Below are 72089 nucleotides of genomic sequence, written 5' to 3' on the forward strand. Positions count from 1 at the left end.
CACTCTCTTGGCCTGATATATTTTTTCTCTGCTTCCACTTTTTGCAGATTTCTTTCGGGCAATACATATTATTGGCCTTTTTTAAAGGAAACCTACCACTTGATCCAGGCCGAAATGACCTCCTCACACCACCCTCTCGGCTCTTTACCACTGACCCCAGGACATATTTTGTTAACAGACACAAACGATAGTTTAGGCAAAAAAGTATTTTATAATCTATAGAAATGTGACTTCAGTGTTTCATTTATGTCACCTTGGCAATTCCGCGCAACTCCGATATTTAATTACGCACGCCCCATCTTCGTTGTGTTCCTCCTCCTTGGCCCGAGAGCCTGTGACGTCACTCGGCTCTCAGCACTTCTCGCGCATGTGCAGTCACTGAATCTCACGCAGCTGCAATATGTCGCGGCTGGCTGTGCAATATTCATTGACTGCGCATTTGCGAGAAGTGCCGAGAGCTGAGTGCTGTCACCGGCTCTCGGTCCAAGGAGGAGGAACACAAGGAAGATGGGGTGTGCATAGTTAAATATCTGAGGTGCGTGGAATTGCCAGGGTGATGTAAGTTAAGCGCCGAACCCACATTTCTATAGATTGTAAAATACTTTTTTTTGCCTAAACTATCGGTTTTTCTCCCTAAACAAATTATGTCCTGGGATCAGAGGGTGGTGTGAGGAGGTCATTTCAGCCAGGTTCCAGTGGTAGGTTTCCTTTAAAATGTGTTCCCCAGAAGAAGCTAAGGTGCGAAACCCAGGGTCGGGCAGTGACTTGGCATCCTGGTGGATTTTATATTGCGAGATTTTATAATAAACTGAACTTTTATAATAAACTGAACTATAATAAACTGAACTTTTGGAACTGTCTACACTATGTCTGTATTTTTTTTCCCTGTATAGTAGGATATGCTACTAGGAGAATCTTAAGGACTAGAAATATATTTCAGCGGTTCCGTGTCTGGATGGTGCCTTATTTTCGTCTGCAATATTAATGGTTTAACAGGACAAGCGATTTTATTGAAAGGTGTACACATAATGCATATGAATTTGGATGAACATTAAGGGACTTGAAGACTATATAGAGCTCTGGTCACACCATATTATATTTTCTTCAAACCTTCGGATGTCTTGGATCCATCCTGGGACCATTGTTTGAGCTTTCCCCTACAGATAAGGTGCTGCATCACTTTGAAACTTGTATTGCACCTTGTCTGCCTAGGGGCCCACTATCTCCCGATGGGGTCAAAAATCTTCCCTACCAGTTTGATTTAATGCATGAGACTTGGAGCCAGGTCATCAGACACTTTTGTGAAGGCCATCAGCTATGATGAATAGAGCAGTTTGAGGAGCCTAAACACTTATAATTCTAGCCTTTGTAACAATCACTTGCCTTGTCTATAGCTGACAATGATCTAGATCTGACAAGTTTCTTTAGTCATCAGGGATCAGATATAATAATTGATATTCTTTCACACATTTCAGCATGTACCCACATTGATGCCAGCAATGACACAGGAGATGCCAAGCCTTTAAAGAATTAGTCCTTTCCTCATCCGGCATCAGTAAGATGCTCCCATCCAGACGCTTCTGTCCATTATAGCAGCAGCAATATTGAGAATCAGGTTCCATGTCACATGATAATTAATTTAATCCATGTTTTAGTGATGGAGGCTACATTTGGTGAAGTACCTTGTTTTTAGCTGCATCAAATAAGAACAGTTAAGTTTTATACTGTTTTATGTCTTGCACATACCTGTTCCCTAATAATCAATCCATGAAGGTGTTAACTGGGGAAAAAGACAGAATACAGAACGTTATCCAACAAGCCTCTCTGTTCTTAGGTGTATGTATATGTGATTCTTCAGATAATTAGTTGTAACCCTAATCTAATTAGAAAGTTGGTATTCAACGTTGTTTCATTGATCTTTGTTGTCATTTAAAGGTTTCATATCTGCAAGATGTCCATTTGTTTTTTGAGAGCAATAAAACTTTAAGGAACTAATGTAAGGCTTTTATTGCTGACATGTTCCCAAATGATATTATCTGGATAAGCTATAGCAACATTTAACGAAACCTACGAAAATTTTGCTTAACATTTTTTTAAAATGGATTATTCGGGTTTAGGTAATAAAACTGCATGAAAATTGTTAGGCAGGCATTGTTTTTATAGCAGGACAGTGAACCATTGTTTCGTTCACCTTTTCTTCATGATAACCTGTAAACCAGTGGAGCTGTGGAGTTTGTCCTTGACAAGAACAACTCTGAATCCTAGAGATACAATATTTTTCTTTCTATAATGAAAGGATAGAGAAGCTTTATAGTAACAAAGCACAAAAACTGTGAGTGGGAGATTACTGCAATACCTTAGACAGCCACTAAAAGTAAAGCAATACAAAGTACAAACAATGTCCATAAGCACATGTCACTACACGTATCCATATCTTTTCAGACAGCTGGCTATCAAGACTAAGTGACTAAAAACTTTACAGGGTCATAGAGCCATCATATTTCCTAATATTAACAAGAGCTGTTATTCTTACCTGAAAGAGGTTCCAGTGTTATAATATCTGGTATTTTTACTGTTAAGCAATTATATAGGTTTATAATGTTATATAATGTTACAAAAATCCCAATACTCACATTGTTGGGATGCACAAAAGTAGTCTCCGCAGTAGGACAATGCTGTTTTATGTACAACACCACCATCTTGTGGATATTTAGCAGAATAACACAGTGAAATACAGGGGCACATTAACTTACCCAGTCCTGCGCGTTCCCCAATCCGGAGTGTTCGACTTACATCGTGCGCCCGATATCCTGCATGTGTCGCTTCCCCACTCAGGTCCGCCAATGTTCACCTTCTTATTCCTGGTGCAAGTAAGTGCTTGGGTTGCGACACAATTTTAAAGCTAAATCCTACGGTTTGTCAGAATCCGTTGGATCGTCGGCCCACTCCCCGATTTGTGTCCATGAAAGCCAGAATCCGATTGAATGCGACACAATACCCTTCTAAATCCCTGTCCCGGCGGCGCAATCCCTGAAGTCAGAAAACCAGGTGGAAATGCGGCCGCGGGACCCTTAGTAAATAAGCCACAATGTGTTAATAATAATAATCTTTATTTCTTTCTATATCTTTATAGCACCCATATATTTTGCTGCTCTGTACAGATCATGGAGTCCATATACAAATAAAATCAGCTGTTGTGAGTGGTGGGTTCTATAATATGGGTGTCATCAGTCATCCTGTAATGATAATAAGAGGACTACCGAGAAGTGAATACAAAAGTATGCAGTGTACAGAACAAGGGGAAATATGCATATAGGTTTTCCATGATGGGATAAAGAGAACCATGCCTCTTTTAGTTCCCTTGTAAGGCAGCTCCCTTACCATCAAGCATGACCTTCAGGAAACCTTATGACATGATGCAAGATTAAAACCAAACCAGTTTATCTGTTGCAGACGGAGCAGATTCCTAACTGTAGACAGCACTGTTTCAACATAGTTGCATCTCTTTAGTACAGTTTAGGGAACTGGTTTGATTGATTGGTCTGACTTGGGTCAGGGAGTTAGAGAAAGTAAAACTATGTGAGAAATGGCTGCATGATAAATCTATAGATCAGTACCGATACATAATTTGCTATCCATGATATGAAGTATAGATTTAAGATTGCAGGAGAGTGAAATTCTGAACAAATTAGATCTGTCATACAAATTCCAAATAAAGTGAAACAAATACTTGGTAACCAATAGCATATAGCGTTGATTTATTGTTGATGTATTGTTGATACGAAAAAAGGGGATTTTAACCCCTTCATACATATTGCATCAAACACCTACCACTAATACCCGAGGTCAGTGTTAACCCTTCCGATGCTGCCGGCAGTTCTTATCTACAAGATGGCAGCATGTGGGCGCCCCCATATTGGTTCGGTTCGTCGCTCCTCCAAACGTCATCGGGGGCGGCGATCAGTTGCCATGACAGCCTCAGGTCTTCATTAGACCTGAGGCTTTCTGGTTTCTGCAGATTCTTTACATTGAGCCTGAGTCGCATTGTAATAAATACTGTGCGAAAATGCCATATACTGCAATGCACTAATCTTGAAGTATATGGTAGGAATGATCAGACCATCTAGGGTTAATGTGCCCTAGAGGCTCTAAAAAATTGTTTAAAAAAGATTTCAAAAATAATAAAAAGAGGAAAAAAATCTAAAAGTTCAAATCACTCCCCTTTGTAATAATAATAATTCTTTATTTTATATAGCGCACACAGATTAAGCAGCGCTGCACAGAGCTTGCCAAATCAGTCCCTGTCCCCATGGGCCTCACAATTGCATCTCAGAATGCTAGATCTATCAAAATATAAAAACGGTTATTGCCAGTGGTGAACCACAAAACGGAAAATAGCGCCCAAATGTCCAAAACGCAACTTTTACACCATTTTACATAACATAAAAAAATGTAATAAAATGTTGCACAGTCCTCAAAATGGTAGCAATAAAAAACATTGGCTCATTTTTCAAAAAATTATACCTAACACTCCGTACACCAAAGTATTAAAAAGTTATTAGCGTCAGAAGATGGCGAAAAATTTTTTTCTTTCCCGTACACAATCGTTTAATTTTTGAAAATGTATTAAAACGCAATAAAATAAATAAAATTTGGTATTACCAGGAAAGGTGTTATTTTGAGAGCACAGTGAAAGTCGTAAAAACTGAGCCCACAAGAAAATGACCCAAACACGTTTTTTTCCAATTTTTCCACATTTCGAAATTTTTTTATGCTTCCCAGTACACGGCATGGAATAATAAATAACGTCACAGAGAAGTAAAATTTGTTACGCGCAAAATAAGTCCTCACACAGCTCTGTACACTGAAAAATTTAAAAGTTATGGATTTTTGAAGGTAGAGAGCGAGAAATGAGCGGAAAAAACCCTGCATCCTTAAGGGGTTAATATTCAGTACAGCTCCCACTCTCAATTGTAACTTTCACTGTGGATGTCTCTGTGGCATCTTAGAATATATTCCTAATATGATATTCAAAATTCTCCATTGTAATACAACAAACGGCTGCCATTCATGTCTCAAAAAAGCTTGAAATAGTGGTATTAAAGCCAATTCATTTTTATGCAGTGTTACAATTCAGTATCTGATCACTTTTACTGTTAAGCAATGGTTGGGAAACACTGGGTTAAACAAAATGTTTTATTTTAAGTATATTCTTTCTCTTAGGCCAAAATTATCAGTGTCTATATAATAAAGACGACTTTAAATAACTATTGTTACATTGTTATCCTACCCCCATATTGTTGCCAAATCCATGTTTTTTGTAGTGTGTGTGTAGGGGGCAGGATATTAGGTAATTTATCAATACCCTGTTTTGACTAGGTAATTTATCAATATACATCTATTAAAAGTTCTGCTCCGCTTTCTACATATGTAAAGTGAAGTCTCCTGTGTTTCCCCCTAATCATCCAGACATTCCTGTTCATAAAATGGCCGCAGATGGAGGGTCATGTGATCTTTAACTGTCCATGAACAATCCTCCTGCCAGGACCTTGATCTTATATTCATGAATACGATCACAAGGTCCTGGCAGGGCAATAGATAGGCGGAGCAGGACTACTATGAGATGATATTAGTAAATTACCTTATGCTGCCCCCCCACACACACACAGACTTACACACATTACAAAAACAGAAGGTAAAGTGACCAACCCCTGTAAGTGCCTTTAACTTTTCCACTTTCTGTACCCCAGACCACATTGAAAAAATAAAAAAGACACAAAGGAATTTATAGGAAAAATTTCCCAAATCAAGATCACATTCTTTTACATGTACAATAGCACCATCTTGTGGATATTTAGTAGAATGAAATAGTATGGGGCACATTGACTTACCCGGTCCATTCCCGGCTTCTCTGACGAGCGTTCGGGTCTTCCGGCAATTCATGACGGTCCTGCACCCGATGTCCACCAGGTGGCGCTGCTGCGCCGAAGTCCGCCGAGGTGCCCCGTAGTTCATCGTCTTCATTGTGGTGCATGTGAGTATCGCCCGTGCGACCAATTTTTTTTTTTTAAATGCGGCGGTTTTTCCGAATCCGTCGGGTTACCGTTCGGCCACGCCCCCCGATTTCCGTCACGTGCATGCCAGCGTCGATGCGCCACAAACCGATCGCGTGCGCCAAAATCCCGTGGCAATATAGGGAAAATCGGCGCAAATCGGAAATATTCGGGTAACACGTCGGGAAACCGCGAATCGGGCCCTTAGTAAATGACCCCCTATGTGTTTAGAATGCAGGAGGGAATATTACTATGCAAGGCCACCATAAAGGGGCAATTCCCGGACTCCAGTCACAGGCCCAGCCAGGAGAGGGGAGCGGAAGCCCCAGTATTCCCCCTCCCTCCCTGCTTCTCCTCTTTAGCTCTGTGAGATGCTCATTATTATTGAGATAGCAGTGCTTCCATACCTGGACCTGGCAGCAGGCTGGGCTGACCTAATATCCCCCCTCACATGTCAGCACCAGGAGCCATAGGCAGCCACAGCCAGCGCAGGCTCAGCCCAGGAGGAGCAAGCCAAAGCTTATGGGATGGTAGGGGCTGCTGTACATACAGTATAGTGACTGCAATCCTGATTAGTGCTCCAGTGGAACACACTGAAAACATATGTCTTGCTCTCTGTGTCTGGGCCGCAGGAATAGCTTAGGGCTGTGTTAGACCAGGATACAGAAAGACAAATAAAGCAGGGTAACTTCTAGAAGATTCCTATACCCTGCCCCTGTGGTATGTAGATCTAGCAGCCCTCAAACGTCTTCAGCTCCATGCAGCACAACTCCACACGGCGGCCCTAAAAATACCAGAGTCAATTACAGTATAATGGAGCGTGTTTCTTATATATATTAACCTCACAACATGACTGAACAAACTATTTCCCACATAAAACATTCTTTATATAGTCACCCGAATTATAGTATATACAGCACCCACAATTCATGAGGTGCCCTAATTTAGCCTCTCCCAGTAATGTACAGCCTCCCCCCCCCCCTGTTTGCACAGCCTCTTCCCCCGCTGTATGCACAGCCTCTTCACCCCCCTGTATGGACAGCCTCTCCCCCCTGTATGGACAGCCTCACCCCCCCCCTGTATACACAGCCTCTTGTTCCCCCCATATACACAGCCTCTTGCCCCCCCTGAATACACACCTCTTGCCCCCCACTATATGCGCTGACTCTTGTTCCACCCTGTATGCACAGCATCAGCCCCCCCTGTATACACAGCCTCGCCCCCCCTGTATACACAGCCTCAGCCCCTCCCCATGTATACACAGCCTCAGCCCACCCCCCCTGTATACACAGCCTCGCCCCCCCACCTGTATACACAGCCTCAGCCCCTCCCCCTGTATACACAGCCTCGCTCCCCCTGTATACACAGCCTCGCTCCCCCTGTATACACAGCCTCACCCCCCCCTGTATACACACCCTCAGCCACCCCCCCCCCTGTATACACAGCCTCAGCCTCCCCCCTCCCGTATGCAGAGCCTCTTGCCCCCCTCACACACACACAAAAAAATGCTTGTACTCACCACTTGACCGTCCCCAGCAGCTTCCTCATCTTCTCAAGCCAGCGGCCACGATGCCTGTGAAGGGACTTTAGCGCTGCATGATGTCGACATCATGCATGCCGGCCTGTGTCCTGCAGAGCAGTGTGCACAGGCGCAATGTGCTGCACTGATCTGCCTATAAATTACATTACATGTAATTTAGTTTTCAGGTAGCACAGACTTGACAGCCATTGGCAACTCAGTGCTACCGACGACAAAATCTGCAATCTGCTGCTTGAGGCGGGGACTTCACCCTAATCCTCCTTATCCCTTGGATATGCTGCTGGCCCCATGACAGGTATCATTGATATGTATAAAACATTGGGATCACCATTTGTCAATTCAAGGTCAAAAGGTAAATAATTACAAACACTAAGCAGCATGCAAAGTAAGTTTATCAATTTGTCAATATATATGCAATACAGGCAGTCCCCAGGTTACGTACAAGATAGGTTCACAAGGTTTGTTCTTAAGTTAAATTTGTATGCAAGTCGAAACTGTATATTTTATAATTGTAGTTTGAGGCAATTTTTGCTCCAGTGACAATTGGAGTTTCAACATTTTTGGGTGTAATGGGACCAAGAATTATCAATAAATCTTCATTACAGACACCTTACAGCTGATCATTGCAGTCTGGGACCATAGTAAAGCATTCAGAAAGCTTCACCAGAGGTCACAGTGCGGGGTCTGTCCAGAGGGGTCTGTCTTTAACTAAGGGTCATCTGTAAGTAGAGGACCGCCTGTATAGGATTTTCTTGACTTTTATAGTCAAGTTTATGGCAAAAAAATGCAATGTGGCTTAAACATAGAACCACTGCTAGTGCAACCTCATGTAAAGCCCCAAAAAATCTACTATTGTGGCAAATAGAAATACCGTAAGTGATTTTTTATGTGTGAATATGGTGTGTGTGTGTGTAAAATTTGGTTTTATTGGTCTATATAATGTCATATATATATATTTTTTATTAGTGTGCACATGGTGTGTATGTAAAATGTTTTGTTGTCCTGGTCTGTATAATGTCATAAATAATCAAATAAAATCCCACAATCTTCTAATGTATATGCTGCTGTGATTCTTTACTCTTCTTGTAAATATTTATTTAAAAAATTGCAGACAGCGAAAGCCACTATAACAAATTTGTTGGGCATCGGAGCTCTGAAGCTCATAGCTCAGCTTTCATTTCATAAACTGCTGTGGGAAAAGAAAGCGGAGCTGTGATTGGTTGCCATGAGCAACTAGAACAGTTTTGCTTTTATATACTTACATTTCCTCCACAATCTATGGCAAGGAGCTCGGCTAATGATAAAACCCCCCCATTATCTTATCTTATCCTATGCCATTGGGAAATAATAATATTTGGTCCATTTCCGTTGGCAAAAATGTTTCTCTGTTAAAAATTAATCATTATCATTAATAAATCACACAAACCAGGCATTTATTGCTTATCTTACACATCAGATAAAGCTTGGGAGATCTTGATAATGTTGGTAGAATAGGTGCTGGGCTTGTCCCTCGATGAATATGAAACTTGTTTGTTCAGCCAAAATTATGGTCACACCAAAAGCCTCCTCTCCATATTTTGTTGTGTTTTCTGTGGTTACCATATTAGTTGTCATTAGTGGTGTTGTTACTCCCATGGTTGTTGTCCACATGAAAGTTGTTGTTGGTGGTGTTGTGATCCTTAAAGTTGTAATTGTAACTGTTGTTGTAGGTTGGGGCGTTGTATTTTCTGTCGTTGCCATATTAGTTGTCATTTGGGGAGTAGTGACTTCTAGGGTTGTTGTTTCCATAGCAATTGTTTCTTGTTGTGTTGTACTCTTTATAGTTGTAGCTTCTGGAGTTGTAAGTGTTATTGTTGTAATTTGAGTGGTTGGTGTAATAGTGGTCTTCAGAGTTGTTGTTGGTGGTTGGGAGGTGGGAAGAGTTGTTGTTTTAAGTGTTGTAGGCAATGGAGTTGTTTGAGGCTTTAACGTAGATGTCTGAATGGTAGTTGGATTAGTTGTGACAATTGCTGCTTTAGTGGTGGTTGGTAGTGTTGTCCTTGGAGCAGATTAATTCATCGGGCTTGAGAGCGTTTATAACTTTTCCTTTAAGGTTATCTGGGGATTCACAAAAAACTTTATCAATGTCCTTTACTTTTGCTTTGTTGTCATTTATCCAGGAGTGAAAATCTTGAAGGTTACAGTCGCATGCCCAAGGATTGTACCTCAACTGTAAATTTGTAAGTTTAGGGATTGCCTGAAATGGTTGTAGTGGAATGTTGATGAATGAGTTGTTATTAAGTCGAAGTGTCTTTAACTTTGGGAGGGATGAGAAGACATCATCTTGCAGACTACTAAGATAATTATTTTCAACATTAAACTCTGTTAATTCACCAATACCAGAAAACATGTCCTTGTTTAGCATAGTGATCTGGTTCCCAGAAATGGTCAACTTTTTCAAAGACTTGAAGTTATTAAATGCTGTAACTGGGATATCCGTTAATTCATTCTGGCTTAGATCCAGTTCTGAAACCATATTACCATCACTTATAGCAACAGGAAGTTTCTTCAATTTATTTGAATTCATTCTGAGTTGCTTAATTCTATTTAGCCCAAACAGCATTTGATCTGGAAGTTTTTCTAAAAGATTTCCCTCCAAAAATAATTTTTGAAGATCTTTTGATTTAGCCAAGAAGTTTGGGGGCCATTGTATCAGTTGGTTGTTATTAATACTGAATTCAGTAAGTTTTTGGTTGCTGTCCACCAATCCTTGAGGAAGTTCAGTGATTTCATTTTCATAAAGACGAAGGATTTCCAGCTTTGGTAATTTACTAAATATGTCATCAGGTAACACTGTCAATTTATTTTTTGCTAGATGAAGCATTCTGAGTTTTTCAAGTGCATTGAATATCCCTGGAGGAAAAGACTGCAACTTATTAAGGTTTATAAAGAGCTCTTCCAGATTGTGCAGATCATCAAAAATTCCTTCACCCAAAGAGCTTATGTTGTTGTATTTTAGAACGAGCTTCTTCAGAGTGCCAAGATTTCTTAAAACTCCAGCCTTAAGTTCATTCAAATTTGCATTGCCAGATATCTCAAGTTCAGTAACTTGTTGTAGATGATCGAAAGCCCCAACTTCTATTTGACTTATTTTATTATTCATAAAGAATATTTTTTCCAGTTGAGGCATGTTTTTTTGCTAACTGATTTAGGCACATGAACGATTGTTTCCTTCATGAAGACTTCTTGGTAATCTTTGGGGCAATCATACACATTTTTACAGTTTTGAGAACAAGTGACGTCAATGGCTCCAAGTAAAGCAAATAGGAGGAAAAGCATTTTGTCCCTGTAAAAAAAATTATCAAAATGTGTTAAATATACAAAATTAAATACTGACTTTTTGTGTGCTAAAATCAACATATTTTACACCACATGTATTAAGTATACATGACACCTGTTTTTACGCCATTCTGAAAGGCTGGAAAAAGGCACTATCAGTACAGGAGAGTGAACCCTCATATGATGACCCCGCTGTCTTTGGTTGCTTGCTGACCATCCTTGATGGCAGTTCCCGACTTTGTGACATTCCCTACACTTAATAATGTGAGGTATAGGTAGAAAGGGAAGTGAAAATCACATTTGAGAGAGTAGGCAAAACCAGAGTCCAACCAGATAGCAATCCATCCAGGTAGCAATGCAATACAAAATCTGGAGACAAGGAGTGGTAAGAAAAAAAGAAGTTAGGCAACTCAAATCCAGATTAGTCAGAATAAACACGCAGGTGGGGAAACCAACTCACTGCCAGGGAAATCCATCCAAGTGGGACAGTGATTTAGAATGGATGCTCTGTATTGCTCACTCATGCAGCTATAGATACAACATGGAAAGCTAACAGAAAATTAGATGGTTATGTATTAATTTAGGCATTGAACAATTTTTTGGGCTCTTGGTTCTAAAGGATTTATGTTAAGGTCTTCATAATTTCACCGCATAACACATGTCCTCTTCCCTTCCTTAATAATTGTGGTGTTTTACATCTTACAAGGTATTGTATATAACCTGCTGGAGGTATGGAAGTCTCCACACTTTATTTTTTATGTTCTGGTGTGGAAATGCCTAGCAGCCCAAGGGGAGTGATTTAAAAAATGATAATTTGATGGTAGTTGTAGTAACAGGGAGGCTGTTGGAAGGCTGTCTCTGTGGCTGGTGGTTGCCCCAGGGCATTCTCTACAATTGTGTTTGATAGTGATGTACCTTTTTCTTGAAGCTGGCTTTATTGAGTAACACTCTCCGGCACTAATCTTGTGCAGCTGCGAGGTGTCAATCTTGTCAAATAAGAAACATGAAATGTTTTCCTCTGTATCTGGAGTAGGGCCAAACCCAATAACAACTCACAGAAACGGCACGAGGTTACATTAAATGTGCCCTAATGAGCTGAAACACCCCCCAAAGAATATGTACACACAGCTTTTTTTTTGGATGCTGAGGGGATCATACCCACATTCACTACAAACCAATCCACACCCTCTGACATACCGGACCACTAAAGCCTAAGTTTTATATGTAACACCAACCCCTTTAAAAAGAAGGGGGATGTGTTCATAGTAAGGATAATTGTGTAAGTAACATCATCTCACGCAACGTTACAGAGGGAAGGCAATGGTGTAACCAGGGTTGTAGTGCTAGGGGGTCACTGTTACCTGAGGGGGCCTGAAGCTACTAAAGGTATTGTAGTAGGAATTGGATAATTGGATTGGAAATATCTTAGTTTAATATGTTTACACAAATTCAATCTACTTTAATAACAATACATGGCTCTGATTGGGAAAATACAGAGTACAAGTAGGAGAATGATCATCTTTAGGCCAAGCAACAACTACACTGCAATTACCACTTATTACTAATTTAATCAAATGATTAATTCCCCCAAAAATATATTAGAAAATGTATTGATCTATCTGCCCATGTCCATTTATCCCTGTGCCTGCAGAAATGCCCTATATTTTTTTTATTCTATAGCATCAGCAGCATTAAAGCAATGGTGACTAAAATCGCTACAAGCAACATATTTATAAACAGAACACCATCATAATATGGATACTTAGCAAATATTTTACAGGCATATATGTTATAGATGACCTGAAAAGGGACTAAGCTGGATGCCATCACATTTCAGCATATACACAATGCTGGACATTACAATGAGTGGAAATAGGTACTTGGTGTTAAATGGGTTGTCCTCTCCACCTTTTGCCTTTAAAGCATGTATTTGCCATTGTTTATCACTTCTGTTTACTGTAATCTCCATATAGTTTCATGGAGAGGTGCTCATGCTCACCATTCAAGTCTATGGAAGTTACAATAAAATCCAGCCAAGCCACCTTTCTATTATATCATAAAGACATGATGGTGGCTGCGGAGAAAGCAAGGAACCTATTCTCCTGATATGTTAGAATTGAGGATTTTCCATAGATAGTAAAGATGAGTTTATTAGTTTATGAGTTTATAACTATCCTACAACCTTTCTACTGTTCGGTTTAGTATACTAGAATGTTCATCAGAATCATCAGTTTGTTTTGTAGCAGTCACTTAAAGGGGTATTCCAGGAATCGGCATAATTCATATACAAATGGGTCCTTAAAATATAAGCTTATGTGTAATTAGTTGTTATTTAAAATTTTGCTCCCCTTACCAGAAAAATGCTGATGACATGGACTGTAATAAGGAATTAAAATGCTACTGGCCCTTTAATCAGTCCGTTAATTTCCTCCGCGCGGTCTGTTGCAGAGCATACACAGGACAGAAGATGGCCGCTGGTCACATGTCCACATCACATGTCCTGCACCTGCCTGGGCAGGTCATGTGATCACCACTATGTTTGTCTGTAATTGGTTGGTTGCAGTGCATCCAGTATGGCCAGTGTTTTGGTGATGGCAGTTACACATCATTACTATGGTAACAGAGCAAGAAAACCTGTTAGATCATCACTGGGAGCAGAGCATAAGAGGGAGGAGGAGTTACTGAGAACTAAAGGATCATGGAATCTGTAGTTTCTAGTGGCGGCCATCTTGGTGATAACTTTAGAGAGCCATAAAATTTTGTGAATCATAAAATCAAACTATTTAAGCTCCATTTTGTGACTAATGACATTAAGTTTTGTTACTATCATTTATTTATAGCATCATGGGTTTTTGTATCAGACGTTCATATTCCCAGAATACCCCTTTAACTTCCAAATAGATCTAATAAACAAAAAATAGAAGTGGAGAAGTTTGAAAGACATCAATATATACTCCAGAAGAAGGTAGTTAGCTGAGTTTTTCAGTTGCATAATAAGTGAGTTTTATAGGACGCTCTTACCTTTAAATGAAATCACTGTAGGATCAATTCTGCTCCTTGTTGGATATAAAACATTCTTCCTGTGAGAGGAGTTAAAGCGTTATGCAATGCTCCCACGATCTGCTGAGACAGCCTCACACGTCTGCATGTTTACCGTCTAATAGTAAAACATCTGCAGGGATGAGATAGGATGCTGTCTTGTGCAATAATCTTTCTGTGCGTATTTTAAGTGTTGATAATGGATCCCATCCATGTTCAGTCCACACTTTTCACAGAATACCTTCTGTAGTCCATACATACAGCATGAAAATATTTCTTATCCTGGCAGTAGCTGAATTTACAGGATCATTTATCATTAAAAATAATACAGCAGTTTATTTATAGCAATATATATTCTGCAGCACTGTATAGACCTCACATTCATATTAATTCCTGTCTCCACCCTAGCTCAGCATTACACAGTAGGGTCAATTTCAGAACATACTTCTTCATGTTTCTGGAAAATACTTGTCCTAGTGACCTCTTCTTCCACCAAGAGTCACATGGAGGAACAAGCTGTGTGAGGTGAAGAGGGACATGGTGGTGCCGGTTGTGTAAGGAGAAGAGGGACATGGTGGTGCCGGTTGTGTAAGGAGAAGAGGGACATGGTGGTGCTATCTGTGTGAGGAGAAGAGGGGGGTGGTGGTGCTGGCTGTGTGAGGAGAAGAGGGGAATGGTGGTGCTAGCTGTGTGAGAAGAGAGACATGGTGGTGCTAGCTTTGTGAGGAGAAGAGGGGGATGGTGGTGCTGGCTGTGTGAGGAGAAGAGGGGAATGGTGGTGCTAGCTGTGTGCGGAGAAGAGGGAAATGGTGGTGCTGGCTGTGTGAGGAGAAGAGGGCAATTGTGGTGCCAGCTGTGTGAGGAGAAGAGAGGAATGTTGGTGCTGGCTATGTGGGGAGAAGAGGGACATGGTGGTGTTAGCTGTGTGAGGAGAAGACGGTCATGGTGGTGCTGGCTGTGTGAGGAGAAGAGGGGAATAATGGTGTTGGCTGGATGAGAAGTCCCCTGTGACTTACGTTTAAGGGAAGGAGTACTTTTTGGATCCAGCAACAAATAGATAAGTGCATCTACATTTTTTATTTCCTGATATTCATTGTGTGATTTTTATTGCAACCAAGTAGATCTGAAGGTATTTTACTTGCATAATCTGTATATTGTGTGGGGGGTATAGGGAGGCATTCACCTTGCTTATCTAGACAGTATAGTCACAGGTGCTGCCTAATAAATAGTGGGGTGTGGCTATCTAATTAGCAGCCTTTATATACTTCTGTGGTCAGTTTGTTTGGTGGTTTGCAGCCAGATCTTGTGCAGTGAGCTCTGCAGATTTTTGTGGCAGATAACTTATAAAAAAGCATTAGCAAAGCGAGTGTATGAGCTTGGCGGCGAGTGTGCATTGATCTTAAGTGTGTGCAGTGTCTTAAGTGTGACTTACGTTTAAGGGACTTAAGTTTGAGGGGCTTTAGCAGGTAACTTCTGTGTTCTGTGTTACTTTGGCTGTAAATTCTTCTTTCTGTAATCCCCATTAGAATAATGGACTCCATAAGTGGAATTGCTACACGGTGTACATCCTGTGCCATGTATGCTTTCCTTGAACAGCCGTTCGAGGGGGAATACTGCTGTGTGGGGTGTGTGAAAATTGCTCATCTGGAAGCCCAGATTCTGGATCTAAATGAGCAGGTTTCAAGGCTACGGGCAATTGATAATATGGAACGAAGTTTGCTGCTCCTGGAGCACAAACTCTCTGGGGAAGATGGTTGTGGGGAGGGAAGTATGGAGGTGCAGAGTGAGGGGGCAGCTAGTTGGGTAACATGTAGAAGGCGGGGTAGAGGGAAGAGTTGTAGAGAGTCTAGTCCTGATCTGGTGCACCCCAATAAGTTTGCCAGGCTGGCGGATGAGGGGGATATCAGCTCTGGGGTGGCAATGCTGCAGAAAGATGTGGCCGCTAGCAACCAGGGGAATGTCTGCTCCAGTAAGAAGGGTAATGGGAGCACAGGCAATGTCAGACAGGTGCTGGTAGTGGGAGATTCGATTATTAGGGGAACACACAGGGCAATCTGTCACAAAGACCGTGCATACCGAACAGTGTGTTGTTTGCCGGGTGCTCGGGTTCGGCATGTTGCGGATCGGGTTGATGGATTACTGGGAGGGGTTGGTGAGGAACCAGCGGTCATGGTCCACATTGGCACTAATGACAAAGTAACAGGTAGGTGGAAGGTCCTTAAAAATGATTTCAGAGATTTAGGCCATAAGCTCAGGGCAAGGACCTCAAAGGTAATTTTCTCCGAAATACTGCCTGTACCACGTGCCACACCAGAAAGGCAGCGGGAGATCAAGGAGGTAAATAAGTGGCTCAAAAGTTGGTGTAGGAAGGAGGGGTTTGGGTTCATGGAGAACTGGGCTGACTTCTCTGTGGGCTACAGGCTCTACAGTAGGGATGGGCTGCACCTCAATGGGGAGGGGGCTGCTGTTTTAGGGGAAAAAATGGCCAGAAGGTTGGAGGAGTGTTTAAACTAGAGACCTGGGGGGAGGGCAACTACACTTGTGCAGGGCAAATAGACGGTGTACATAGAGAGCTGGGAAGAGCCATAGTCCATGGGGGAGGAAGGGGGGCTGGAATGAGATTGGGAAATAAGGACAAAAGGAATACGGACAGGGAAAACAATATAAAGTGTATGTACACAAATGCCAGAAGCCTCACAAACAAAATGGAGGAACTGGAACTCTTGATGTTGGAACGGAAATATGATATAGTGGGTATCAGCGAGACATGGCTGGACAGTAGCTACGACTGGGCTGTTACTATAGATGGTTATAGTCTTTTTAGAAAGGATCGTATAAATAAAAAAGGGGGAGGGGTTTGTTTATATGTGAACTCTTGCCTCAAGCCCGTCTTGCGAGATGACATCAGTAACGCAAATGTGGAGTCCCTATGGGTGGAGATAAGAGGAGGGAAAAATAAAAATAAAATATTACTAGGGGTTTGTTATAAGGCTCCAAATATAATGGAGGCAGCAGAGGAAATGCTGATAAGTGAAATAGATGCGGCTTCAAAACATGGTGAAGTACTTATCATGGGGGACTTCAATTACCCAGATATTGACTGGGGGGCAGAAACCTGCAGGTCCTTCAAAGGTAGCAGGTTCTTGTCAACAACAAAAGACAATTACCTGTCGCAACTAGTCCTGGAGCCAACAAGAGGGGGGGCACTGCTGGACCTTATCCTTACCAACAGACCTGATAGGGTATCAAAACTACAGGTTGGGGGGAACCTGGGGAATAGTGATCATAATATCATTGATTTTGTATTACGCTTTACTAAGCATGTTAGTGAAGGGGCAACCAACACTCTAAACTTCAGGAGGGCAAATTTTCATCAACTAAGGGAAGACCTTAAAGGCATAGACTGGGATAATGCTCTCAAAGACAAAAGCCCCCCCCAAAAATGGGACTTTTTCTCATATATTCTGAAAAAGTCCTGTGAGAAACACATACCTTATGGGAAAAAGCATAAAAGGAACAAGAAAAAGCCTATGTGGCTAACTAGTCTTGTAAGGAAAGCAATAAGCGAGAAAGATAAAGCGTTTAAGGTGCTAAAACGTGAAGGTAGCGATGAGGCATTACAGGATTATAGAGAGAAAAATAAATCCTGTAAAAAACAGATAAAGGCCGCAAAAATAGAGACTGAAAGAAATATTGCCAGGGAGAGCAAAAATAATCCCAAATTATTTTTCAAGTATATAAATGATAAGAAACTAAAAACAGAGAGCGTGGGTCCCCTTAGAAATAACATAGGGGTCATGGTGGAAGGAGATGAGGAAAGGGCCAATCTACTGAATGTCGTCTTCTCAACTGTCTTTACCCAGGAAAATCCCCTGGTGGAAGACACAATGAGGAATAATGTAAATTCTTTTTATAATGTCAACAGTTTAACCCAGGAAGAGGTACGGCGCCACCTCGCAACCACTAAGATAGATAAATCACCTGGGCCAGATGGCATACACCCCCTGGTTCTGCATGAATTATGTACGGTGATAGACAGACCGTTATTTTTAATATTTGAAGATTCACTGAGGACTGGTTATGTTCCACAGGAATGGCGCATAGCAAATGTGGTACCAATATACAAAAAAGGATCAAATAGCAATCCTGGAAACTACAGACCCGTAAGTCTAACTGCTGTGGTGGGGAAAATATTTGAGGGGTTTATTAGAGATGCTATCCTGGAGTATCTCACTGTGCACAACCTTATAACCCAGCGTCAGCATGGGTTTATGAGAGATCGGTCCTGTCAGACTAATCTGATTGGTTTCTACGAGGAGGTAAGTTCAAGACTGGATCTGGGGGACGCTGTGGATGTTGTATATCTGGACTTTTCAAAGGCATTTGACACCGTGCCACATGAAAGGTTGGTATATAAAATGAGACTACTGGGAATAGGAGAAAATCTGTGTATCTGGGTAAGTAATTGGCTTAGTGATAGAAAACAGAGGGTGGTCATTAATGGCACATTCTCAGATTGGGTTGATGTTACCAGTGGAGTGCCACAGGGGTCAGTATTGGGGCCACTTCTTTTTAATATTTTTATTAATGACCTTGTAGTGGGTTTACACAGTCAAGTTTCAATATTTGCAGATGATACTAAGCTGTGTAAAGTAATAAATACTGAGGTCGATAGTTTAGCATTACAGAGGGATTTGTGGAAGCTTGAGGGATGGGCAGAGAAATGGTTGATGAGGTTTAATGTAGATAAATGTAAAGTTATGCACTTGGGCCATGGAAACAAAAAGTATAATTATGTTCTTAACGGTCAATTACTTAGTAAAACTGAAGCTGAAAAGGACTTGGGGGTATTGGTGGATGGTAAACTTAATTTTAGTGACCAGAGCCAGGCGGCTGCTGCTAAAGCAAATAAAATAATGGGATGTATCAAGAGAGGAATAGATTCTCATGATAAAGACATAGTTCTGCCCTTATACAAATCCCTGGTCAGACCACACATGGAATATTGTGTACAGTTTTGGGCACCAGTATATAAAAAGGATATAGTAGAGCTGGAACGGGTGCAGAGGAGAGCAACCAGGATTATTAGGGGAATGGGGGGACTAGAATACACTGACAGATTACAAAATTTGGGATTATTCAGTTTAGAAAAAAGACGACTGAGGGGAGACCTCATTACAATGTACAAATACCTGAACGGACAGTACAAGGATCTCTCCAAAGATCTTTTTATACCTAGGCCTGTGACCAGGACAAGGGGGCATCCTCTACGCCTAGAGGAGAGGCGATTCTACCATCACCATAGACAAAGGTTCTTTACTGTAAGAGCAGTGAGACTATGGAACTCTCTGCCGCAGGAGGTTGTTATGGCCGACTCTATGTACATGTTCAAGAGAGGCCTGGATGACTTTCTGGAGAGAAAAAATATCACGGGTTATGGGGATAAAACATTTATTTAATTCTTGAAGGTTGGACTTGATGGACTTGCGTCTCCTTCCAGCCTTATATACTATGATACTATGATACATGGCGGTGTTGGCTTTGTGAGTAGAAGAAGGACATGGAGGTACTGGCTTGTGAGAAGACAACATGGAAGTACGGCCTTTGTAATATGGCATTAAAACATAAACAAAATCCTACCCGTCTGGGTGCAATCTAAACAGTTCCCTTAACTCACCACTAAAACATAAAGGCACAGGCACAGAAGTCGGGGCTGTGTGTGCTCTCCAACCTCCTTTCAGAGAGACAATGCTCTCAGCTCTGCTCAGCAGCATTATGCAGCCCAAGGTGCTGGAAAACACAACCTCCGCATTCAGGGAACATTCACACATTGCAGTTAAAACTGCATCGCAATTAGTTTTGAGGTGGTTTTAGGGGCAGTTTTGTCAATTTCACAGGTGAAGGACATGAACTGAATGGGTGAATTTGATTTTGAAGGAGAAAGCTGTTCCACAATTGTCATTCACCTGTTGATTTGATAAGTAATACCACCTAAAACCAACCCAAAACTAATTGCAATGCAGTTTTAACTGCAATGTGTGAACGCACCCTAAGGCCTTGCATAGTAGGTAAACCCAGGGGAAACATATTGCCCATCCACAGTTAACACCTTCAGTGTCTCACTCACCATATACAGGAGCCATTGTTTGCTGCTGTTGTGGAAATTGGAAGCTGAGCCGTGAATGGTTGCTGTTCTGCCACAGGTCATTAATATGAGCTCTGAGCTTTGATAGCTTACTATAGTCAATGAGTATAATACAGCTTATTTGTGAGGTAAAGTGAATGACAGAGAGAAAGGTGGGGAGAGTGAGTGACACAGAGACAGGCAGGGAGCGTGAGACAGGCAGGGAGAGTGAATGACTGACCGAGAGACAGCCAGTGAGTGTGAGTGAGCGACAGAGAGACAGCCAATGAGTGTGAGTGAGAGATAGATGGGGAGAGTGAGTGACAGAGAGACAGGCAGGAGAGTGATTGACAGAGAGAAAGACAGGGAGAGTGAGTGAATGACAGAGTGTATCTCAAATTTGAATCAAAAGTGATTAGAAGTTATTAGAAGGAATAAAGGAAAACGTCATCTTATCCCACATACAAATGCAACCTAGCGCAGCGCTGTGCAACATATTGGGGCACCAGGAAGAAAAGCAGCCAGAGGTAGTCACAGCCAGCACAGGCTCAGCCCTGCAGGAGCAAGCGAAAGCTTATGGGATGGTAGGGCTGCTGTACATATATGATTAGTGCTCCAATGGAACAAACTGAAAACACGCATTACCCACTTACCCGGTCCCTGCGCAATCCCCGAGGTGTGTTCTCCGACGAGGATGAAGTCTGCCGTGATTCAACAAGACTGTGCGCCCGAGATCCTGCATGTATTGCTTCCCTGGTCAGGTCCGCCAGAGTTCTCCATCTTCTTCCCGGTGTATATAAGTGCATGTCTTGCGACACAATTTGAATTTTAAATCCTGCGCTCAGTCTGAATCAGTCGGGTTGTCAGAAGGCCACACCCCCCGATTTGTGTCCCTTGAAAGTTGGCACGATTGTGCCAAAATCCGATCACGTGCACCAAAAACCCCTATTATATGCGGTGTAAAACTGAAATAGCCGGGATACCCGACGGAAATGCAGTCCACGGACCCGTAGTAAATGTGGCGATATATATCTGCATCCAGCTTCATACAACAGTCCGGAAACATTTATAAAGGCATTTATTTCATCAAATGCATAAATGCATACCAGCACATGGAAAATGCAGACATCACAGCATTATTTGCCTATGTGTTTCGGAAAGTATTCCTTCATCAAGGCATGCCTTAGGTGCCACAATTTAGCCTCCCCAGTAATGCACATCCTCTCCCCCCTGTATACACAGACTTGTCCCCCAGTATGCACAGCCTCTCCCCCCTGTATACAGAGCCTTGTCCCCCCAGTATGCACACCCTCTCCCCCCCCCCCCTGTATACACAGCCTTGTCCCCCCCAGCATGCACAGCCTCTTCAACCCCCCGTATGCACAGCCTCCCCACCTATATACACAGCCATGGCCCCCCTGTATACACAGCCTGTATTCCCCGACCTGTGACCTGCAGAGCGTTGCACACAGGCACGATGTGCTGCACTGCTCTGCCTATAAAATTTCAGCGGCGCCTTAAAGGTACCAATGTAATTCAGTTTTCATGTACCACAGACTTGCCATCCATTGGCAAGTCTGTGCAAACAGCGGCAAAATGCTGCTCATAAAAAGGGTCCGCAATCTGCCGCCTGCGGCAGGGACTTCACCCCGCCTCATGGCAGATGCGGCCCTGCCTCCCCCTATTCTCCCTTATACCTTGGATATGCTGCTGGCCCTATGACAGGTATCATTGATATGTATATAACATTGCATATCACCTTTTGTCAATTCTTGTTCAAAAAGTAAATAATTGCAATAAGACTAAGCAACATGCAAAGTAAGTTTATCAATTTGTCAAACAATATATATACACTACAGGATTTTCTTGACTTTTTAGTGTAGAAAAATGGCAAAAACATGCAATGCCACTAAGAAAAAGTGGCTTAAACATAGAACCACTGCTAGTGCAACATCATGTAAAGCCCCCACCAAAAATCTACTTGTATTGTGGCAAATAGAAATTAGTGATACTTTTTTGTGTGTGAATATGTTGTGTGTGTAAAATGTGGTCAATATAATGTCATAAATAAACATTAAGAAAAACCACTTGCCTCCTGGTGTATACGCTGCTTCTATTCTTTACTCTTGTGTACTCTACCTGGTAGCAAATAGAAATTAGTGACACAGTTTTTTTATTAGTGTGCATATGGTGCGTATGTAAAATGTTTTATTTTCCTGGTCTAAAAATAAAATCCCAATTCCTTCAAATGTATATGCTGCTGTGATTCTTTACTCTTCTTGTGAATATTTATTTAAAAAATTGCAGACAGCCAAAGCCACTATAACAAATTTGTTGGACACCGGAGCTCCGAAGCTCATAGCTCAGCTTTCATTTCATAAACTGCTGTGGGAAAAGATTACTTAAATTTCCTCCACAATCTATCGCAAGGAGCCAGGCTAATAATAAAAACCCCCATTATCTTATCCTATGCCATTGGGAAATAATAATATTTGGTCCATTTCTGTTGGCAAAAATGTTTCTTTGTTAAAAATGTCTATATCATTAATACTCACACAAACCAGGCATTTATATTGCTTATCTTAAACTGTCTGTACACATCAGATAAAACCTGGCAGATCTTGATAATGTTGGTAGAATAGGTGCTGGGCTTGTCCCTCGATGAATATGAAACTTGTTTCTTCAGCCAAAAGTTATGGTCACTCCAAAAGCCAATTCTCCTTATGGAAATAGCAAGAGAGCAGAAGAACAATGTTTGTCCAATTGATATCCTTTGTGTATGTCAGTAGTAGGGGATGCCAGATAACCAGCAATTGTACCCCAAAGTTTTGTACACCATAACATGCCTGTGTTTATAGTACAGAAAAGCCTAACATCATATAAACATATATTCCAACTTGCATACAACATCTTGTTGGTAGGGGATTTGCTGCCGATTATTTAGTCAGGATATTCTTGGAGATGGATGTCTGCTGACAATTTCTGGTGCTTAAACCTTTGGTCACTTCAAGGAAAATGTTACGTTGTGTGCCCAACCCAAATATGTCCTCACATTATCCTATAAAAGTGACATCTTTGCTTTGTTGTATTATTGTAAGCAGCACACAGGACTTTTCACATCTCATAAAGTGATGCTGTATTATTTCTTTCCTAGCAGTCCTCCTGGTAACCCTGCTGTGCAAGTTACTGCAGCTGACCACATTCACTTAAATGGAGCTGTCCTGGATGTAGCCTGTATAGCAAGTCACTGCATTACTGCTATTTAATAATAGACTATGAAAGAGATGTCTCAGAAATTGAACCCCCAACCATAATGTAAATCTTCGGGCAAACCTATGTCTTCTCATTTTTACTATACATATAAACCAGTCTTACAGGGAGTACCGGTATCTTTACACTACGTATAGATCTGTGTAGTGTATACGTGAATGTTATTAGAAAAATTGTAGTAAAGATTTCAATACACAGTAAAGTAAAATAGGAGACGAATAAGAACTGACAGTGATGAACAACAGATCCAAAGAGAAAACTATTGTCTTTTAATTGTGATCTTAGGATGAAATTGTCATCCTGAAAAGATGTCTCCATTGTTGGCAAACTTGTAGTTGTTAGTTCAGTATAAGACACTCCTGTGGTCGTCTTCAGTGTAGTATATAAAGTACTGTGTTCCCATGGAGTGCTTGTATTTGTAGATGTTGCTGCCTTTAGTGTGGATGTTGGCAATTTGGTGCTGACAATCAGCATTGTGGTCTCCAGGGCTGTTGTGGATGCTGCAAAAGTGGTTTCAGGATGTGTAGTATAGACAGCTGAGGTGGAAGGACTACTTGTTTCCATAATTCTAGTAGTCTTTTGAACAGTTGTAGACTCAACAATGGTAGAAGGAACAAATGTTGTTACTGGTAATGTTGTTAGTTTTACTGTAGTAGGTTGGGTGGTTGTGAATGTTGTGGCTACTATGGTTGATGTAGCTTGTGGAGTTGTGACATCTATGGTTGTAGTTTTCATTAAGGTTGTTTGTTGAGCTGTTGTCATTTTTACAGTCGCAGTTGACTGAGGAGTTGTATTTTCTGTGGTTACCATATTAGTTGTTGTTAGTGGTGTTGTGACTCCCATGGTTGTTGCCCACATTAAAGTTGTTTTTTGTGGTGTTGTGATACCTAAAGTTGTAATTTCAACTGTTGTTGTAGGTCGGGGTGTTGTATTTTCTGTTGTTGCCATATGAGTTGTCATTTGGGGAGTAGTGACTTCTAGGGTTGTTGTTTCCATAGCAATTGTTTCTTGTTGTGTTGTACTCTTTATAGTTGTAGCTTCTGGAGTTGTAAGTGTTATTGTTGTAATTTGAGTGGTTGGTGTAATAGTGGTCTTCAGAGTTGTTAGTGGTTGGGAGGTGGGAAGATTTGTTGTTTTAAGTGTTGTAGGCAATAGAGTTGTTTGAGCCTTTAACGTAGATGTCTGAATGGTAGTTGGATTAGTTATGACAATTGCTGCTTTAGTCGTGGTTGGTAGTGTTGTTCTTGGAGTTGTTAAGCAGATTAATTCATCAGGCTTGAGAGCGTTTATGACTTTTCCTTTAAGGTTAACTGGGGATTCACAAAAAACTTTATCAATGTCCTTTACTTTTGCTTTGTTGTCATTTATCCAGGAGTGAAAATCTTGAAGGTTACAGTCGCATGCCCAAGGATTGTACCTCAACTGTAAATTTGTAAGTTTAGGGATTGCCTGAAATGGTTGTAGTGGAATGTTGATGAATGAGTTGTTATTAAGTCGAAGTGTCTTTAACTTTGGGAGGGATGAGAAGACATCATCTTGCAGACTACTAAGATAATTATTTTCAACATTAAACTCTGTTAATTCACCAATACCAGAAAACATGTCCTTGTTTAGCATAGTGATCTGGTTCCCAGAAATGGTCAACTTTTTCAAAGACTTGAAGTTATTAAATGCTGTAACTGGAATATCTGTTAATTCATTCTGGCTTAGATCCAGTTCTGAAACCATATTACCATCACTTATAGCAACAGGAAGTTTCTTCAATTTATTTGAATTCATTCTGAGTTGCTTAATTTTATTTAGCCCAAACAGCATTTGATCTGGAAGTTCTTCTAACAGATTTCCTTCCAAAAATAATTTTTGAAGATCTTTTGATTTAGCCAAGAAGTTTGGGGGCCATTGTATCAGTTGGTTGTTATTAATACTGAATTCAGTAAGTTTTTGGTTGCTGTCCACCAATCCTTGAGGAAGTTCAGTGAGTTCATTTTCATAAAGACGAAGGATTTCCAGCTTTGGTAATTTACTAAATATGTCATCAGGTAACACTGTCAATTTATTTTTTGCTAGATGCAGCATTCTGAGTTTTTCAAGTGCATTGAATATCCCTGGAGGAAAAGACTGCAACTTATTAAGGTTTATAAAGAGCTCTTCCAGATTGTGCAGATCATCAAAAATTCCTTCACCCAAAGAACTTATGTTGTTATATTTTAGAACGAGCTTCTTCAGAGTGCCAAGATTTCTGAAAACTCCAGCCTTAAGTTCATGCAAATTTGCATTGCCAGATATCTCAAGTTCAGTAACTTGTTGTAGATGATCGAAAGCCCCAACTTCTATTTGACTTATTTTATTATTCATAAAGAATATTTTTTCCAGTTGAGGCATGTTTGTAAATGCATCTTTTTGGATTGTTGAAATTCCAGTTTGAACTAAAAAAATCTCAGTTGTTTTTTTGCTAACTGATTTAGGCACATGAACGATTGTTTCCTTCATGAAGACTTCTTGGTAATCTTTGGGGCAATCATACACATTTTGACAGTTTTGAGAACAAGTGACGTCAATGGCTCCAAGTAAAGCAAATAGGAGGAAAAGCATTTTGTCCCTGTAAAAAGATTTTTTAAAATGCGTTAGATATACAAAAATAAATTCTGACTTCTTTGTTTCTAAAAAATCAACATATTTTATACCACATGTATTAAGTATACATGACACCTGTTTTTACGCCATTCTGAAAGGCTGGAAAAAGGCACTATCAGTACAGGAGAGTGAACCCTCATATGATGATGTCTATGGTTACTTGACGACCATCCTTGATGACAGTTCCTCACTTAGTGATGTTCCCTACACGGAATAATGTGATGTATAGGTAGAAGGAAACGCCAAAGTCAAGTCAAAATGTCTCAAAAGAGATAAAATCGCAATTGAGAGAGTAGGCAAAACCAGCCAGAAAGCAATGCAATACAAAATCTGGAGGCAAGGAGTGGTAAGAAAAGAAAGAAGTTAGGCAACTCAAATCCAGATTAGTCAGAGTAAACCACTAGGGGTCATCATTATAACCAAGGGAAAATTACCATTACACATAAATCCTAGATATGTAGAGAGAAAGCTACACAAAAAGACAAGACATGTTAGATCCCTGGTCCTGAGATAGTTGTAGATCTCGGAGATAGAACTCACCTTTTTTGCACATTTTTCGCACTCATACAAAGCACTTAATAGCTACAGGACTTGGCAGATGAAACATGGAATACCTACTAAATCACAATTGGGGATTATGGGTGGGGGAGATTTGGCTCATGCAGTTGCCACAACATCTGGTTATATTCTTATACCACATACCTACAAACAACCTACAATGGGGCACAAGTGTCATAAGTTTTGCATTGTGTGCCTGCTTTTTTGTTGGGATTTTCTGCTGGTCAGATCTTAGTGGTTTTTCCTTATATACAGTGAAATTGCAACTTTTTAGACAAAAGTAGAAAATGACATATGATGAAAGCATAATTATCAAATTCTAGTTGCAATGACACGATCACTTAACGCTAATTTAATCAAATGATTAATTCCCAAACAAATATATCAAAAAATTTATTGATCTACCTGCCCATGTACATTTATCCCTGTGCCTGCAGAAATTAATGCCCTATATTTTTTTTATTCTATAGCATCAGCAGCACTTAAAGCAATGGTGACTGCAATCGCTGCAACCAACATATTTATAAACAAAAGCCCTTCATAATGTTGATACTCAGCAAATATTTTACAAGAAAATATGTTATTGATGACCTGAAAAGGGGACTAAGCTGGATGCCATCTCATTTAAGCAAACACACAATGCTGGACATTACAATAGGTAAATAGTGTTAAAGGGGTTTTCCTCTCCACCTTTTGTCTTTGTCTTTGCCATTGTTTATCACTTCTGTTCACTGTAATCTCCATATAGTTTCATGGAGAGGTGCTCATGCTCACCATTCAAGTCTATGGAAGTTACAATAAAATCCAGCCAAGCCACCTTTCTATTATATCATATAGACATGATGGTGCAGAGAAAGCAAGGGACCTATTCTGATGAATAAAGGAGAAGAAAGATGATGCAGTCTTCAAATTTTATTCACAGGTATACAGGTAATACAGGACGCCGACGTGCGGCAAGGCGACGGGCCGTTTTGCGCTAAGTAGCGCTTTCTCTAGCCTCTGACCATTCTGATATTTTACAACTGTGGATTTTCCATAGATAGTAAAGATCAGTTTGTTACGGTTACACATTACAACCTTTCTACTGTTGGGTTTAGTATAGTAGAATGTTCATCAGAATTATCAGTTTGTTTTGTAGCAGTCACTTTACTAACATATAGATCTAATAAACAACAAATTGAAGGGGAGAAGTTTGAAATACATCAATATATACTCCAGAAGAAGGTATTTAGCTGAGTTTTTCAGTTTTTCAAGACGCTCTTACCTTAACATGAAATCACTGTGGGATCAATTCTGCTCCTTGTTGGATATAAAACATTCTTCCTGTGAGAGGAGTTAAAGCGTTATGCAAGGCTCCCACGATCTGCTGAGACAGCCTCACACGTCTGCATGTTCACCGTCTAATAGTAAAACATCTGCAGGGATGAGATAGGATGCTGTCTTGTGCGATAATCTTTCTGTGCGTATTTTAAGTGTTGATAATGAATCCCATCATGTTCAGTCCACACTTTTCACAGAATACCTTCTGTAGTCGGAAGTCCATACATACAGCATGAAAATATTTCTTATCCTGGCAGTAGTTGAATGTACAGGATCATTTATCATTAAAAATAATATAGCAGTTTATTTATAGCAATATATATTCTGCAGCACTGTATAGACCTCACATTCATATTAATTCCTGTCTGCACTCGAGCTCAGCATCTGACAAACGCATCTCACACAGGAGGGTCAATTTCAGAACATACTAGTTAACTCAGCAGTATGTTTCTGGCAGATAGGAGTATACTTAGTTACTTGTCCTAGTGACCTCTTCATCCACCAAGAGGCACATTGAGGTACAATACAAGCTGTGTGAGAAGAAGAGGGACATTGGTTCCTGGCTGTGTGAGGCAAAGAGGGACATGGTGGTGCTAGGCATGTGAGAGGAGAAGAGGGGAATGGTGGTGCTGGCTGTGTGAGGAGAAGAGGGATATGGTGGTGCTGGCTGTGTGAGGAGAAGAGAGACGAGGTGGTGCTAGCTGTGTGAGGAGAAGAGGGAATTGGTGGTGCTGGCTGTGTGAGAAGAGAAACATGGTGGAGCTAACTGTGTGCGGAGAAGAGGGGAATGGTGGTGCTGGTTGTGTGAGGAAAAAAGGGGAATGTTGGTGCTGGTTGTGTGAGGAGAAGAGGGAAATGGTGGTGCTAGCTGTGTGCGGAGAAGTGGGGAATGGTGGTGCTGGCTGTGTGAGGAGAAGAGGGGAATGGTGGTGCTGGCTGTGTGAGGAGAAGAGGGGAATGGTGGTGCTGACTGTGTGAGGAGAAGAGAGACGAGGTGGTGCTAGCTGTGTGAGTAGAAGAGGAACATGGTGGTGCTAACTGTGTGAAGAGAAGAGGGGAATGGTGGTGCTGGCTGTGTGAGGAGAAGAGGGGAAAGGTGGTGCTGGCTGTGTGAGGAGAAGAGGGACCTGGTGGTACTAGTTGTGTGAGGAGAAGAGGGGTATGGTGGTGGTGGGTGTGTGAGGAGAAGAGTGAATGGTGGTGCCGGCTGTGTGAGGAGAGGAACATGGTGGTGCTAGCTTTGTGAGGAGAAGACATGGGAATACTGGCTGTCTGAGTAGATGGACAACATGGAAGTACAGCCTTTGTACGAAAATAAAGAACATGGAAGTTCCACCGATATGAGAAAATGCTGTATTAGAAGGAGTGGGAAACAGTGGTGCAGGCCTGCCTCAGATACCATAAATATAGAGAATTATTGCACTCAGCTCCTACTGTGCATAGAGGGAAACATTTTATGTTTCTGAATTTCCACTTTTTCTTTGCCGCACTCCAGTAGTCACAACATTTTTAATACATTAGATTTACAGGGATATAGGAGGACTTTTTTTGGAGGATGATTTGTACTTAATAGTGCCACCAATTAATGTTCCATTCAATGGAAGTTAGAAAAATTTTCAAACTCAATACAATTGAACGTTTTTTCTTTATCTTTTGTGGTCCAAATGTAATGGACCACTCAGTAGGGCATTGCAAACCTATATTCACTGTTTGACCCCTAGTCAGTTAGTGGAGTCTGCCCAACTCTATTGTAGCAACCCAGGTGGTTTCTGGTTAAGTTCCTTAAGTTATCAATGTTGGCATTATAATATAATTTAATAATGTAAGTTAGACTACCTTACAATGAGCTCCTGCTGAAGTTTATTTAAGGGGGTTACTTGTAAGGTTCTGGATTCACAGGCCTCCCCTTTACCCTCTTACTGGGGATCCCTGCACCCATGGGGAAACATCCACCTTATTGCAGCCTCTCCCTCTTCTTGTATCCCCTAGCTGGCCCTTCCCCCTATGGAGACCTGTTCAGCTACCAGGGGAATTCAGCTTTCCCTACCCCATGAGGTCAGGGCCCGGTTGAAGGACATAGGACAAATGACACATCCTTTTTTGGGTCAGTATTAGAGATGAGCGAACATGCTCGTCCGAGCTTGATGCTCGTTCGAGCATTAGCGTACTCGAAACTGCTCGTTGCTCGGACGAATACTTCGCCCGCTCGAGAAAATGGCAGCTCCCGCCGTTTTGCTTTTTGGCGGCCAGAAACAGAGCCAATCACAAGCCAGGAGACTCTGCACTCCACCCAGCATGACGTGGTACCCTTACACGTCGATAGCAGTGGTTGGCTGGCCAGATCAGGTGACCCTGGGATAGACTAGCCGCTGCCCGCGCTGCTCGGATCATTCTGTGTCTGGATGCCGCTAGGGAGAGAGCTGCTGCTGGTCAGGGAAAGCGTTAGGGTGTTCTATTAGCTTACTGTTAGGCAGGAGTGATTCTCCAAGAACCCAACAGCCCTTCTTAGGGCTACAATAACGTTCTACTTTTTTTTTTTTTTATTTGCATCTAGTACCATTTTGTGAGGAATTAGCAGGGGGACTTGCTACCGTTGTGTTTAGCTCTTAGTGGCACACATATCCACCTCAAACACCAAAGTGGGAAAATTTAGTAGGGGTTGGATTTCAATTAGGCACAGTCTGCCATTTTTCCTTTTTTATTTTACGTTTATTTTGTTTAATAACTCAGTGTCATCTCATCTGGCATAGTAGTGTGCTTTCATACTTGGCTAGAAAATAGCCATAGGACAATCCAAACGGCTTACGCCTACAGTAGCGTTATATATTTGATTTCTGGTTGATCTGCTGGTGGCTGTACTTGGTGCAGTGCATCTACTAGCCAATTGTGAGCAATTTGTAGTGAGACTTGCGACCGCTGTGTTTTGCGCTTAGTGACGCACATATCCATTGCAAAGACCGAAGTGGGAAAATTTAGTAGGGGTTGGATTTCAATTAGGCACAGTCTGCCATTTGTCCTTTTTTATTTTACGTTTATTTTGTTTAATAACTCAGCGTCATCTCATCTGGCATAGTAGTGTGCTTTCATACTTGGCTAGAAAATAGCCATAGGAGAATCCAAACGGCTTACGCCTACAGTAGCGTTATATATTTGATTTCTGGTTGATCTGCTGGTGGCTGTACTTGCTGCAGTGCATCTACTAGCCAATTGTGAGCAATTTGTAGTGAGACTTGCGACCGCTGTGTTTTGCGCTTAGTGACGCACATATCCATTGCAAAGACCGAAGTGGGAAAATTTAGTAGGGGTTGGATTTCAATTAGGCACAGTCTGCCATTTGTCCTTTTTTATTTTACGTTTATTTTGTTTAATAACTCAGCGTCATCTCATCTGGCATAGTAGTGTGCTTTCATACTTGGCTAGAAAATAGCCATAGGAGAATCCAAACGGCTTACGCCTACAGTAGCGTTATATATTTGATTTCTGGTTGATCTGCTGGTGGCTGTACTTGCTGCAGTGCATCTACTAGCCAATTGTCAGCAATTTGTAGTGAGACTTGCGACCGCTGTGTTTTGCGCTTAGTGACGCACATATCCATTGCAAAGACCGAAGTGGGAAAATTTTGTAGGGGTTGGATTTCAATTAGGCACAGTCTGCCATTTGTCCTTTTTTATTTTACGTTTATTTTGTTTAATAACTCAGCGTCATCTCATCTGGCATAGTAGTGTGCTTTCATACTTGGCTAGAAAATAGCCATAGGAGAATCCAAACGGCTTACGCCTACAGTAGCGTTATATATTTGATTTCTGGTTGATCTGCTGGTGGCTGTACTTGCTGCAGTGCATCTACTAGCCAATTGTCAGCAATTTGTAGTGAGACTTGCGACCGCTGTGTTTTGCGCTTAGTGACGCACATATCCATTGCAAAGACCGAAGTGGGAAAATTTAGTAGGAGTTGGATTTCAATTAGGCACAGTCTGCCATTTGTCCTTTTTTATTTTACGTTTATTTTGTTTAATAACTCAGCGTCATCTCATCTGGCATAGTAGTGTGCTTTCATACTTGGCTAGAAAATAGCCATAGGAGAATCCAAACGGCTTACGCCTACAGTAGCGTTATATATTTGATTTCTGGTTGATCTGCTGGTGGCTGTACTTGCTGCAGTGCATCTACTAGCCAATTGTCAGCAATTTGTAGTGAGACTTGCGACCGCTGTGTTTTGCGCTTAGTGACGCACATATCCATTGCAAAGACCGAAGTGGGAAAATTTAGTAGGGGTTGGATTTCAATTAGGCACAGTCTGCCATTTGTCCTTTTTTATTTTACGTTTATTTTGTTTAATAACTCGGTGTCATCTCATCTGGCATAGTAGTGTGCTTTCATACTTGGCTAGAAAATAGCCATAGCAATAGGATAGCATTGTTTGGTTTTAAAAACTCAAAAACACAAAAAAAAAAAAAAAACACAAAAAAAAGTTAAAAAAAAATTAAAGCTATAACTCTCATTTTAAAAATGTTTAACCCGAGGGCTAGGGGTAGAGGACGAGGGCGGGGACGTGGGCGTCCAACTATTGCAGGGGTCAGAGGCCGTGGTCCTGGCCGGGGTGAGACACCACCTGCTTATGAGGGAGCAGGGGAACGCCGCAGAGCTACACTCCCTAGGTTCATGTCTGAAGTTACTGGGACTCGTGGTAGAGCACTGTTGAGGCCAGAACAGTGCGAACAGGTGATGTCGTGGATTGCTGACAATGCTTCGAGCAATTTGTCCACCAGTCAGTCTTCCACGCAGTCCACCCATGTCACCGAAATCGCCACTCCTCCAGCTCCTGCACCTCAGCCTCCTCCCCCCCAGTCTGCCCCCTCCCAGGAAAATTTGGCATTTGAACCGGCATACTCTGAGGAACTGTTTTCTGGACCCTTCCCACAGTCACAAACCACTTGTCCGGTTGCTGCTGAGCAATTTTCCGATGCCCAGGTTTTCCACCAGTCACAGTCTGTGGGTGATGATGACCTTCTTGACGTAGTGGAAGTGTGTAAAGAGGTGTCCGACGATGAGGAGACACGGTTGTCAGACAGTGGGGAAGTTGTTGTCAGGGCAGGAAGTCCGAGGGGGGAGCAGACTGAGGGATCGGAGGATGATGAGGTGACAGACCCAAGCTGGGTTGAGAGGCCGGGTGAACACAGTGCTTCTGAGACGGAGGAGAGTCCTCGACCAGAACAGGTTGGAAGAGGCAGTGGTGGGGCCAGACGGAGAGGCAGGGCCAGAGCTGGTGCATCAGCGCCAAATGTGTCAACTAGTGAAGCTCCCGTGGCGAGGGCTCTTGCGGCGAGGGCTAGATCTTCAGAAGTCTGGAGGTTCTTTAAGGAAACACCGGATGACCGACGGACTGTGGTGTGCAACATTTGCCAAACCAGGCTCAGCAGGGGTTCCACCACTACTAGCTTAACTACCACCAGTATGCGCAGGCATATGAATGCTAAACACCCCACTCAGTGGCAACAAGCCCGTTCACCTCCGGCCGTGCACACCACTGCTCCTTCCCCTGTGTCAGCTGATAGTCAGCCCCCTGCCCAGGACCCTGCCACAAAAACCCCATCGTCGCCTCCACGATCCTCCACAGCATCCACCAGCGTTCAGCTCTCCATACCCCAGACGCTGGAGCGGAAACGCAAATATAGTGCAACCCACCCGCACGCCCAAGCCCTTAATGTGCACATCTCCAGATTGCTTAGCCTGGAGATGCTGCCCTATAGGCTAGTAGAGACCGAGGCCTTTCGCAACCTCATGGCGGCGGCCGCCCCTCGGTGTTCGGTCCCCAGCCGCCACTACTTTTCCCGATGTGCCGTCCCAGCCCTGCACCAGCACGTGTCAGACAACATCACCCGTGCCCTGACCAACGCCGTTTCTGACAAGGTCCACCTGACCACGGACACGTGGACGAGTGCTGCCGGGCAGGGCCACTATATATCGCTGACGGCACATTGGGTTAACTTGGTGGAGGCTGGGACCGAGTCTGACCCTGGGGCTGGTCATATACTGCCGACGCCGAGGATTGCGGGGCCTACCTCGGTCCAGGTGTTTCAGGCCTACTATGCCTCCTCCTCCTCCCACCCCTCCTCCACCTCCTCCTCCGAACTACCATCCGTGGGCACGGCGCCATCAGTCGGTAGCTCTAGGCACAGCAGCAGTGCCGTTGCTAAGCGACAGCAGGCGGTGCTCAAACTGCTGAGCCTAGGCGATAAAAGGCACACCGCCCAAGAGCTATTACAGGGCATCACGGCGCAGACTGATCTGTGGCTGGCACCGCTGAACCTGAAGCCAGGCATGGTTGTGTGTGACAACGGCCGTAACCTGGTGGCGGCTCTGCAACTCGGCAGACTGACACATGTGCCATGCCTGGCCCATGTGTTAAATCTGATAGTTCAGCGTTTCCTCAAGACATACCCCAATCTGTCAGATTTGCTCACGAAGGTGCGCCGCATCTGTGCGCATTTCAGGAAGTCCAGCACAGATGCTGCCACTCTCAGGGCAGCGCAGCGCCGCCTCCAACTGCCCGCTCACCGACTGTTGTGCGACGTGCCCACGAGGTGGAATTCAACACTGACCATGTTATCCAGAGTTTAACAGCAGCGCCGAGCCATTGTAGACTGCCAGATGTCAACTTCCACCAGAACTGGTAGTCAGGTCAGTCAGCTTCCTCAAGTCTACAATGAGGAGTGGACGTGGATGTCTGATATCTGTCAGGTGCTGAGTAACTTTGAGGAGTCAACACAGATGGTCAGTGGCGATGTCGCCATCATCAGCCTCGCCATCCCGCTGCTTGGCCTGTTGAAAAACTCTCTGATCAGCATGAAGTCGGAAGCTTTGCGCTCGTCACAAGAGACGGGGGAAGAAGATTCCCTTGTTGATAGCCAAAGCACCCTTAGGTCTGTTTCTCAGCGCATATCGGAGGAGGTGGAGGAGGATGAGGAGGAAGAGGAGGAGAATGTTGGCGAGACACAAGAGGGGACCATTGTTGAGTCCTTTACTGTTCAGCGTGTATGGGCAGAAGAAGAGGAGTTGGAGGAGTTGGAGGAGGAGGAAATGGACAGTCAGGCCAGTGAGGGGAGTGAATTCTTACGCGTTGGTACTCTGGCGCATATGGCAGATTTCATGCTAGGCTGCCTATCCCGTGACCCTCGCGTTCAAAGAATTTATTCCAGCACCGATTACTGGGTGTTCACTCTCCTGGACCCACGGTACAAGCAAAATCTTTCCACTCTCATCCCTGCAGAGGAAAGGAGTGTGAGAATGCATGAATACCAGCAGGCCCTGGTGCACAAGCTGAAACAGTATTTCCCTTCTGACAGCGCTAGCGGCAGAGTGCGTAGTTCTGCGGGACAAGTAGCGAGGGAGAGTAGGCGAGCAGGCAGCTTGTCCAGCACTGGCAAGGGTACGCTTTACAAGGCTTTTGCCAGCTTTATGTCACCCCAGCAAGACACTGTCACCTGTCCCCAGTCTCGGCAGAGTAGGGCTGATCTTTACAGAAAGATGGTGAGGGAGTACGTAGCTGACCATACCATCGTCCTAAATGATCACACAGCTCCCTACAACTACTGGGTTTCAAAGCTGGACATGTGGCACGAACTGGCGCTGTACGCCTTGGAGGTTCTTGCCTGCCCTGCCGCTAGCGTCTTGTCCGAGGGGGGTTTTCAGTGCAGCTGGTGGCATCATCACCGATAAGCGTACACGCCTGTCGACTGACAGCGCTGACAGGCTGACGCTTATTAAGATGAATAAAGCCTGGATTTCTCATAATTTCCAATCTCCACCAGGTGAAGGAAGCTCAACCTGAATAATTGATCCACTCCTCCTCCTCCTCATTTTCCTCCTTCTCCTCCTCTTTGTACAGTAAAGCAGAGGAAACTGGCTATTTTTTGACAGGGCCCACTGGCTCTTGCTATAGTACTTTATGCATTTAATTTTTCTGGAGGGCCACCGACCCGGTCCTCTGTTTTAAACAATTTTTGGGAGTGCCACATACAGGCACTCAATCTATTCAATTTTTCTGGAGGGCCACCGACCCGTTCCTCTGTTTTAAACAATTTTTGGGAGTGCCACATACAGGCACTCAATCTATTCTATTTTTCTGGAGGGCCACCTACCTGCTCCTCTGGTTTGAAAACTTTTTGGGACTGCCACATACAGGCACTCAATCGATTCCATTTTTCTGGAGGGCCACCTACCTGCTCCTCTGGTTTGAAAACTTTTTGGGACTGCCACATACAGGCACTCAATCTATTCTATTTTTCTGGAGGGCCACCTACCTGCTCCTCTGGTTTGAAAACTTTTTGGGACTGCCACATACAGGCACTCAATCTATTCAATTTTTCTGGAGGGCCACCTACCTGCTCCTCTGGTTTGAAAACTTTTTGGGACTGCCACATACAGGCACTCAATCTATTCAATTTTTCTGGAGGGCCACCTACCTGCTCCTCTGGTTTGAAAACTTTTTGGGACTGCCACATACAGGCACTCAATCTATTCAATTTTTCTGGAGGGCCACCTACCTGCTCCTCTGGTTTGAAAACTTTTTGGGACTGCCACATACAGGCACTCAATCTATTCAATTTTTCTGGAGGGCCACCTACCTGCTCCTCTGGTTTGAAAACTTTTTGGGACTGCCACATACAGGCACTCAATCTATTCTATTTTTCTGGAGGGCCACCTACCTGCTCCTCTGGTTTGAAAAATTTTTGGGACTGCCACATACAGGCACTATCCAAATTAAATTGTCTCCATAGCAGCCTCCACACGTTGTCTCCATTGCTACCTCCAAAAGTCGTCCATATAGCTGCCTCCATACATCGTCCCTTTATCAAACGAGGTGTGTCAGGCAGAAATTTGGGTTGTTTTCATGGATTCCACATCAAAGTTGTTAACTTTGTCGCCACCCAGCTGTGTTATCCACAAAATATACTAATAAACTTTTATCATTTACCAATATTATTTCAGCGCTTCTTGCGCATCTGTTTACATTCCCCTCACCCGCCATATCCTAAACTTATAAGAACGCTACTACACTTGATCTTATACAAAAGGTTCTTAGAAGTGCTGTTTGGGGAGTAGCCTAGAGACAGGGGCTTGGATTGGCGAAAGCTCGCCTGGCAGCAGAGCGCCAACTCCATGCCAAGATCCAACTAACATAGTTTTAACTGCAGAACCTTTAATCTACTACTAGTTCACTGCCTCCTTACATGGTCCCCTTATCAAACGAGCTGTGTCAGGCAGAATTTTGGGTTGTTTTCATGGCTTCCATGTTAACTTTGTCGCCACCCTGCTGTGTAATCCACAAAATATACTGGCAAACTTTTATCATGTACCGATATTATTTGAGCGCTTCTTGCTCACCTCCTTTGGTTCCTCTCTGCCACCCATTGGTTTGAAGCCTGAGTCCATTTAGGGTATGTCGCCATGCCACTCTCTAGCCTGCTGCCGCTGCCTCTGCATGCCGTCCCCTATAGTGTCAGGGTCAATTATTGCATGTTTTAGATGCTATCTAGCTTCATTCTGTCACTCTGTCATGGCCATGCTGTTGCCCATAATTTTGGCATAATGGTGCGATTAAGCAGCCTCAGAGGCATCCATGCATGCTGCCCCTGCTGTTTCCTGTCCATTTCCGTGGTGTTTCCATCCTTTTCTGAGGTTCCCAGGTGTTTGGCCAAGCTTCCCTGTGCAAAGCCTTGGTCCCCTTGAAAAATGCTCGAGTCTCCCATTGACTTCAATGGGGTTCGTTATTCGAGACGAGCACTCGAGCATCGGGAAAAGTTCGTCTCGAATAACGAGTACCCGAGCATTTTAGTGCTTGCTCATCTCTAGTCAGTATGAATATAGAGATACCAACTTTGTAGAGTTTTTGTCCCCACATTTTAACACAAAAATGCATATTTGGACACTATAATTTTTTACACTTTGGTGTATGGAGCTGTGAAAGGCTTCATTTTGTGTGGAATCAGCTGACATTATCATTGAAATATTACTTATCCTGGCAGCATCTTAAAATTTAAACTTCTATGCACAGGAGCGTTTACTAGTAAAACATAATACACTCTACACTAAGCTCATGAACAATCTTCATACAGCCTTAAAGGAAATCAACCATCAAAATAAAGCATGATTTGGCCCATGTCAAACATCAAAACGGGTTAAGCAGTTCCTTGACACAGAAAACATTGAAACAATGAAATGGCCAGAGCACAGTCATAATCTGAACCCAATAAAAATCTTCTAAAAAATCATTGGTGACAAAGTTATGGCCAGGGGCTGACTGGCCATAGGACCCACCGGGAAAATGCGATCAGTCTTGGGCCGGTCTGGGGCTGGTGGGGCCGATCGGCAAAAAACAAACAAACCATGAACTCACCTTTCCAACATTCCCTCGAAGCTCCGCTACTTTATCCACTGCGTCCGACGGTGACAGCTCAGAGTCTGCAAGCGACGACGCCAGTGATCACTGAGCTGTCACTGCCAGATGGAGTGGATAAAGCAGCAGAGCTTCGGGGGAATGTCGGAAAGGTGAGTTCATGGTTTATTAATTTAATGTGCTGGGGAGGCTGGCTGTATACAGTGAGTGGGGTTGGGGGGCTGGGGGGCGGCTGGCTGTATACAGTGAGGGGGGGCGCTAGCTGGCTATTTGCTGGGGAGGAGCTGGCTATAAACTGGGGGGCTGTTTGACTATATACAGGGGGCCTGTCTGTATACTGCGGGGGGGGGGGGGGCTGCTGGCTTGCAATATTCAGGGGGACTGTTTGGCTGTATACTGGGTCAGCTGGCTGGCCATATACTGGGGGGGAGGGGGCTGGCTGTATACTGGAGCGGCTGTCTGGCTGTATACTGGGGGGGGCTGGCTGGACATATACTGCAGGGGAGGGGGCTTTCTGGCTATATACAGGGGTGGGATGGCTGTATACTGGGGGAACTGGCTGGCTATATACAGGCTCATCTGGCTGTAAATGATGACAAAAAGGTAAAAAGGATTTTCAGCTCACCAACAGTGAAGACGTTGCCGTGTCTGGCCGGTCGCACGGAGTAAAGGAGTCGGGCCGCTCCGAGTGAAACTGGAAGGAATAAAGTAAACACTCCAGCGAGGGCAAAATGAAAAATATCTAAAAATATTGGGGAAAGACAAACATGTCTTTCCCCAATATTTTTTGATATTTTTCATTTTGGAGTGTCTACTTTATTCCTCTCATCTGGCTGTACACTGGGGGGCTGTTTGGCTATATAAAGGGGGGCTTGCTGTAAATATACAGGGTGACTAGTTGGCTGTATACTGGGGTGGCTGTTTGGCCATAAACTGCGGGGGAGGGGTCTTTCTGGCTATATACAGGGAGGCTGGCTGTATACTGGGGGAACTGGTTGGCTATATACAGGGTGGGCTGGCTGTATACTGGGGGTGCTGTTTTGCTATATACAGGGGGTTGACTGTGTACTGGGGGGCTGTCTGGCCATAAACTGCGTGGGGAGGGGACTGTTTGGCTATATACAGCGGGGCTGGCTGGAATATACAGGGGGACTGGTTGGCTATATACTGGGGGGGGGCTAGCTATATACTGGGGAGGCCAGATAATAGCAGAAATATATTCTTGTACATAGGGGGCAGTATTATAATAGTTATATTCTTGTACATACTGGGCAGTATTATAGTTGTTATATTCTTGTACATAGGGGGTGGTATTATTGTAGTTATATTCCTGTACATAGGGGGCAGTATTATAGCAGTTATATTCATGTACATAGGAGGCAGTATTATAGTAGTTATATTCTTGTACATAGGGGGCAGTATTATAGTAGTTATATTCTTATACATAGGGGGCAGTATTATATTAGTTATATTCTTGTACATAGGCGGCAGTATTATAGTAGTTATATTCTAGGGGGCTATATTATAGTAGATATTTTCTTGTTTAACTGAGAAAGTATTGTAGTAGTATTTTTTTGTATATATAAGGCAGCATTAAGTTGTGTTCTTCTAAAAAAGAAGCATTATTACTGTATACGGGAGGCAGTATGAGTCTCTTTATCTGCGATGTACATGAACATTTTGTGTGGAGTTTAGTAGCTCCACCCACATCACATGATCACACCTACTTGTTTTGACCCCGCCCACAGAATGGGGCCTCTTTTACATTTTTTCCAGGGCCACTTTCAATTCCCAGTGCGACCCTGGTTATGGCCAAGAAACCCACAACAGTCACAGAACTATGGAAGAGTTGATAGCTAAAAGCTGCCCGGATTGCTAATAAGTACAGGATTTTATTTCTTTATTAATTATCTATTTGTATGTTCTAAATAAAATAGATTTGATTTTTTTACCTTTTTTTTATATTTTGTCAAACTCTTTTAATTGTATTTCTTTAGAATTAGTTCCAACCTATAAATGAACTTGAACCCGAGAGGTTCAAATCGCTTATCCAATGTAATGTAAAATACAGCAGACAACTTCACTGGTCTGGTGAGGGCTCTGGCCTGGTCAATGTAACTTAGGTTGGCTGGTCATCAAAGGGTTAATAAGAGTTACTACTAGGGCATTATGCATACTTGAGTTACTGGGCATGATATGACAGCCCATATGGAAAGTTCTACACAAGACGTGTCCTGACTGTCATGCAGAGAACCAATAACGAATGTAATTCAGTGTTTATTGCAGCCTCCACAGCAATGTCATTATGACCTTTTAGGCCCCTTTTACACTTGCGTTTTTCATGCGCGTTTTCTGCGCGTGCTTTTGACGCGCAGAACTTGCATTGCACTCTGACCCATTGTAATCAATGGGCTTTTTCAGACTTGCATTTTTTTTCACGAGCATTTAAATCTCGACATGCTCTACTTTTGCAAGTCATGAAAAATGCACCATACAGGTCTATGGAGATGCATCAAAAACGCATTGCACTCTGAGACACATGCAAGTCTGATGCAAGTGCAATGCTTTTTTCACGCATCAATTGCCATGGAAAGATGGAGCTCAGTACTAAGTCCTTTTACGCACATTATCTGTACGTGAAAAACGCATTGAAATTGCACTGAACAAACTCTGACTGAAAACTGATTGAACTCTGATGCAAAATGTCAGTTTTTCACTGACCAAACTCTGATCGCACCCTGAGCAAACTCTGACGTGATCTGCAACGCAAGTGTGGAAGGGGCCTAAGATTGGGCAGCATGAGAATGTGACAGTAAGCTTGTTTAGATATCTCCACATATACAGTTTCTATGCTATCCTCCAGGTGGAGCTATAGTCTTTTAACATTCAGAGAATAGTTTCACAGGGTATCGTATTTTTACCGTTATGAACAAAGAGAGCTTCAGTCATCCAAGGTTAGTTTTATTTTCCCCAGTACAAACCTATAGATCCATTATTAGATGACGTCAGCTGAATACTATCTCCCTATAAATAGAAAAACTCCTCATCTTTATATCGAACAGCATGTGGTCAAGTGAGATAACTTTCTTGGCCTTCTGGATGTGATGCCTCAAAATACAGTATAGAGGAAGAAGTAAATATGAGATGCATTTGACTGCTAATGATTATGGAGCATGCATTAGAAATAAGAAATTATGATTATAAGAAAAACAATGATTATTCCGAGTCCAGGAGTAACGGCTCTCCTTGCAGAGACAGAGCCAATTAAAGGGGTTTTCTAACTAAACATGTTAGTTATCCCTGTGTACCTAAATCTCCCTTTTATTTCATGCCGTGAACGCTGTAATAGAAAAATAAAAGGCCAAATGTCCGGATATCCACTTTTTGTCTCGCGTCATGAGGTTTGCAGGAGGAAGATAAGAACCTCACTTTGCAAGCGAAAAGTTTTGTTGTTGCGCTCTATGACGTATGGATTTGTGAGATAAAACGAGTAGTTAGTGGGTAGAATATCACGGCAGCATTAGTTTTCAAAACACAGCAAGTTTTTATATATATGTATGCATTTGTTGTTTCCCTGTGTGTATTACCTCTTGCTTATCATATTATGAATTGAAGACATCAGATGCTCTTCTTAATGTACGCAATGAGGGGCATTTACCAATACTGGTGTAGGGGCCATGTTTTTGGCACACAAATCGAGTCACGCAGAGCGGTAATTTACACTGGAATGTTAGATTTTGACACAAAGGGTTAATGAATTGGCACATGACCAAAAAAGCATTAGAACTGTCTCCACATTCATGAAGGGGAAATAGAACTTGGTAGACCAGCTTGTGTGCCAAAAAAAGTGTCGGAACATAGAAGTCCAAGTCACAGGGTTACTATGCTGTGCCCAAATTGAGCAACCCAAAAAATTGTCAGAAAAAGAGCTACATTATGGCGTGGACACTTCATAAATCAGGCGCACAAGGCGCAACAAGGACACAGAAGGATATGCCAAAAAACTGGTCAGAAATTCAATAATAAAAGCTCTCCAATGGATCTTGCAAATGATGAATACAACTTTTTCTACCTCTCTTATAAAAATTCAGGTAAGTGGGACAACATGGGATTTGCTGAGGCACCTGTGTTTGAGTAAATTAACCTCTTTGGTGGACCAAGAACATCCATAGATTACTTGTAAGGGGAATCTCCAACTTAATTTAATAAGCAATGTATAATACCCACATAGTTCAAAGTTCAAAGAAGACAATCCCTTTTATTCCTTATTTCTTGTATTTGCCGGTAAGTCCCATTTAAGGGGTTGGTCACTTTACCTCGTATTTTTTGTAATGTGTGTGTAAATGTTGGGGGCAGGATATTAGGTAATTTACCAATATACATCTATTTATAGTTTGGCACCACTTTATTGGTATGTAAAGTGGAGACTACATATCTTTTACCTCATCAGCCAGAAATTCCTGACCATAAAATGGCCACAGATAGAGGGTCATGTGATATCTATCTGCAAATGAATAATCACGATTGTTCAAGGACAGATACCTCGTAGATATCACATGACCACCACCCCCACACACACATCTCAGCCATTATAATGCCCCACACACTTACACACACATTACAAAAAACATGAAGAGGCCAACCCCTTTAAGCTACAGCTTCTAACCCACATAATCAGGTGCCACCTTAAAGGGAACCTGTCATGCACATTATTCTGCAATTATCAGTTATTTCTAGTCATTACATGACTTGTGATCTTTATTTTCCAGCAGCACTACTCTCTGTAGCCTTGTCTGTTAGTTTGCAGTTAACTTTATGGTGCTGGAAGGAGACTACACTTCTGTAACTTACTTCTCCCCCTTGCTCACCCATAGATATTTTCTGTGACAATAAACTTCAATGAGTTTGTGTAACCACCACATGCCGGTGGTTGACAGGCAAGTGTATATGTAGAGGTGTGCAGGTGCATGTGTAGTCTGTGGGCTAAGACTAGAGCGGCTGCCTTGGCTTGAGCATAAAGCTTGTGTCATGGTAGAACATGGTAGCACACTCTTCTGGAAAAGATGAGCTGGGAGCCTTATGGCAGACTAGCAGCTACTAACCAGACTACCCAAGCTGTCTCATGAGAAGGAATGAGTGGAAAGACTAAGGCTACATTCACACTGCCGTTGCCCGCCCGTACCGTACCGTAGCGGGCAACGGCAGTGTACGGGGAGAGGAGGAGGAGGTGAGCGCAGCTCACCCCCGCCCCTCTCCATAGCAACCTATAGCGCACGGCCCCGTATTACGGGAAAAGATAGGACATGTCCTATCTTTTTCCCGGGTACGGAACGGTACGGTGCCGCACGTGTGCTGCACCGTACCGCTCCCGTAGGGTGCCGTGCGCTCATAGGAGTGTATGGGGGACGTATATCGGCCGTATATACGTCGGCCGTATATACGTCCCCCATACGTTCGTGTGAATGTAGCCTAAGGCAGACTGACCTAGAATTGCAGACAGTCTTAACTTATATACCCTCTGTCGTTGGGAACATTTGGTAAAACCAGCCAATGACAAGCATGCCGTTTAAGAATGTAGTATCTTTTACAGAAGATAATAGAATAGAAGATAATTTAACCCTCACAGAGTATGAGAAAAGTACTGACTTCCACCACTTGTTGGTAGTGTTGTATAACAAGTGGGGCACAGCAGTTCATAACAGGATAATAGAATAAAATGTAGGAATCATAAAGGCATATGATGCAATAATGTATGGTATTAGAAGGACTCTGCAATTTTATTAGGGAGTTGAAGATGTAATTATCAGCCAATAGAAAGAAACCTGAGTTGCTGTGACCAGTGGGATGATCAGTCCCATCTGGGTCCACTCACTTGTATGAACGACAAGTTAATTTAGTAATGGTCCGACTCCATGGCCTTCCTTTTTTTCCAGATGGAATTCACATAAATGTTAGAATTTAAAGCTAATTCAAAGGGAAGTAGAGGATGAGAAGAGCCAAAGTAATGGAGGAAGTATGATGAAATATGTTATGAAGTTTTCTATCTTTAGAAAACTATTTAGACTATTAGACTATTTTATCACATTCTTTTTTCTTTTCTTGCAGAACATTTTCGGAATATGAACTTAATTCACAGCACGTGCTCAGTATCAGTTAAAATTCACAGATTTGATGTTTTCATGTTTGTCTTGTACAGCTGTGTTTGAGGAATCTAGATATGACTGCATAAAAACCATCATCTGCATTTATAATCTAATCTTAAATCTACTTACTTGTAGAGATGCACAGACACTGTATATTACTGTTAACCAATGTTTTATTGTTTATTCCACATCCTGAACTGTCCCACCCAAAGTGAGCTTCTTGGAGGTGTACTGTAAACACTGTGGTCAGCACTGAGGTGGTCAGGAGAGAAGTATTTCCTTACTACATTATTTCATTGTACTCATTGTTGTAGAACATAATCAAGCATTTTTTTGTTTCTTTGCTGTTCCCTCCATCATTATTGTGGTAGCAGGCAGCCAACATATTTTATTTCTCTTTTAACCATTTTGTAACTTAAGGCACAGCCTGTTATTTTGCATTCCTGTTATGCCTGTTATGTGTTGCTTTATATTATTAAAACTTTTGAACACTTTAAAAAAAAAGTTCAAAATCATGGGATGTATCAAGAGAGGAATTGATTCTCATGATAAAGACATAGGGGCAGATTTATCAAGCGGTCTGAAGTCAGAATATTTCTAGTTGCCCATGGCAACCAATCACAGCTCAGCTTTCATTTTACCAGTGCTCATGAATATTTTAAAGGGGAGCTGTGATTGGTTGCCATGGGCAACTAGAAATATTCTGACATTCAGACAGCTTGATAAATCTGCCCCATAGTTTGGCCCTTATACAAATCACATTGAATATTGTGTACAGTTTTGGGCACCAGTGTATAAAAAGGATATAGTAGAGCTGGAACGGGTGCAGAGGAGAGCAACCAAGAATTTTAGGGGAATGGGGGGACTAGAATACAATGACAGATTACAAAGTTTGGGATTATTCAGTTCAGAAAAAAATACGACTGAGGGAAGACCTCATTACAATGTACAAATACCTGAACGGACAGTACAAGGATCTCTCCAAAGATCTTTTTATACCTAGGCCTGTGACCAGGACAAGGGGGCATCCTCTACGCCTAGCAGAGAGGCAAATTCTGCCATCAACATAGACAGAGGTTCTTTACTGTAAGTGCAGTGAGACTATGGATCACTCTGCCGCATGAGGTTGTTATGGAGGACTCTATGTACATGTTCAAGAGGGGCCTGGATGGGGGCGTGGCTTACTGCTGATGGAGTAGGATGTGGTGTACTTGAGCTCCTAAACCATCCTGCATAATCCTGACTTTCCAGCTGTCTTTTCACCTGCTGCATTGCCCTGCGACCCCTAAATGACCAAGTGTCAATTTGCTAAATTTTCGGGCATCCCTGGGCCTTCCCCTCTGCTCTGAGGCCTGTGACCTGCAGTTGCCTTCCCGGGGATTGATGGTCCTCCCCGCGCGAGCTACCGCCCAAAGCCCCTACCTCGTGGAGCATCGCCACTGCTCCTGCTGGGGCTGCTACCAGGCGAGGCCCGGTCCCGTCTGAGAACATCGTGGCCTGGTTGCGGCCTGGTCGTGTCCGCCATCTTGCTGCACCCGCCGCAGGAGCAGAGGGCCCGGAAATACGTCCCACTTCACCTGCGGCCCTCTCTGCTGCCTGTCCAGTGAGGGCCCCGGAGAGGGGATACCTGCACCCCCCCCCCCTGCTGCTTGCTGTTTCCTAGCGGTGCTGAGAGGGGGCTCTCCCCAGCCGAAACAGGCCTCTACATTGCTGCCTCCAGGGTGAGACCCTACTGCCAAGGCCAGCTACTGAATATGCTGCCTCAGATCCCGAGCTGGTGACACAGTGATCTCTGCTGTACTCACAGCTTGCCCCCAGCCAGTGATATAGTGTCACAGTAAACCCTGCTACATGGGGAGCTCGAGCCAACAAGTGGACTCTGCTATTCCTACTGCTCCTTTCAGATGCTATTATAGTACTACTTATACTACTTATATTTTTCATATACTTGGCCTCCTTCCACTGTGTGCTTACTGTTTACTGCTACTGAGATCACAGGAAATATATGGGAAGTACATGGGAGTGTAACAACAGCCTGTGAAGTTACTGCTCGGAGGGTTTTTGTAAATGTTTATTTTAGACGGATGGTGGACATGGATAACAAATATAAGAACATTACTACAGTCACTCTGTATCACTGCCGGGATATATTAAAGAGTGGTTTATAATGTATGATCGGTGTTTCGCCTTTTGTCTCTGTTTTTCCAATTTGGTCAAGGTTTTCATGTTTTTAGTATATGTACCTATAGGTCAGGCTCACAAAAATTAAATTTATTGTGACCATTTATAATAATACACCAATAGTATATTTCAGATACAGAATTTGGAGTTTTCTACCTTTGATTCCCATGAGGTACATGTGTACAATTAATGTGGGATGAATGCAGCCTAGTATTTTTAAGTAGTGATTAAGGAGTGGTTATTCATAGCAAATTATCAAGTGTTAGATAGTTAGATAGACACTTGCTCTGCACTGATTCTGTTAACTTTACAGAAAGACATGTCAGATGAGTAAAGCTATTAAAAAATAAAGTCTCACTGTAACCAGAAACAGAGTTACTCCTCAGGTACACATACTGGATACAGGTCATATACCAATGTGACCTACATATATTTAGCCAGAATATTTGTGTAACGTGTAATATAATATAGATAATTTATATCAACCGATTTATTTGTATATTATGGGCTAAAAAAGGTAATCTTTGTAAAGAAATTACTATCTACTTAGTATCTTAGTATCTCATGTCTTCAAGACGTCTCTTGAGCTGCACCAATTCTCCAAAATACCCTACCCCGGTCTAATACTAATACCACACCTACAAAGCTTCAAACGTGCTCTTAAAACCCATCTTTTTAGGCAGGCCTATTTCATTCCCTAACTTTAACTCTCTTTTTTGTACTCCTGTCTGTTATCCGGCATCCACATGATACCAGGCTACAGGCTTCTCTGCAGTCCCATTAATCGTCATTCATAAAATTATTTTTATTCCATTCCCATATAAACAATGGCTGAATGCTTCTACAAGCTCTTATACCCATTTTGTCACACCCTCATACCCATAGACTGTAAGCTCATGCGAGTAGGGCCCTCACTCCTATTGTTTTATGTGACAATGTTATAACTCTGTAATGTCTTTTTTTGTATGTATATGTTCCCCATAATTTGTAAAGCGCTACAGAATTTGATGGCAATATATAAACAAACATTATTATTCAGAATTTATGTAGAGGTGATAGTGAATTTTAGGTTGGTGGGTTCACATTGAGAACCTTCTTTTGTGAATGATGTTGTACTGGTTTCATCCATTCTACAAATATTTACATTAATACTTGAACAGACCGTCACTTCACAATGAATAATTAAGCTACCATTACTGGTTAAATAGCTTTTGCAGACGCTCTGGATGATGTTCTCCTCAGTGCCATTTCTGATGGCTATTTCCTTTACCATAAATGATGGGTTTTGACTTTCAGGGCACTTCAGGTCTCGATTTTTCAAGAGCGTAATTGATTTTCCTCTAAGGTGTTCTGGTCCTTCACACATGATTTCAGAAATCTGAGTAACATCTCTGTTTTCTTTCATCCAGTTCAGGAAATGAGAAAAAGAACAGTCACACCACCACTGATTATTGTGAAGAACTATTGATACCAGGTTTGGTAAGTGCCCATAAATACCTTCTGGTAGAACTCTTAGCAAGTTATGATGAAGACTTATAACTAAAAGATTACTCGTATTTTTAAAAATGTTTTCATGAAGAGCTTCAAGCTGGTTGTTGTCAAGATAAAGGTGGGTGAGTGACTGAAGACCTTCAAAAGCATCATATTCTAAGCTTCGAATTTGGTTATAAGACAAAACTAATGTTTCTAGGTTTTCTAGGTTTAAAAAAATTCCCTTTGGAATGGTCTGCAACTGATTCCCACCCAGTAACAAGTTGGCTAAGTTTTGAAGTCCATCAAAAATCCCAGCTGGGAGAGTAGTAATTTGATTACTTTCTATGGCAAGCCATTTAAGATTATTGAGTGTTGAAAATATACGAGGATTTAGCTCTTTTATAGAATTCTTAACAACACTGAGTTTTTTCAAGGATGTTAAACTTTCAAAGGTGTATCTGAATATCCGAGTTAAATGATTTCCATCCAAAGACAGTTCAGTAAGATTGCTTAGCTTGTCAAAGCTTCCAGGTAGTATTTGTGTGATGTTGTTGTCGTTTAGTTTGAGAATGCTTAGATTTCGCAGATGTTTGAAAGAATCAATCGGTAGTTTGCTAATTTCATTAGAAGCAAGGTTCAGTTCACGAAGATTCTTCAACTGGCTGAATAAACCGGGGCAGATTTCTGAGATGTTGTTGCCTTGTAGTGCAAGTAGCTGTAATTTTGTGGTGTTTTCAAAGAGATTACAAGGGATATTTCTAATTGAATTGTGTGTTATAATAAGTTTTTGGAGTTCTTTGAGATTATTAAAAGTTCTAGGTTTTATCACATCCAAGGGGTTTGCTGATATCTCCAAGTCGGTCAGGTGCGGTAGTCCTTGAAATGTATCCTCATCTATATCATGTATGTTATTGCTGACCAGGAGAATTTTCATTAAACTGTTGCAACTTGCGAAGGATTCACCCTTTAACGAAGTTATAAATGTTTCTAAAAACATTAGATCTGTGACATTGGCTGGAATGTCAGCAGGAATTTGGGTTATTTTGTTATTGGAACAGAAAACTTGGACTCCATTGAAACAGTTACACATGGAAGGACATGTATTTGCAAGCCATGAACTTGTGAACATGAGGTTACAGATGACAATGCTTCTCACCAGCATACCAATAACCTGAAGAAAATAAAATAATAAAAAATGTCTTTTAAAAAATTGTTATTACTAAATACATTCAAAAAATGTCAAAGTTCTACATGTGATCTATGTTATCTCATTAAGGGATTTTTAAGGACAAACATATTAATAGCCTTTGATCTTCTTTTATTTTTGGAATAGGCCATCAATATCAGATTGGAGGGGCCTGATTTTCTGCCAACTGCTGTTAAATATGAAATATTTTTTTGGGTGTCCTCTATATATTACTCAAATACCACACTTGGGTGAAGAAACGAGAAGGACAAATCATATAAACATTTTAATTTATTGGACAGTGGGTTCATTTATGTGTAGTTGCTCTTTCTTCTACCATATCTTCATCCACATCCTTGTGTGTATGTGTCCCATGCATCAGCCCCATTTATCTGTTAGTCATATGGTTTATGTAATATATATGTTTTTTGTAATCTCTATACATGGTTTTCTTTAAATTTAGGCTTGACCTACCCATAGCCTAACCCTTTTAACGACATAGATTAAAGATTCTGTATGTCAGCAGTCTCTGCATTACCAAATTAAAGAGAACCTGTCATGCAAATGAACCCCATTCAAAATAAAGACTTAATTAAAAAATATGATTAAAAAGCATTGCCCTTATCCCTAAATGATTCCTTTCTATGGTTGCAATTTTACAAAAATCAGTTTGTAAACTTACAGGCAACTGACCTGATGTCAGCCCCTCACACTAATTCAGTCATGCCTATTAAAATGCACTTGCCTTGTCATTCCTCTTTGTTCCCGATTGACAGGCTATGATATTCTGTTGCAGGGAGAGCTCTGATACATCATTGGGCACTTAAAGTCATGTGACATCATCAAAGGTCCTATTACATCTGCAACATCTAACCCATGTATGTATCTGATCACATGAAATCACATCATGCATCCATGGAGGATGGGGAGTAGTAGAAATCCACGGATTATGGGGAGGTTTAGAAGTCCATGGAGGCTGCTATGATTTCATGTGATCACATATATGCATGGTGTATAGTTTGCTTATGCTAAGAGGCTTAAGGACCTGTGAAGATGTCACTCTGGTCACATGACATGCTGAAAAGTGGCATGGGACATGGGGAGGAGTAGATGGGAGAGGCCGGCCAAGCAGAGCAAACCTGGGATGCCTGGGAATATAATATAAAGTTGATTTATGTGGATGTAAGGGGAACTATTTTTAGCTAAAAGAAGTATTTCAGTTAGTAAGTAGGGCTATATAGGAACCTGTCACTAGCTGTATATGTGAAAATGTGCTTCCCTTTAACTCTGCTTGAAGGGAAATGCCTGGGTAATTTTTATTTTACATAATCCATCTACTATACAGATAATAGTGACTGTGGATGGTATTGCAGCTTTGCCATATTCAAGTAAATTGGGCATAACCACAGTTTCCTGCAATTTCACTGAATCGTGGACAGACATTTGCATACACAGAAGAGCCTTGTACAAGCACCACAAACATCTCATTGTTGGAGTATTAAAAGGTTAGACTCCTTCTATCGTGATATTGATGGGATATCCTAAGAATAAAATAGACCTTCAATAAAATGATTTGGGGAAAACCCCAGGGTATTTATACAGTAAGAACATGTTTTCTTTTTTTTCTTTGAAAACTGCACAATCCTCAACATCATTAGAACATATTATTTGTGAATAGATGCATTACTTTAATGTTTATTTCTTATTTGGAATTTTGTGACCTATTGTATTAGTGACATGCATGCACTGTTATTTCATACATACAAAAGCAGACTTGGTTGATATACATAGTAGGACAGCTTACAGTATCATGTATCATTGTGTAATATACACCCAGTAGGTAAACTTGGGACTATCAGGGTGCAGAGACATTGGTTTGCAACTCACAGAATACTATTTTATTAGCTTTAGTAGCATCAGAAATAATTCTTTATTAGAATATTAGATTAATAATGGATTAGAATATTTAGCTTTATGAGATGTTAATTACACTTTGCACTTTCCCCTTTCACTGTGTGATTCCCATGATATATACTGACAAGACTATCCAAGTAATATTTCATCCCTAACAGCAACACATTTATTCTCATCCACAAAGTCACACACCAGAAGGTCAGAAACTATCATCTTAATATACGAGAAGTAAAACATAGTAAAATATGGAAGAACGTTGTTCCTACCATTGTAAGATCCATTTGATTGCTGATCAGTGTGGGAATGGATTTTCCATAAGACTAAAACATGTTAAGAGTATTACGAACAGGATCTGAACCAGCAGTTTTCTATGAGGTGGAGTGACAACTGTGTGGATTCTGTTTCCGTATCGTACATTCAAAACAACTGCTGAATTTGGATTTGGAATCCAAAGAGACTTTACCACAAGTGTTATCATTGTACTTAACCTGGGTCACTCAACTCACATAGGTTTTTATATGTACAGCAGAAACTGATGAGTTGCTTTTCCTAATCTTATCCGTCAGTTCCTGTACGTCATTACCCCTGTTCTTCTAAGAACACAAAACTGTTGTTTTTATATTTTACTAAATATGTATAATATATATTTATAATATATTATAATATAATATAAGATTTGATAATAAAAAAAAGTTCAGTTAAATTTATTGATAATTCCTTTATTTATATAGCATACACAGACGCTACACAGAGCTTGCCAAATTGATCCCTGTCCCCAATGGGGCTCACAATATAATACTAGTACGTTTTGGAGTGTGGGAGGAAACCGGACGAAACCCACGCAAACACAGAGAGAACATACAAACTCTTTGCAGATATTGACCCTGGGACTTGAACCCAGGTCCCCAGCGCTCCAAGGCTGTAATGCTAACCACTAAGCCACCATGCTGACATTTTGAGAATCAAATGTAAGATATGTAACATGGGTACCCAACTTTTCATGAAGTTTACCCAGTATCCTCAGTAACTGGGAAACCATTGGGCCTCCCAAGAATAAAGTAGTATACAGCCAGCCAGCCCCCATGTAGTATACAGCCAGCCTGCCCCATGTAGTATACAGCCTGCCAGCCCCCATGTAGTATACAGCCTGCCAGTCCCCATGTAGTATACAGCCTGCCAGCCCCCATGTAGTATACAGCCAGCCAGCCCCCATGTAGTATACAGCCTGCCCCCATGTAGTATACAGCCTGCCCCATTTAGTATACAGCCTGCCAGCTCCCATGTAGTATACAGCCTGCTAGCCCCCATGTAGCATACAGCCTGCCAGCCCCCATGTAGCATACAGCCTGCCAGCCCCCATGTGGTATACAGCCTGCCAGCCCCCATGTAGTATACAGCCTGCCAGCCACCATGTAGTATACAGCCTGCCAGCCCCCATGTAGTATACAGCCTGCCAGCCCCCATGTAGTATACAGCCTGCCAGCCCCCATGTAGTATACAGCCTGCCTGCCCGCACATAAAGCAAGCACATAAAAAAACAAACATACTCACCTTAGTTTGGTCCCGATGCCCGGCGCAGCTCCCCATTGTTCCGGGCCCCCTGGCTCCTCTTCTACTCGGCTTATACACGGGTATATACCCGCGGACAGGTGGGGTTGTACTTTGAGCGGGAAGGAGGTTGTGCCAGTGGGCGAGTGGGAATGAGTTTGGGCGTGAAGGGAGTGGGAGAGTGTGGGGCTGACACGGGTGGGCGACCTACTTCAGCATAGCAGGTGGAACCATGTTACTGCTGTGCTGATAACAAGGAGAGAGGGGCCCAGGAGAACGGCACTAATACATTTCGCTTCATCTGTCCATCCTGGGCCCCTGTGCAGCATGCGCCCCGGCTGCTACGGCTCTAGTATGCAGAATAATATTTGCCTGTCAATGTGTCTGAGTCTAAACTATGGCTCATCACTGAAAAGGAAATATCTACATTCCAGCTTCATGATATCATGATAGTCATTGAGAAAGGTGGCATGAAGTCAGTAGAATACCTGGATGTCTGTCTCACAGCTGATGTTCACAGCTCACTCACTGATGTTTTGTAAGACCCTTCTGATCCTTCGTGTAGACACTGTTTGACACCTTAGGTCTGTTTCAAGTGCAGTACAGAATAGATCACTTCATGCCGGCTTCTTCTGTCCATGCAGAGGACACCTCTAACTGTCATTCAAGGTTGTCCTCATCCTCCCAGCCACATGCAACCATAACAATGCTAGTAACTTGTACAATTTCTATGAAACTGTATGGGAAACCCAGAAAGCCCGAAAGGATCTCAAACAGACTGCAATGTCTGTTTACTTTATTCATGTATCACAGTATCTAGCAATGAGTAACAAGAACAGATATGTTATACTGTATAAACAAAAGTGATGTTCCGATCTTCACCTCTTTCTTGTCTCAGCTGGCCTGACATCCCTTGGTTCCTCCTAAGCTTATGATGAAATAGATGCTGTAAAAGCAGAAGGAAATGTACCTAGCAGACTTACTGCTTAGAGGAAACTTTTGAACAGATATATTGTGATTACAGTTTAGTGCTGCTGTTCCCTGGAGAAGCAGGAACTCTGGCCATCACATGGTCATCTGAATGAGCTCTTACACAGGCAGAACTAATGGTGTCACACTGTATAGGGACCGGGCCTATTGTCAAGAGTAAAGGTGAGCAGGGTGGTCAAACTGCAGTTTCAATGGGTTTGTCTGAATTTCGTTACAGGATTTGGTTGGGACCAGGACTTTAGGCTGAACTTTAACCTGAGCATGATCCCCATTGAGGATGATAAAGAGGGTTAGTAAGGGCTAGAGGGATGAAAAAAGGCTGGAATAACAGGGCAGTTGTCCTGTTCACAACTAAGAAAAATACGTAAAATAATAAAATAAAAAATAAACAATGCGAATTTTTAAAAAAATGTATTAAAAAAAAAATGATGTCACAAAGGTCAAAGATGTTCTCAGTGTTCAGAACCGGTTATTCTCTCTGCAGTAAAAGAAGCAATTGGAAAACCACAAACACATTCCTCTCACTGCGTTTAAAATTCTGGTAATGTGGATTGGCAAAATTTCAAGTTCAAGTTCTGAGAATATGGAAAGTCAAAATTTAAAGTTCTGGGAATGCAGAATTGAAAAATTTCAAGTTGAAGTTCCAGGGATGCGAAATTGAAAGATTTTAAGGTGCAGTTCCAGGTATGTGGAATTGAGAAATTTTAAGTTGAAAAATACCGGGAATGCGGAACTGAAAAACTTTATGATGAAGTTCGAGGAATGCTGAATTGAAAAAGATTCACTTGATGTTCAAGGGATGCACAATTTAAACATTTTTAATTGAAGTTCCAGGAAGGTGAAATTAAAAACTTTACAGTTCAAGTTCTGGAAATGCAGAACTTATTCAGACAATTTAAACAGCTGCTCCAGCAGGTAGGCACTATGAACTTTTTCACCACCAAGTTGAGTACATGTGCAAAACATGGTACATGATTTGCCTTTGCTCTGCCCAAATTTTTTGCTAATTTTCCCATTGAATAGGAAGGACCCATTTTTCAGTACCAGGAGACACGTGGACAAATAATCCTCCACTGTGTGAGTCACATTCTGCCTCCTTGTACTACGTGCCCCATCCGATGGTGGTGGAGATTGAGAAGAAGTCAACATGTAATTCCAGATGCTCACTCTCCCTCCCAAAGTGTTCCTGTTGCATTGGTGACTTCCTCCTCTTCTTTGTGCTGCCACTAAGTGGGATGGGAATTCCATCAGTTGTGCCTTCACCAAAGTGTGCTTGTACTCCCATTTTAGTCTCACATTTTTTTATTGGAATGAGGGATGCTACGCCATCCTTGTTGAAAGATTTTTAGCTGCAACTAGCAGGGTGGCCACACAGTTTGAGGCACTGTTGAGTATCCGGTCCACTTGGGTGCCAGTGGCCAGGCACTGGAGCACATAGTGGCTTATGTGGCAAGAACAGGGCAAGGACAAGCTGTCCTCAATAGAAGGTGTTTCCTCCTCTGCATCTCTCCAGCCAGGCTTCAGTGACCTGCCGTGGGTGTCACCCAACTCCTCCTCCTCCAAAACTGTCCCATGGCTGGACAGTGCTTTAGCAGACCACTAGTCCAGGAACCAACTCTGTGAGCCTTGTGTTGACTCTACTGGCACCCGTTCCTCCTCTGCTACCATTACATCCTTTGCCACAGCCTGAAGAGCTTTTTCAAGCAGGTGACAGATGTGGATGGTAGAGGTGACAATCCCATCATCACGGCTGACCATATTGGTGGCATATTGGAAACAGTAAAGCACGGAACAAATGTCCCTTATGGAGGCACATTCGTTGGTGGTGCTGCTGGTCACTACTTCGACTCACTCAGGCATTCTGGAGCTTTAATTCAACAATTGCCTGCTGCTGCTCACACATGCTTTTCAGAATATGTAAAAGTTCCACCTACATGGTACTTAACATGTGACGCTGTTCACTGACAAATGCACCTTTATGATGTTGATATTACTGCATACTATTCACTGACAGCAGCAACTCTACAATCTAGGTATTTCTGTGCACTATTCGTTGATAACATCAGCTTTATGATGAAGGTAATACTGAGTGCTATTCACAGACAACAGCAGCTTTACAATCTAGATATTAGTGTACAATACTCACTGACAACAACACCTTTATGATCTATGTATTACTGCACGCTATTCGCTGAAATCAGCTACTTTGTGATCTAGGTATTACTGCACGCCATTCACTGACAACACCATTTTGATTTAGGTATTATTGCATGCAATTCACTGACAACAGTACATTTATGATCTAGTTATTATTGTGTACTATTCAATTAAAACAGCACCTTTGCAATCTAGGTATTAGTGCACGCTATTCACTGACAACAGCACCTTTTTGATTACTGTGCACTATTTACCGACAACAGCATCTTTACTATCTTAGGTATTACTGTGCACTATTCACTGACATCACATTTATGATCTTAGTATAGCTGCTCGCCATTCACAGGAGCAACTTTATGATTTTTTTTCTGGGGATGAAAACTATACAGTGACAGGATGTTCAAGCAGTAAATGCAAATATTCATGCCAGATCTCTCCAAGTGTTACTGTATAATCCTGGATAAGCAGTAAGAATATCCTTGCACTATTGCAGCATATGAGTAGTCTATTGTAGTTCTTCATAGTGCTCTACAAAGGACAATTATTTAGAATTTCCACTTCTCTTTAGTAGCAGCAGCCACCTCTCTATCTATAAGTGCCTCTAAAATGGCAATTGGTGCCTATCTTACTGACCATATGATGAGCAGCAACCTCTTCCTGGCTCCGTCTCCTATGTGTCCTTGGACCCTTCTCTTATAGTCATGGCTACAAAGGACATGCCTTCTGCAGTCATTCAAGCAGCTTGGTGGTTTTCCCCAGACACAGACCCAAATCACGAATAGAAGCGCTACTTCGGTCCCTGGGTGCCTAATCCATCAAATTCGCTCATCACTAGTCAAAAGGAATTATAACACCGCATTGTGATTTTATTCACCCATTGCCAGGAGAGATAAGAGAATAACAACCCAAACCAAATTTCTGAGCTGATCCACCAATTTATTTAAGGTTTCTATGCTCTTTATTTTATTATTGGCAGCAGTATGTTGTTCATATTATTTTCCATGTATTTTGTTTACCTACAACATGTAATTTAACCCCTTAAGGACGCAGGGTTTTTCGGCTCATTTCTCGCTCTCCAACTTCAAAAATCCATAACTTTTTCATTTTTACGTGTACAGACCTGTGTGAGGGCTTATTTTGTGCGTAACAAATTTTACTTTCTCGTAATGTTATTTATTTTAACATGCCATGTACTGCGAAGCTGAAAAAAAATTCACGTCACGTTCTTGTGGGCTCAGTTTTTACGACTTTCCCGCTTCGCTCCAAATAACACGCCTACTTTATTTTTTGGTTCGGTGCGATCGCGGTGATACCAAATTTATATAGGTTTTTTTGTGTTTTAATAAATTTTCAAAAATCAAACGAATGTGTACAAAAAAGAGAAAAAAAATTTTGCTATCTTCTGACGCTAATAACTTTTTCATACTTTGGCGCACGGAGATGTGTGAGGGGTCATTTTTTGCGAAATGAGGCAACGTTTTCATTGCTACCATTTTGAGATCTGTGATCTTTGATCATTTTTTATTTCATTTTTTATGTTATGTAAAAAGGTGTAAAAGTCGCATTTCAGACATTTGGGCGCCATTTACCGCCATGGAGGTCACCACCGGCCGTAACCGCTTTTATATTTTGATAGATCGGGCATTTTGGTACGCGGCGATACATAATTTGTTTGTGATTTTTACTGTTTATTATGTTTTATATCCGTTCTAGGGAAAGGGGGGTGATTTGAACTTTTAATATTTTATTAATTTTTTTTATTTTTTAAACTTTTTTTTTTATTTCGGGGGCGCGGCGATCGTAAAAAAGATGGCGGCGCCCGCACCCCGCCGTCTTTTAAACGCCGCCGGCGACTTTGCAGGCGGCGTTGAAAGGGTTAATAGCCGCGATCGGTGCAAGCACCGACCGTGGTTATTAGCGGTGGGGGTTTGCTGCAATATGCAACAACCCCCACCTCTGTATGAAGAGGACTCAGCCCGTGAGCCCTCTTCATACATCCCTTATACCTCTGCGCCGTAGCTCTACGTTAAGGGGTTAAAGGGCTATTCCTATTTCAGCAAATTAATGATATTGTTTGTCTTATACAACTGTAACAGCCACACACGCCAGACCACGATGGGCTAGCAGGGGCGAGTTCTTTTAGGATCCTGAGGGTGTGTAGTTTAGGGGATATTTGGCCCAGATAGATAAGCACATGTTCCACAGTCTCTTTGAACAGTTTATTCTCAGCAGTCTGAGCACTTCAGACAGCAATCACAGTAATAATAATCCAAGACAAGTTATAGGGGCCGGGGCAGTGACTTCAGTACCTGATGTATGAGGCTGAGGTGTCTCTGTGCTCCAGTGTCCTCCCTCTGCACATGTCTCTGGATCCTCTGTAGCTTCTGCAGTTACATATGTTCTTTCTCACTGTCCTGTACAGAAATATCTTGTGCTTCCAGCTCTTTCTAATGTGCAACTAATGTGCAATCTCTTCCCAGCTTTGCTGAGGTGTCTTCTGCTGCTACAGGTTGCTGCACTACAACCCAGACACTGGATCTGCTCTGTACTACCACAACTCAGACACTAGGCCTGGTCTGCACTGGTCTCTGCAAAATGTAACGATATTGTGTGATGTCACTACAGCAGCTTTGTTTAGTTAACTCTATAGTTGCTGTGTAGTAGTGTGACACAGTTTAGCTGTGTTTGTGAGGCAGGGATCTAGAGATGATGATACCCCTGTTTTCACTGGGCTACACTCTTCCCCTCTGAATTTAACCCCTTAACGCTCTGCGCCGTAGCTCTACGGCGCAGAGGTATAAGGGAAGTATGAAGAGGGCTCACGGGCTGAGTCCTCTTCATACAGAGGTGGGGGTTTTTGCATTTTGCACAAAACCCCCACCGCTAATAACCGCGGTCGGTGCTTGCACCGATCGCGGCTATTAACCCTCTAAACGCCGCCCGCAAAGTCGCGGGCGCCGCCATCTTTTTTTCGATCGCCACGCCCCCGAACGTCATCGGGGGGCGGCGATCGGTTACCATGGTAGCCTCGGGTCTTCTCTTGACACGAGGCTACATGGTTTATGCAGGTTCGTTACAATGAGCCAGTGGCTCATTGTAATGTAAGACCTGCAAAAACGCCATATATTGCAATACTGTAGTATTGCAGTATATGGTAGGAGCGATCTGATCATCTAGGGTTATTGTACCCTAGATGGTCTAAAAAATAGTGAAAAAAAAAAGAAAAAAAAAAGTTTAAAAAATAAAAAAAATTAATAAAATATTAAAAGTTCAAATCACCCCCCTTTCCCTAGAACGGATATAAAACATAACAAACAGTAAAAATCACAGACATATTAGGTATCGCCGCGTCCCAAAATGCCCGATCTATCAAAATATAAAAACGGTTACGGCCGGCGGTGACCTCCGAGGCGGGAAATGGCGCCCAAATGTCCGAAATGCGACTTTTACACCTTTTTACATAACATAAAAAATGAAATAAAAAATGATCAAAATGTCGCACAGACCTCAAAATGGTAGCAATGAAAACGTCGCCTCATTTCGCAAAAAATGACCCCTCACACATTTCCGTGCACCAAAGTATGAAAAAGTTATTAGCGTCAGAAGATGGCAAAAAATTTTTTTTCTTTTTTGTACACATTCGTTTAATTTTTGAAAATGTATTAAAACACAATAAAACCTATATAAATTTGGTATCACCGCGATCGCACCGAACCAAAGAATAAAGTAGGCGTGTTATTTGGAGCGAAGAGTGAAAGTCGTAAAAACTGAGCCCACAAGAACGTGACGCACGTGCGGTTTTTTTTCAATTTTTCCACATTTGGAATTTTTTTTCAGCTTCGCAGTACACGGCATGTTAAAATAAATAACATTACGGGAAAGTAAAATTTGTTACGCACAAAATAAGCCCTCACACAGGTCTGTACACGGAAAAATGAAAAAGTTATGGATTTTTGAAGTTGGAGAGCGAGAAATGAGCCGGAAAACCCTCCGTCCTTAAGGGGTTAATGTCGTCCTCGACATCAGTGAGTTACACTGGTGAAGACAGGATTGGTTGGAACTAGTCTTCCCAGTTTTGTTCCTGGTATAGGGTTGTTACCCCTGGTAAGGCTTCCTCTAGGTAGTGGACGTCTACACTTCCAGTGGTCCAGTTGGTAAACTGGTTTAAGGCATGTGAACCAGGTTTCCACCGTGATAGGTGTATATTGCTTGACCTGTCCTTTTTGTGAGGTGACAAGGGAGGTGATGACCTGACATATTAACAGATGTAGGTTTAAACAGGTTACAGCAAAAACAATAACATCCTATTTTATAAATTCTAACTAACATTCTCGAAGAATTTCCTGCTTAAAGGAGAAACAGAATGTTAAAGATGAATTAAAAATTACATGAATATATATAAACAGTTTCTTGAGATTTTGTTGGGTTGGTCTGTTGTTCCTTGGAGCTTAAGCTAACACTAACTAACTGATAAAACATTTGTATGTCCTTAGTCCATCAAAAAAATATGAGAAAAAGGATTCAAAAATCAGTGTTTAAAAAGGTTTGGAAAAACAAGTGGTTTGTAGGTACCACTCAGGTTGTAATTCCGGGGTAACAGGTAATGAAACTTGTTTTAATTGAAGAGTTCTTGGTACGGCACTTGGTTCACCCAATGTGTCATAGGTTAAAGTAAGAGGTCTTCTTCTTTCTCTTGCAGAAGATCTGGTTACAGTCTCAGGTATTGGATCATCAGCATCAACTTCTGGAATTGGTTCAGGTTCCTGATCTGTTTCAGCTTCTGGTTCAACTGTAGTTGACTCTGGTATGATTTCAGTACTTCCAGGAGTTTCTTCACAAGATGTTTGTGGTGTAAACTCTGAGGCTTCAGGGTTTAATGTATTTCTGTTTTGAGGATTACTGCTCCTAGTAGGCATTCTCAAGAGGTAAGTATTATCTTCTTCATCTGAGCTGTCTAAGTAATTTTCTTCAGGTTCTTCAAGTGGTTCTTCAAGTTGAGGTCTTCTTGAAGGTTTAGGTTGATTCCTTAATTCACGATTGAATTTATCTGGTGGTAGGTAGTCACAAGGCAATAACAAGTTTCGGTGTAGGATTCTTGTTTTATTGTTGTTTCCCGCTTCTTGCTTCACTTCATATACAGGACTATCTTTACTCCTTCTTCTGACAACAACGTAGATTTTGTCTTCCCAGTAAGAACGAAGTTTACCAGGTCCACCTTTTTCAAGTAGATTTCTCACCAACACTCTGTTTCCAGGTAACAATTCAGCTCCATGACATTTCCTGTCATAGTGGTCTTTGTTTTTGTGTTGTCCTTCAGTGGCAACTTTTGAAGCTATTTTATAGGCTTCAGTCATGCGTTGTTTCCAAGCACGAACATAGTCAGGGTAGGTCTTGTAAGTGTCTGAAACTGGTGTATCAAACATAATGTCTATTGGAAGACGGGGTGATCTGCCAAATAGAAGATAAAAGGGTGAATATCCTGTGGCTTCACTTTTGGTACAATTGTAGGCATGCACCATCTTAGACAGTGAATTTTTCCAATCTCTTTTCTCTTCTGAGGTAAGAGTTCTCAACATGGATAGTAGAGTTCTGTTGAATCTTTCCACTTGGCCATTTCCTTCTGGATGATATGGGGGGGTATGTGATTTCTGAATTCTACAGTATCTTCCAAGGTGATGAAAGAGCTGATTTTCAAACTCTCTACCTTGATCATGGTGGAGCTTGGTTGGAAAGCCAAACTTGAGGGCAAAATCATTGAAGATTTTCTCAGCAGCTGTTCTCCCAGACTTATTAGTAGTTGCATAAGCCTGTGCAAACTTAGTGAAATGATCCATGACAACAAGGATGTATTCATAACCTCCTTTACATTGTTCTAGATGTAAGAAGTCAATGGACACCATCTCAAACGGGAAAGTTGTTGTGATATTACCCATGTGTGCTCTGATAGGTTTATGAGGGCGTTTGTCTTTTAAACAACCACATTCCTTGGTCACATATCTTTCAATGTCTTTCTGCATATAAGGCCAAAAGAATCTTTCTCGAATTAGGTTTGTTGTTCTTTCAACTCCTAAATGACCCATGTCTTCATGGAGTTCTCTAAACACTGTATGGTGGTAGACTCTTGGTAACACAAGTTGTGAATTGGGTCCTCTCTTTCGATGTAGAATCCCATCTGAAGTCAAATAGAGCTTAGGCCACTCCTTCAATAAAGTATTGATAGCAGGTGACTCAGCTTCTCTCTCTCTTTTGCTTGGAAGTCTATCTTGACTTAAATAGTGAAGTACCCTTCCAATAACTCTGTCTTCTTTCTGAGCCTTTCTGATTGTCTCTTTGGACAACTGACGAATAGAAACAGTAGAGTCCGATTGCTGATCCTTTACAGTTATTTCCACGGCAAGAGGACACCAGGTGGGCATGTATTCCTCTTGTTGTATTTGAATGGCTTGGACAGTACTCACAATGTCTTCCATTCCCACTTCTTCTGAACATTGTTGCATGTAGTCATCTGGTTCAAGTGGCATTCTTGACAAGACATCTGCATCTGTGTTAGACTTGCCTGGACGATATTTAATACTGAAATTAAAGTCTGCTAGTTCCGCGACCCACCTTTTTTACCAGTTGCATTTAGTTTTGCTGTGGTTAGGACATAAGTCAAAGGATTGTTGTCTGTGTAGACCACAAATTCTGGACTGTAGTATAAGTAGTCTCTGAATCTTTCACAGATGGCCCACTTCATAGCTAGGAATTCTAACTTCCCAGAATGTAAATGGTAGTTTTTCTCAGCTGATGTTAAAGTTCTTGACCCATAACCAATAACTCTTAGTTTCCATCTTGTCTTTGGTACAGGATGGCTCCAAGTCCTACTTGAGAAGCATCACAATGTAGGATGAATGAAGTGTTAAAGTCAGGGTATCCCATAACTGGTGGTTGGATCAAACAGTCAACTAGTTCCTCTAGCACTTCTTGGTAATGAGAAGTCCAGTTGATAGGTTGTTGGGCAGAAGCAGATACTCTTCCTTTACTTTTAGGTCTGCTTTGTTTCTTTTTCTTGTCCTCTGGTGTCACAGCACTAGAGGTGGAGTTTCCTGACAAGAGAGCATATAAAGGAGATGCAATCTTGGAAAAGTTCTGAATGTAAGTTCGGTAGTAGGAAAGGAAACCTAGAACCTTTCTTAGTTCTCCTACTGTAGATGGAGGTTTGTCTTTCAATGCTTTCACTGGAGCAATTTCTTTTGGATCCATTGTATAACCTTCTCCGGATACAATCTTTCCAAGATATCTGACCTTTCTCTTGAAGAGCTCACATTTTTTGGTGTCAACTTCACTCCATGTTGTTGATAACATTGTAGAACAGTTCTTATGTGTTCCACATGATCAGCGAAGGTCCTACTGTGGACGAGGTTATCATCCAAATATGGCTGGCAGATATCATCTCTCAATCCTTCCATACAGGCTTCCATGCTTCTTTGAAACTCGGCGGGTGCATTGCTGAGTCCAAAGGGAATGCGAATCCACTCATAGAGACCCCAAGGAGTAATGAAGGCAGTCAATGGTCTACTGGCTTCTTCAATAAAACCTTGATGATAGGCCTTGCCTTGGTCTAGGACAGAGAACCAAGTGCTCCCAGACAAGCTGTCTAGCATATCTTGTATTCTGGGTAGAGGATGACGATCTGGTATAGTCTTTGAATTTAACTATCTGTAGTCACAGCAAAGTCTAAGAGTTCCATCCTTCTTCCTAACACACACAATGGGAGAGGAATAAGATGATTTTGACTTCTGGACCCATCCTCTGTTGATAAGGTCTTGTAGGTATTCTTTAACTTCTTTGTGTAGGGGTTTTGGTACTCCTGTATACCCCTTAGTCACTGGAGTATTATCTTTAAGGTTGATCCTCATTTTCAGTGAAGGAATACATCCAACATCAAAGTCATCTTTAGCAAAGGCATAACATTCTTCTCTCAACATCCGTCTTACCATCTGTTGTTCTTCTGCTCCCAAATGCTCTAGGGAAACCGGTGGATCCCAATGTTCTCTCGAGGAAGGTGTCTGTTTCTCTTGTTGACAGGTGTTCACTCTAGTAGATGATGATGCACTTTCAGGTGGTGAATGGATTGGTCTCACATTGGCTGGGTAAACAGTCTTGATATCTTCAAGATGTCCCAATGAAGTTCTAGGATCCAATTTCACTTCATGCTTGGTGGAATTCATAACTAGCACAGTCACTTTGGCAAAACCACTATAAGGAACGCTTACCACAGTCTCACCTGTGATGACTCCTTCAGGCAGCTGAGCAGGATCTTGAGGAACAAACAGCATCTTCTGTGGCTTTGGTCTTGGTCCCACTCTGACACCACACTTCACTCCCACCGCTGTATGAGCAGGAATGGTAGTTGAGCGTAGGCCTATCCTTACCTCCCGGACTGACACAGTTGTTTCGGCCTTCTTGAGAGCTTGCACCACTCTCTCTGCTGCCCTGTTAGGTAATGCAAAGGATGTAGATACTGAGTCCACTAGTGGAGTGTGACTCTTGGTTTGCTGAACCACTTCAGCAATCACATTGTAACCAATAATAGGTTCTTCTGCGACTCGCTGGTCACTAGTAACCAGGAAAGGTACTGACAGTTCACAAGAATTGTTCTGCTTGGCACACAATTGAAAGGTAACTTCAACCCATCCTAAGAAAGGTATTACAGTCTGATTTGCAGCTCTTCCACTGAATGGGCCAGAACCTACCAGTTCTTGTACTGATCTGAGTCTGTAGGTAGGTATTGTCGCCTCCACTCTTCATTCAGGATACTGACTTGAGCTCCTGTGTCCCACAGAGCTTTAAAAGGAAATCCATCTAGTGTGCACTGGATCATGCATTTTTCTCCAACCAGGTTAATTAGTTTAGGCTGGTCTTCTGACATGCTTTCTTCTGATGGCGCATAGCCTGAAGAAGTGTCACTATCAATACTGGTGACTGAGTAGTTTCTTCTTTCTTGGAGTTGTTGAAGACGGTCACACACTTGGGGATAATATTGGCGCAACCTCTCTCCATTCTGAGTAGCTTCAAAAGACATAGCATGGTTTGTGTGATTAGTTTGGGACCTCTTTGGGGTTGAGGTTACTGGTTGTCCCTCACCAGCAACCCTCTGCCTTTTAACTGCTTGAAATGAGGTACTCTGCAGTCTTTAGAAAAATGTCCTTCTTCACCACATTTAAGGCAATGGAAACAGGCTCTAGCTTGATTGGAGTTTATGCAATCTTCACAAGCTGGAGGTGGTCTGTGTTGAAAGACTCGACGTGTTCTCCTGAATCTCTGTTCTGGTTCTGCTCTTAAGGCTCTTTTCACTTCAGCCAATTCTGCTCGAAGATCACTGACTACTGTTTCCCAATCAGTTGGTGTTACTGTCGCTTTAAGTAGTGGTTTGGGGGTGATTGGTGCTTGGTTAGGCACAAGATCAGTTTCTCTGACTTCTCCTTGTGGCACACCCACCATTTCTGTTTTAGGAGGAGTCACCTTGGTGATTTTGCTTGCAGAGTGCTTCTTTAATTTTTGTTCCCTTTCTGATTCAAGGCTGACAGCATCATTCAGTTTCTCAATTAATTCCTCATCTGTTATGTGGGGCACTTCCAGATTCAACTTCCGCTTCAACTGGAACTTGATGTTTTCACTTAATAAACCTGTCCAAACAGATCTGAGAAATTTCTTCTGGATTAAACCTGGATCAAATCTTTCTTCTGCTTCATCTTCTCTGGATGCAAACAAAAGCCTCTCTTTAAGCACAATAGCTCTGAACAAGAAGTTTTGAGGGGATTCTCTGATGTCTTGAGAGATATTGATCAGTTTATGGTAAAGGTCAGATGTGCTTTCTTCTTTGTAATGTCCCTTTAAGATAATTCTGAGTTGGGGTAAAGTCAGATTATTTTTCATTTCCAGCATATTTCTGAGGTGCAGTCCAGGACTGATGGCTTTCACTACTGCCTCAATAATTTCTTCATCACGGTATCCTTTCTGGACTCCCAAATCTATCTGATGAATGAGATTAGTATAGGACAGTCTTTCTCTTTCCTCTCTCTCCCCAATCTTGCCATTTATTTTAAACTCTTTCCTGATGGTGATCTCAGGAGTAGGACTGGTTCTCTTTACTGGCTTAGACTTGCTTGGAGATGGACCAGTGCTAAATACCCCTTCCAGTGTAGTAGCTGACTCTAACACAGTCTGTTGTAGGGCTTGAACCTGTTCTTTTAATCCTTGCAGCACCTTTTGTGAGGATGACAGGTCCTCTTCAGGTACCAAACCCTCATCTGAGTTAGGCCGCGGTCACACGATCCGCTAGGCGTCCGTTCATAACGCGACGCTAGCGCACAGGGGGCGGTCCTCGGCCCGACCGCACATGCGTTAACAGGGAAACGCATGCGATTGATAAGCCGATCGCATGCGTTTCCCTGTTAACGCATGTGCGTTCGGGCCGAGGACCGCCCCCTGTGCGCTAGCGTCGCGTTTTGAACGGACGCCTAGCGGATCGTGTGACCGCGGCCTTACTGGTTCCCAGGCTTGCAATAAATTGAGCTAGTCTCTGCAAGAACACAATCACAGTCTCTGATTCTTCACTCTCCTCAGCTTCATCTAGGGTGCTATTAATGGCTGTGATTAGATGTCTGCGGGTGCGTGCTTGATTAATTCTGTCCTCTGGTACCTTGGCTTGTTTGGCCACTGACATCAGTTCTGCATGGGTTAATGGCAGGAGAGACCCACTAATGGCATCTAACTGTTGCTGTATATCCATGGCTATTGTTAGTACAGCAAAGCACTTTCTCTTTATACACAGTTCTGAGATACACTAGCGGTGTACTGTCTCTTTAAGAGACTCTGGGGCATCCCAAATCCACTCAAAATCCCCGTACGGGCCACCAATGTAACAGCCACACACGCCAGACCACGATGGGCTAGCAGGGGCGAGTTCTTTTAGGATCCTGAGGGTGTGTAGTTTAGGGGATATTTGGCCCAGATAGATAAGCACATGTTCCACAGTCTCTTTGAACAGTGTATTCTCAGCAGTCTGATTACTTCAGTCAGCAATCACAGTAATAATATCCAAGACAAGTTCTAGGGGCCGGGGCAGTGACTTCAGTACCTGATGTATGAGGCTGAGGTGTCTATGTGCTCCAGTGTCCTCCCTCTGCACATGTCTCTGGATCCTCTGTAGCTTCTGCAGTTACATATACTCATTCTCACTGTCCTGTACAGAAATATCTTGTGCTTCCAGCTCTTTCTAATGTGCAACTAATGTGCAATCTCTTCCCAGCTTTGCTGAGGTGTCTTCTGCTGCTACAGGTCGCTGCACTACAACAGACACAGGACCTGCTCTGCACTACAACAACCCAGACACTAGGCCTGGTCTGCACTGGTCTCTGCAAAATGTAACGATATTGTGTGATGTCACTACAGCAGCTTTGTTTAGTTAACTCTATAGTTGCTGTGTAGTAGTGTGATACACATGTGTATGTGCACAGTTTAGCTGTGTTTGTGAGGCAGGGATCTAGAGATGATGATACCCCTGTTTTCACTGGGCTACACAACTTTTCAATATAATTACTGTATCAATCCATCACGGTTTTCTAGATCTTTCTTCACGGAACACTTCTATGATTACTTCCAGTGCACAGAAATCTGACCATGGTCACACATGTGCAGGGCTCATTATATCACACAGCTCTGATTACTCTGTGATACTAACAAGCCCTGCACCTGTGTAAACATGGTCAGATTTTTGTCCACTGGAAGTAAACAGAAACTTTCTATAGAATAAAAGAAAAGATCTAGAAAACCATGAGGAATTGATACAGAAAGTATACTGGAAAGTTGTACAAGTTTTTTTTATAATACAAACAATAACATTGATTTGCTGGAATGGGAACACCCCTTTAAGTCTAAATTTGCACTTATCAGGACTTACCAGTGATACATTTTTAATTTTTAGTTTTTTAGAGTAATTAAATGCAAGACCATTTTACACAAGTTAAACTTTTATTACAAAAAAAACTTCTCAATGACAATGATCACTCATGTACATCGCAAAATATTTTGACTGTGGAACTAAGTTCTCAATTTAGTTTCCCTTACATAGACATTTATAAGAAATATTTTACAAATGGATGTGCCACCCCATATAACACTACTGGTAGACAACTCATGACCCAACCTCATGACAACTTTGTGACATCATCAATTACAGACAGGTCAGAACCCTTTAAAATTAACCTTTAACAGGCTGACCGAAAAAAAGTAGAACCTTGATCCACTGGGTCATGTGTGTCCCTTTAAATAGGAGTATTCACACAATTTATATTCACCTGACCACCAAGAACTAAGATAGGTAGGTGAGGCATGCAGCAGTAGTACAGCTTGTTCAGAGACTTCTCCATGCAAGTTAGTTTAGAAACAGAAATAGCTAAGTGAATCTAATCTTCATGAATCTCCTACAGCTTTGTGCAAACATCCATGGTCAGCACTTCATTCAGTGGCACATAACATCATTGAGGGAACAGGGAACCAGTATCCTGTTTTAGTGGTTTAGTGTTCTAGTTTTTTAAACGGTTTGAAGTTAATAAAGTTCTGATGACCCACCATAGCCTCATCTAATGATTTATTGTTGCTATATTGAAGTAACTGGTACCTTTCAAATAATGGGGTACAGGCCTCAGAAAATATCTGACATCTGAAGATGTAAAAAAAAGTCTATACCTTTTGCTAACAGCTTAAAATTTAGCAATAGAAAACTGGAAAACTGCAAATCACATAAAAAGAAATAATTTAATGGAAACCTTCCATTAAGAATCTATGAAGAATCCATGAAGAATCAGAAGTAGATCTGATGGTGGATTCCTCCTTCCTTCCTATGCCCTAATCTGTAATGTAATAATCCTGGAACCTAAGCTAACTTGTTAAAAACTTTATTTTAGTAATATGTAATGCAGTAGTCTCTGTAGTAAATTTACATATTACTAAAATAAACTGAGGTTAGGTTCCAGGGTTATTAAAGTACAGATTAGGGCATAGGCAGGCAGGAGGAATCTACCATCAGGTCTACTTCTGATAAAAGATTCCTCATGGTAGGTTTCCTTTAATTAAACACATAAAAAAACATTATAACAGCCCTATAAACTATATACTATACATAATACTGCAAAAGGTCTTGTAATTTCAGGTGTTAGCCTCCTTGTAGCTGGTGTTATTGTATGTGCTTTTATTTAACTTACTAACATTGCCTTCAAGTTTTGTCCCATTCTTCTGCATTACAACACCTAATTCACACACTGTCCGACCCCTTGCTGCTCCTCAGACTAATAGATCAGACAGCCGCACATGACCGCTCTGCTCCATTAGTCTGAGGAGCGGAGTGGGGATCGGAGCACTTTTCTTCGTGGAAAAACTTCACCTTTGGATCACCTTAGTTATCAGCTACAAATTATGTGATTATGCGCATAATGTTCATGATCTGAGGGCATTGATTTTAGAGAGCAAAAGGCCAGAACCATGATAGAGGTGAATATAAGGGTTATTTTTTTATTAAAAAGGTGGAAGTCCCTTCTAAATGAAGAAGTATTACAATCACAACAAAAGCAGATCCTTCTTTACATGAATCTAAATTAAAATGACCAAAATACAAAGTGTGAAAAGCACACAATCATAAAATGCACAATTCTCAAAGTTCTCCTGAAATTTTGGATTCTTTATGAAATAATCCTGAGCCATCATCAAAGCTCTGTGTTTTGCCATTTCCATATTCATTCTAAAAAATTGAGAATACAACTGAGCATTAGTCTAAAACAGCCTGACAATGCCCTATAAAACACAGTTACACAGAGTGTAACAGCCTAAAATTCACTATAGACATAAAAATTCAAGAAGAGATCATCCAGTATTGTGTTTAAAGCCGTTGTAGTACCCTATGTTATCAGTCCATACAGATTCTTTGTACAATCATATGTGAAGCAATATTTGACCATCCCAGAGTGGCATTTATATTGACCACTTCTGCAGATGCTTAACATTCTACTATGTGAAATATTGGTAATATTGGCAGATCTAAGATCCAAGATTTAAAGATCCTTCTATTAAAGTCAAATATATATACCGAAGCAAACTTAAAACAGTGCTTCTATAAAATATTTCCCAGTGACTAAAGGTTAAGACAAGTTCCTTCAGCTTCATTTTGCTGCTTCATTCTCATGAGGACAACATGGTTCTTCTTTTTCCTTTGATATAGAACACATGCAATAACTGTACAAACAATTGCTATGCAACACAAAACTATTATTGCAACAACTACTCCAAACAGCCTGCTTCCACTACGTTCTTTTTCGTCTGTAACTACGTCTGCATCTGTTGTATCCACAAAGTCGTCATCTTCAGCCGAGCTACCAGATCGTGATGTTGTCATTGTTTTTGTAGCAGATGTGGTGGTAACTTGTTTGGGCTCTTCAGACGTTCTCAAAGGGACAATATCACTACTGTCTTCGTAGAGATGTGTTGTTTCATCAATTTTTGGTGCTACAGTGGTTGCCAATAATAGTTGTTCTTCAGTTAGATCAGCTATAGACATACCTATTAAGGGACGGTTGGCACAAATCAATTGGCTTTGGTTTCCAAGTTTTGCTAAATTCTGAGTAATCCAATTCTTGAGAGGAAGAATGTGAATGTCACATTTCCATGGATTGTTGAAAAGTCGTATTTCATTTACATGTGCTAGAGTGTCAAAAAAATCCTGTGGCAGAGTTTCCAGAGAATTATTTTGCAATTGTATGGTCACCAAAGTATCCATGTTTCTAAAGAGTCCTGCAGGGAGATGTTCAATCTTATTGCTGTGAAGAGAGATATTCTGCAACTTGGGCGTTCCTTGTAGAACATCTTCATTCAAAGTGGAGAGGGCATTGGTATGCAGGGAAAGTTCCAGGAGTTCATTTAAGCCATTAAAAGCTTTAGAAGAGATGGACTGGATTTGATTTCGTGATATAATTAACAGTTGTATTTGTGTTAGATTGGAGAATGCATTATCCACTAGTTCTTCAATGTGGTTATCATATAACCAGAGTTCCTTTAATTTTGGCATGGGCCCAAAAACTCCAGTGGAAATGTGTTTAATTGAGTTTTCAAATAAAGTTAATTTGGATAGTTCTGGCAAATTCAGAAATAATCCTTGGGGCAATGATTTGATCTGGTTGTTTGACAAGTATATTTTCTGTAAATTTGGGTTGTTTGAGAACATTTCAGCAGATATTTGATCTATCTGATTACTCTGCAGCCCAACTTCTTGTAAACTTGTAAGTGTTTTTAGTAAACGCTCAGGGATTTCTTTTAGTTGATTTTCATATACTCGAAAGGTTTGAAGTTTGGTGACTTGCTCCAGAGTTTTGGGATGTAGACGTGTAAGATTATTTTTAGCTAAATTCAGTTTGAGAAGTCCACTCATCTGATCAAAAGCTCCCCTTGGTAGGGATTGGAGGCTGTTACTTAATAAACTGAGATCCTTCAGATTACCAAGTGGTGAGAACAGTAATGGCTGAATCTGACCAATCATGTTGTTTGACAAAATAAGAGTTTCCAGTTTGATGAGGTCTTGAAATAAACTTTCAGGTAATTCTTGTAGTTTATTGCCGGCCAAACTTAGATAACGGAGTGATATGAGGTTGTTGAGTGCATTAGGACCTATAACAGAAAGTTCACTTTTTTCAATTCTCAAAATTAACAGAGATGTCATGTTCTCTAAGACGCCATCCTTGAGTTCAGTGACTTCAGTGTTTATTATCTGCAAGTTTCTGATATTCTGAGGTAGAGAAGGTGGAATCTCAACAATATCTGCTCCAAAGCAGTCTACCTGACCAGCTCGAAGGCATTTGCACTCTTTAGGACACTGGCTGTACGTTAGATGAATCAGAAGAAAAAGCACAATTCCAATGAGATGTCCATTCCCCATTTTGATATCTAGAATACAGAGAAAATTGTTACATTTCATTTAATATGTTATTAAACAAAAACTAAACAGGTTTTCTAATAGATACAACATTTCTTCAATGTAAAGCATCAGATTTACTTTTATTACTATTACACACTGTATAGAAATCATTAAATGAGATTTTGTTTTCTAAATTATGTCGTAACAAAAACAAAGGATATCAGAAACAATTTAGAACTTATTAATAGTGTAGTCATGACTTGAAAGAGAATGGGGCTCATTTACTCAGGGTCCAAACAC

The 72089-nt window shown here is 41.8% G+C and overlaps 4 protein-coding genes across 5 annotated transcripts in view; all 4 read right to left on the reverse strand.

The window, feature by feature from the left end:
• Positions 1 to 8118: 8118 nt before the first annotated feature.
• Positions 8119 to 14092, reverse strand: LOC140122135 (uncharacterized). Of its 2 annotated transcripts, none has more exons than XM_072142634.1 (2): positions 13933 to 14092; positions 8119 to 10918 (listed from the first exon to the last, which is right to left on the reverse strand). In XM_072142634.1, exon 2 carries the CDS (start codon positions 10760 to 10762, stop codon positions 9608 to 9610), a length of 1155 nt encoding a protein of 384 aa, XP_071998735.1. In that variant the 5' UTR covers positions 10763 to 10918; positions 13933 to 14092; the 3' UTR covers positions 8119 to 9607. The 2 variants fall into 2 exon arrangements, with proteins under 2 accessions (XP_071998735.1, XP_071998736.1); XM_072142635.1 differs by lacking the exon at positions 13933 to 14092 and adding an exon at positions 13265 to 13495.
• A 7384-nt stretch (positions 14093 to 21476) lies between these two features.
• LOC140122136 (uncharacterized) lies at positions 21477 to 27933 on the reverse strand. The gene is made up of 2 exons (XM_072142636.1): positions 27801 to 27933; positions 21477 to 25943 (listed from the first exon to the last, which is right to left on the reverse strand). The coding sequence occupies exons 1-2, from the start codon at positions 27806 to 27808 to the stop codon at positions 23408 to 23410; spliced, it is 2544 nt and encodes an 847-aa protein (XP_071998737.1). The 5' UTR covers positions 27809 to 27933; the 3' UTR covers positions 21477 to 23407.
• A 16513-nt stretch (positions 27934 to 44446) lies between these two features.
• Positions 44447 to 51562, reverse strand: LOC140122137 (uncharacterized). Its single transcript, XM_072142637.1, has 2 exons — positions 51418 to 51562; positions 44447 to 49222 (listed from the first exon to the last, which is right to left on the reverse strand). Exons 1-2 carry the CDS (start codon positions 51430 to 51432, stop codon positions 47621 to 47623), a joined length of 1617 nt encoding a protein of 538 aa, XP_071998738.1. The 5' UTR covers positions 51433 to 51562; the 3' UTR covers positions 44447 to 47620.
• A 16296-nt stretch (positions 51563 to 67858) lies between these two features.
• LOC140122138 (uncharacterized) overlaps positions 67859 to 72089 on the reverse strand; it is an 18995-nt gene continuing 14764 nt past the window's right edge. Inside the window, exon 2 of the mRNA XM_072142638.1 lies at positions 67859 to 71818. Within this exon, the coding sequence (XP_071998739.1) occupies positions 70017 to 71810 (1794 nt within the window). The 5' untranslated portion in view covers positions 71811 to 71818 and the 3' untranslated portion in view covers positions 67859 to 70016. The remainder of the gene's footprint in view (positions 71819 to 72089) is intronic.

This window comes from Engystomops pustulosus, chromosome 3 (assembly GCF_040894005.1).
Source record: "Engystomops pustulosus chromosome 3, aEngPut4.maternal, whole genome shotgun sequence".
Lineage (NCBI taxonomy): Eukaryota > Metazoa > Chordata > Amphibia > Anura > Leptodactylidae > Engystomops > Engystomops pustulosus.

What these genes read in the sequence shown, in the direction of transcription:
- LOC140122135 (XM_072142634.1), bottom strand. Translation starts at nt 10,762, where the DNA reads ATGCCTCAACTGGAAAAAATATTCTTTATGAATAATAAAATAAGTCAA.